Source organism: Rhea pennata, chromosome 1 (assembly GCF_028389875.1).
Source record: "Rhea pennata isolate bPtePen1 chromosome 1, bPtePen1.pri, whole genome shotgun sequence".
Classification (NCBI taxonomy): Eukaryota; Metazoa; Chordata; class Aves; order Rheiformes; family Rheidae; genus Rhea; species Rhea pennata.
The window spans coordinates 196950826-197022914 of NC_084663.1; the positions used below are offsets into that span (position 1 = coordinate 196950826).

General features: G+C 41.8%; 1 protein-coding gene across 1 annotated transcript; it reads left to right on the forward strand.

The window, feature by feature from the left end:
* Window positions 1-4355: 4355 nt before the first annotated feature.
* LATS2 (large tumor suppressor kinase 2) lies at window positions 4356-55909 on the forward strand. Its single transcript, XM_062567205.1, has 8 exons — window positions 4356-4456; window positions 8454-9035; window positions 41312-41444; window positions 45376-46910; window positions 49797-50379; window positions 50949-51131; window positions 52439-52545; window positions 53267-55909. Exons 2-8 carry the CDS (start codon window positions 8697-8699, stop codon window positions 53759-53761), a joined length of 3375 nt encoding a protein of 1124 aa, XP_062423189.1. The 5' UTR covers window positions 4356-4456; window positions 8454-8696; the 3' UTR covers window positions 53762-55909.
* Window positions 55910-72089: the final 16180 nt, after the last annotated feature.

The window sequence follows — 72089 nt, forward strand, 5'->3', positions numbered from 1 at the left end:
AAGATGAATCTTTCTGGGAGTCTGTGGCAGAAAGGATAAAGCTGTGATGGGGATACTGTTTTGCTGGAAGATGGTGACAGCTGCTGTGCCCGGCCTTTGATGAACAAATAATTACAGACCAGATTGGTGATTGCTGCATGCCCCCATCAGTTGCCAGGACTTCATGTGTCCTCCATTTCCTCCTTCTCATCTTCTCCAGGATCAGAGGGGTTGCTGCCCCTGAAAATGCCTAAAAAGAGTTCCTAAAATTTTGGAATTAATTCGATGTGGTGCCCAAAGCACTTGGCACTGTAACTGAACAAAGAAGTGACAGCAAGTCAATGGTAGGGCCTTGAAAACTTGGCCAGTTCCTTCACAAACAGTGCGACTGGCTCACGTTGGTGAAATACCATACAAAATCACAATGTTCCTCCAGCCTCTCGGGCACTGCTTGGGCTCTTGCTGAAGTTAATGATTGACAAGAAGTGTGCGGCTGGGGGCAGAGTACATACGAACTTGGGTCCTTGGGAAACCCAACATTTTTGACATCCTGAGTGAGGACTGTAAATGCAGTCTGAGCCTCCAAAATGTCTTTCCCAGTACAGTGAGCCTGGGTTTGTGTTTTATCTGCAAAGTGGAGTAAATTTCAAAGTCAGATTTGTCCTATTGCATCAACTTTGTGCTGAAATCAAAGGTATTTCTAAAGTACCAGCTCTTACATTTTCTATGCCTTTATCATCAAAACAGAATATCATGATGGATCTCATAGAAATAGTCCTGATACAAAAGGTATACCTAAATCACAGTTAGAATTCAGTTATTATTTATGTTTTTGTTCATCCAATTACTGAACCATTGAGCCTGACTTTGACTGCCATGAATGTCAGTTTACATCACTGTTAAACACGTTACATTTGCACACCTGGGTTAGGTTTCCTCTATTCCATTGGAATAATGAGAATCAGAACAACTGTTTTTAATTGGTTTTGTATTGGAGATTTGGGAAGAATAGCTCTCCAGAATCAGCAAGCAAAATAGGTTTGTTTAAAACAAATATGTTTCATTGTTTACCTATGTCTTCTTTCCTTGGACATCATCTATTTTTATCACAGTGGTTTATTCTAGACATGTTCTTGTAGTGAAGGATGTTCAGTCTGCAAAACGATGTTTGTGTGTGTATGCCTGTGTTTGTGTGTTCATATACAACTATGTTCACACGTTCAAAATTCTTTTATGTATGTGTGTCTTTTCTCTTTGAAAAAGACAGGCAGAGAATTAGAGTTTACAGGTGATATTCTTGCTTTATCTTTCTTTTTCATGTTTTCTGAATGAGTTCAAAGTAGTTTATTGGCTCCTAGTAGTGTGTAAAGAAAAAGTTCATCCACCCACATCACAATTATTTGGTTGCTAGGAATATTTTTAGCAGCATGATTTGGTAATTGGTTCCAAATATAATAGTTTAGAAAGAGTCACACTGTGGCCCAGCTAATGGTGATACAAGAATATGGGGAGGGGACAAAGCTACTCACTGCATTAGATGTGAGGGGATGAAAGTGAGTTGCACAGAGCTCCTGCTTCCCTTGCTATCTCAGGTGGGTGGAAAGAGAAGGAACATAAAACCCTGGAGCCTTGGTCCCTCCCACTGTACCCATGCAGCAGGGCAGACAGCTGCTCTGGCAAGTCAAGAGGTGAATGCTGTAATCATCATAGATCCAGCAGAGTCACTCACTTAAGCAAAGCCATGGATAAAACACCGCCGCTTACTCATGGCAGATCATTATCTCGTGGTCTAGTCTGCAAATGGATTTGCTCATACAGACAAATGGCATTGTTCTTTTTATGCAACATCTTTCCTTACGGCAATATCGTACTGTGTAGAAGATAGTCGAGAGGAAAGACTTGAATGATACACAGTAATCTTCATATACTTACAGAGATCAAGTCACGTCTTAATGGAGAAGTTGCATCAAGCTACAACCCAGCTGAATTCCATTCCTCTAGTATTTTTGAGGAAGATGATTTCTAACAGTTTGGTTTTCTCAAAGCTAAAAGTGGAAACAGCCTGAGGAGGCTGCTAGTCTGTGGTGGACCAGCCCAATATGGGTACTTTTTCTGGAGAGCAGATACAAGCCTTCTCTCTTGTACCTGCAGTTCTGCTGCCTGGATCCAGACCAAGTAGCTCTGTGCAAACGCATGGAAAGCGGAAAGTGCATCTGGCTGGATCCAGAAGGGGAAAACAGTCCAGTTATGTTTCATTTCCAGATGGACTGGTATGAAAAAGGAAAGCAAACAGGTTTGCAGGAGAAAAACAAAAGATCTCATTTACCTAGATTTAATAATGCAGATGACAGCCACATCTTAAGAAAGGACACAGTAAGCATTTTTTATCTTGACGCTGTTCCTTTAAGCTGGCCTGAACTTTATTGGGAAAAGGTCTCAAGCCATTGAGCAATCCCTGGTTTGGGCAATCACACTGCTATGCTTCATCGGTTAAGTAGAGCAGTAATTCAGAAAATGAAGCCATGCTGCATGTGTCGTATCATTTAAAATTTACTTCAGTTTTGCAGGTATTTGAACACTGCAAAATGAACCACTTTGCCCTACAATAGTCTGTCAACACTGGAATCTGCTCTAAACCTAACAGGTTTCTTTAGCTCCCTAGAGTTGGAGGTTTCCTTCCTCCTCCCCCTGCAACATATTCCAGTCAATGACACTATTGAAATTCTGACAGTAATTTATATACAGTAAGTGGCTGACCTCAGATGAGACACTGAACAATTCCTGTGCACCAAGCTACATTTTTCTCATGAAATACAGCAGTTTATTTGCAGTCATTTACCGTTAATCCCCCTCTCCTCCCAGACTAGCATCATTTATAAGCACTATTGACAGTCTGCAGGATGGAAATTAAAGGGGGGGGGGAAGATGATAAATAAGCTTAAAGGAATACTCTTACATAGGACTGTAGATGAATAACATTACTCACAAAAATAGTCCCCTGGGCTTTGAAGAGGCTGTAAATATAGCTCCCATCCTAGAAAGAGTTATGTGCAGACTTTTCTTTATGCGTGCTCTCAGTCCTGCACAAGACAAATCACATGATTAAAGATGACCATGTGTCTTAAGCCTTTGCAGAACTGACATTTTCCCTCACACTATCAAAAACTTTCTCTGACAGAGGGAGATCAGACACAGAGCTCCTACTCACAGCTTTGTAACAGAATTTCCAGAATTTTAAAGTTTCATTTCAGGACTGCAGGCTTCTTCCATGTTAATGATCTGAAGATACATATATGTATTTACTTTCTTATTGCTCTTAATTTGTATTTATATTCTATTTGTTGCTAGTGCCCATGTCTGTGACACTGAGGGGGCAAAAGAAACCTCCTGCCCAGATGAAAACATTGCTACATTATGAAGGGGGGGAGCGATCCCTGGTTGATAATCAGCCTTTATTAGGGACCAAAGAGAGCTCTAACATCAAAATACTCCTGCTTTTCATGAAAGAACAGGCTTAAATCCAGGCTGCTCCATCTGTAACGAGGTCACAGGCAAGCTTTGCATCAAAAACCTGCTTTAAAGCTTGGGTCTGAATTTTTGATCGAGAAACAAGTTCCCTGGTCATCCCACTGTAATTGCTCTGGCAGCTTGCATTACCCTTGTGTTCTCATGGTGACAAAAATAAATAGCTAAGCAGGAATAAACTACTCTCCCCCCAAAAAAAAAAATCCAGGAAAAAGCCCCAAACAGGCTGATTTAGAACTAAACTAACAACAACAACAAAAGTGGCAGGAATGCGTGAGGAATAACAGCAGTGTTAATTCCTATTCTAAAGCTCTCTGCTAAAACGAGCCTTGGGGGTCCTGCCAGCCGGCGGGTCCTGTCAGCCGCGGTGCCCCAGCACCGGGCCGCCCGCCTCAGCCCGCTCCTTCACGCAGCCTTCGTTAACGGCCGCAGAGAGCTGCCCCGCGCCATTCCCACCTCGCGCCGCTGAGGCGGTTGGGGTAAGGCAGCGGGGAGAAGATGGCGGGAGGGGGCTGCTGGGGTGGGCGGGGGGGGGGGTTGAGAAGGAGGGAAGCGCCACAATCAGTCTTTAAACCCAGGATAAGGCGACCCTGGGAGGGGGAGGGGGGAAGCTGCTGTCGGGGCAACCCCCTCAGCTCCCCCTCTCCGAGGGGCGCCACAGCCCTAACGGCCGTTCCCGCCCCGAAGCCCCTCCCCCCGCTGGTATGTGCCGGAGGGGCGGTGGCGCGCGCGCGGCGGGGGGGGGGGGGGGGAGGGTGATGACGCGCGGCGGGTCACGTGACGCGAATGGAATGCTAACAATGTAGCCAATGTCCCAACTGCGCCCTGCACTCGGCGCCCGCCACGGCCGCGGCGCAACATGGTGGAGACCGGCCCGCGCCGTCGGGGCCGCGGCCGCCGCCGCGCCGCTCCCTGACGGCCCCGGGCGGGCGGCGCCGCGCGCGCCGAGGAGGTGAGCGAGGGCGCGGCGGGACGGGCCGCGGGGAAAGTTGGAAGGGAGCGGGGCTGGGCTCGCTGCGGCGCCCCGAGGCCTGGGGCGGCGCCGGGCGGGGGGCCGCGGGCAGGCCGCGGCGGTCCCGCGGCGCCGCTGGTGTGGGGAGCGTCGTGCCCGCCCCGTGGGGCCGCCGAGCCCCGGGCTGCTGCTGGCTCGGGGCACCCGAAGCGCCGGGAGCCCCGGGACGCTGCGGCGCGGGTCCCGCCGCTCCCAGTCACCTGAAGGTCACGGCTCAAAATCTGCGCTTAACCCTCCCGAGCGACGCGTGTGTGTTGAAATAACCCTCTGAAAAGGCACTTGGTGGGTGAACCAAAAAAATACATATATTTGGTGCCCAAGGTCTGCGAGGAGCCAGCGCCGGTGCTCGTGGCTTGCGCCGGGACGGAGGCACGGAGTCGCTTCTGGGCGGCTTTGTGGGCAGGGAGAAAGGAGGGGAGGAAAGGTTTGGGGGAAATCCCGTTCTCGCTTCCCCTTGCCGCCTCCAGTGTGTGGTCTCCCCGGGGGTGAAACTGCAGGAACCCCCCGGCGAGTCCTGGAGCTTTAGTACAAAGTAGACGATCTCCCTTTCTATAAGTTTTTGATCAAAAAAGGGAAAAAGAAACCCCCCAATACCTCTAAATCGAAAAGGAGGAGGTAGTTATGGTAGTTTCTTCAAACTTCATTCTTCACTTCTGCAATGCTAGTTCACCTGAGCACAGTGCCTGCAGGGTTATAGGCTTGGAAGCAGCTCGCCAGCTCAGGGTTTGTGACTTTGCTCCTTGAAACACAGCTGAGCTTTAGTTTCTTTCATGTTTCCCAGCTCCGCAGAGCTGCTGGCATGTGAAGCTTGTTGGTGAATGAAGGAACAGGAGGGAGACCAGCTAGGATGCTGAGATGAGACTTCAGCATTTCAGTTCCGAGTGGTTAGTTGGTTGCTGCCAGAGCAGCTATTAGTAATTCTCATCTGGAAAAGAAAAAGCATTTATTCAAAAATCATTCTAACTTGGTGTAATTAAAGTAATATTATGTTCATTTGAAATAGATCTTAAGAGGTAAAACTTCTAGTTAGTGCCGAGTATATACACTTCAGGAAGGGGAAAAAACCCTCAGTGTTTAGTTGGAATATTTTGAAGCTCAAAAATAAATCTGAAAAATCATTTTGTGTGATGGTGAGAGGGCTACTGATACATTCATGCAGTAGGCAAGTGAAGACTAGGAAGATGCAGTTATCCAAATCCAGATGTACAGTGAGAAATGCTTAGACAGAATTAGACTACATAGTTCTCTAAAGTGTACAACACTTTTTTTTCCCCTAAAACTACAAATCACAGGAAGACTTGAAAAAGCAGGCAGCTTGTCTTTGTAAATCATCAGTAATGCTTAAATGTTTCGATTTCTTGGCCTATTCAATGTATTTAGTTAAAAAAAAACCTTTCTGCAAAATATAAAACACGTTTACAGTTAGCTATGGTACTTGCTGCTGTAGCTGTTCTCATTCATACTGCCTAAATGATCAGCATTACATTTACAACACTGCTAAACCAGAAAGAAAGCTGAAAAAGCTGCCAGCTGGCCTGACCTAGCATTTATTGGACTCAAGTTTAGGTTAAGGATCACAAGAGTTTTTTTTATGTGAAGCATATGTAGAAGTGGGAAACCAGTCCTTTGCTGCAAAAAGGTGGGGAAATTGCAAGCTTCTCCAGCGTATCCCTGGCCTGAGCATTGGCACAGGGTTTCGAAGAAGAAGAAAACCCAGATTCCTAAACCCAGCTGTATGGTGCTTGCTGCTGTCAGGACAGGAAAAACTGTTATAAACCAATTAATTGCTCTGTATCATTTAAGTAGTAGCTATTCAAGATGTATTTGTAGAGAGGTTGCAGTACTGTTGACTGATGATACACAGTTTTAATAAAGCAATGTTTTTAAAAAGTATAGCTACTGCTATATCTCATCTAGATGGGTGAAATTCTGCTTTTGAGATACTTCAGTTTCCCTTATCTTCATTGAGAGCCATGAAAACATGATCTGGTCTTGACTAACAGCTGATTTATTGCTTGTGAAAATAGCAAAATATGGACGAACAGCTTTAACACTTTTCTCAAAGCAAAGGACAAATCTTTCCAAAATGCTTGTGGGTATGTTTGCTGCTTTTAGTCCTATATGAGTTAGGTTTGCAAGATATCCTTAGTGATTGCCTCAGATGCATCACAAGGATACTTTAGATAAGCTTCAGAGCATTTAAATGTGAAAAAAGGAGGTTTGCATGTGTCTGTGTTGCATTTTCTCAGCCATTTGATCCTAGAGCTTTCTGCTTAGAGCTCCACTGCTCTACAGAAATTTCCCATTAGAGGGATGCTTTTAAGGGTGTATGTAGGAGATGTATGCAGTAGCTCTGTTCATTACTGTGTTTTGAAGTGGTGAGCTGTCATGAAGGAGGCTGTGGTGTGGCTTCATTGTTGAGCTTCTTTTGTTCAGTCCTTGGTTTCAGAGGAAGACCTGAATCTCTCTTGGCAGTGGACCCTGCACTAATGACGAAGTGATGATGGGCTTCAGAGTGAATGTGTCCAAACTCTCTTGGCCTTCACAATAGTAAGCCATTTACCTGGCTGAGAGAAGGGGATGGTAAATGTAGGGAAATAGTCATTTTTGGGGGGCCTTGTTGGGAAATGTTACAGCTGTCACAGTAAGTTATCACAGTGAAATGAATTTTATTATAAGATATGAAAATAATGAGAAATAATGCTTCTTTGGAGAAGGTCTTTCTGATACTAAAACATGCTATGGTCAGAAGTGAAGCTCATTTAAAAAAAAAAAAATTGAAGAAACCCCAGTCAACTTCCAAGTGACTGATGAGAACATATAATACATCTCTTTGTATTTGATGTTTCAAAACAACTGAACAAAATTGCAGCATACCTAACAAAGTGACTTTGAGCTACACTTGGGAGGTGTTTTGCAAGTGCGAATATTAGTAGCAAAGGAAACTTAAGGAAGCAGGATCAGTAACTTGTGATGTTTCTGATAAGTATATATTTTTAATCTGCTTTTGCATGTACCATTGTTTTTATATTACAGTGATGCCAGGAAGAATCAGTTAAGATATAGTGAAAAATCCATACAGCACAGAGGTTGCAAATTGTGTGGTATCGGTTTTGCTGTATAGTTCTCCTCTGCTGCATGTCAGAAGAAATACAAAAAGCTATCTAGCAGTCTGTTGTGTTCCCCCCCGCCCCGTGTTGTGATCTTTTGTCTTAACTCAGAACCCACTGGTTCTGTCCTTCCTACTGTTTCTGAGGAACTACTTCACCCTCTTTCTTGCCCATAAGGCACAGCTAATGAAATAGCTATTAAAAAAACCCTTCAAATTCTGGAGAGATTTCTTACCTTTTTTTTTTTAATATATTATTTATTCTTTTATTATTAAGATAATCATGTGGAATGGTAAAATATCTGCTCTTGTTGTTATTCACTTTGTTATTGAAATAATAGAAGCTGCTATGGTTATAGTCATCAATATTTCCGTTATAAATCTTTTTCATAAACTTCTGAAACTGAGCTCAACTAGTGTAAAACAAACAAGATCTTAAGTGGGGGAAAAACATTTCATGAGCATGCTCTTCCCTACTTATGAAATAGGATAGGCTTCTCCAGAGTTTAGTTATGCGGTTGGGTAGGAAGCTTGCCACTATTAGGTACCGTAAAAATCTCAAACTTTGGAGTTTTGGAGTGTTTCTGTTTTCATTTATTTTGAAAATGAATCTTGAACAATAAAAAATATGGGTTTTTTTGTGCTGAAAAAGCCTTTTAAAATCCTATCCTTGAAAAGAGCTGAAGTGAAAATCATTAAAAGGGAATCAAGCTGTGACAGCTTAATAAGTTAAACTGATTCACTTTAACTTAATTGTCATGCTGCCCCTTCGGAGGCATTCGCAATATCTGTTTAATTGTGCATACTTTCTCTTTTCTTTTGTTTCAGAAACTGTCAGTCTGCAAAATGACGATTCCAAGGGTTTTCATTTTCTGTAGGAAACATGAAGATTGTGAGCTGAAGTGAAACGCTGGCGGAAATCACTTGAGGTTTTTGCCTTTTTTTTTTTTTCTTCTTCGAAGGATTGTGTTTACAAGAAACTGATACTATCAAAAGACAAACACTTTTTAGGAATAAAGTAATTAAAAAGAATAAAGGCTGTATTTATGCTTAAAGAAAACTGGATTAACAATGAGGCCAAAGACTTTTCCTGCTACGACATATTCTGGAAACAGCAGACAAAGGTTACAAGAGATTCGAGAAGGTTTAAAACAACCATCCAAATCTTCAGGTCAGGGACTACCTATTGGACCAGGCAGCGAATCTTCTCTGGACACTAAGATTTTAGTAGGGAAGGATGCTGCAAGGCAGCAGCAGATGAGACAAACCCCTAAGTTTGGACCTTATCAGAAAGCTCTGCGAGAAATTAGATATTCTTTGCTGCCTTTTGCTAATGAGTCAGGCACTACAGCAACTGTTGAAGTAAATAGGCAGATGCTCCAGGAACTGGTGAATGCAGGTTGTGATCAGGTATGTATGATTTGTGGGGGTGCTTCTCACTATGTTCATAACAAGTTTGTACTCAAGATTGAAGAAAGGATTTTGGGTTGTGGTTGTCAAGCTTACTGGTGTTTGTATTGCTATATAACCAGCAGAGCAGGTGGACTTACTATTGAGAGCCACGCTGAGTATAGGGTAAATTTCTGTTAAAGACTGTCATGGTGACCCATGGGGTTCTTTTAATTCTCTATTTGATGTATAAGGCTGAACAAAGTACCTTGTTTCTTTTCGCTTTTAGAATGAGACTTAACTGTGAGAATTGGCATAAATATTATGTTTAGCACATGTAAACTCCATTCACTGACAGAAGCAATTTCAGAGGCAATATATGGTCTTTGAAGAGGCTCACTGGCTGTTCGCAAGAAGTAGGTGGAACTGATTGAATGTGCAGCAAGCATCAGCAGTCACCATACATGCTTTTTGTTTTCTTCTTCACCTCCCCATCGCTCTTCTGGAGCGAGTGTAGTCCTGTCTCAAGGATCATAGAATCGGTAAGGATATTGGTGCAGAAATACTTGCTTTTGTTATTCTGAGATTGAATTGAGAACATATTCCAGCATCAATGATCACTCACCTGGTGGAGAAGCTAGCTGTTTCAAGTTAAGCCACACTTCTTTGCATGTGTGTCCTGTGTTGGTTTTGACTTTCCTGTCTGTCTAGATACAGTTTAGAATTTTGCATTAGAAACATAAGGTATTGTTGCTATTTCAGGTTCTGACTGTTGGAGAAACAAATCTTTTTCTCAAGTGATTGAATAACACTTATTTGTAAAACTGACACATTGTGGTTTACAGTCCCTTGATGTAAAATTGAGACATTTAATACCAAAGTGCTCTCAGTAGAATTTCCTTAATTTCAAAATTTGCCTCCATTTGTTCGTGACAGGGCGTGAGTCTCTTGGGTCTCCTAGACCTATTCAGAATCTGTATAATAACCTAACATCACATATTATTATGAACCATTTGCATTTATTTGGAGCTGTGTAGTACATTGATTAGTACTGTTCCAAATAATTTATTCTATATGAGACAAATGGAGCCAGAGTAGGTTGCAGAACCAACTAAAGGTGCTCCAGTACCACTAAACACTTCCTAGTCCAGTGAACAAGATGAATGTACTGAATTATTTAACTGGAAGAACCAGGAATCTGCAGTGTGTTCTTAAGCATGCCATGAAAATGTATTTTTTTTAAGTTACCCTCTAAATTTCCCTAGTCATTTAGGAGGAGAACACTCCCTGTGCATATGAGCCAAGGTTAAATGAGCACAGCTGGATTCTGGATTGGAAATGCGCATTGGGTAGGTTACATGGACAAATCATTCCCACACAGAACAGGCTTGTTGGATTGAAATCTTGGAAAGCACTGGGGCTTAACAGTTCTGTGCTGTAGTTTGCTCAATGTATAAAACAGAAATACCTGAGCACCTGTTAAAATGTCCTGGTATTAAGGGCAGTATAATACACTATACTTGTAGTTTTTAAATATCTTTAGCTATTTTGCCTTCAACACTGATGCAGTGGTATTACTTGTTACAGAGCGCAGGTGATGCACCCAGTTCTTACTCTCATGTGGAGATGGTTCTACCACTTTCTTGAGTCTAGCTGTGTATATCTGTTTTTCCTGACTGGAAATCCATCCTTGGATTTAGCTTTCCTCCCTAAATGTTGCCTGGAGATGACATTACTGGGGCTAGCCCTTAGGTGTGTTTTACATTCAGACACAAACATAAGCAGGATCAGATTTGACTGGAGTCCAGATAGCGGTTCCAGAACTGGAGTCTTGTGACTAAACATGCTGTGTTTCCTAATCTAGGTCTAGGCCATATGAAGGTTGGCTGTCTCTGAGGATTGTGAATGGATGGAGTTTCTTGAGAATGGCATGATAAGGGATGGCAGACTTGATTACTACACGTTACACCCTAAAATACTCCTGTGACCGTTCAGGATCTAATCTGGAACAGCTCAGGCTGTCAGGCACCAGAAGGAAAGGAATCCAGAGGAAGTAAATTCCTCAGCCATCTCAAGCCACCCCTGCCCTTGCTGCCTGTGAATTGAAACCTTTAAATGCCTCTTGCATGGACCTCTGCTATAGTCCGGTAACCAGCCTAGAGATCTTGTTGCAGAGAAGTGAAACCAACTTTAGTTTCTTTGAAGATGATTTCATGTCTAGGCAGAACATTAGCGTGAAGTGGGTGAATGGGCTGTGTTGCACTGATTGCACCCACAGTCAGGAGGGGAGGGTGAAAAGGTGCAGAGTCATGCCCTTCCCCCCAAAAAAGCATTCCAAGCTCCTGCCTCACGTGCCAGCAGCAAACATTCAGTTTAATATGTCAGCCCATGAATCTTTAATGGTCTACTTAATGCCTGCCCTACAGCAAGCCTGCAGAGTGTAGGATCATAAACCCTGTGCCCTGCAGATCTTCTCTTTCAAGGAATAGTAATCAGCTATTTAATGATTAGCTGCAAGTGTCTGAAGTTGGTGGTTTGTCATAAGAAGCTCTAATAATAGGGGTTTCAGGAAGGCAAGAAAAAAATGAGTACCTGACTGTATTATTGCTGTTTGATCTTAGATGAATTCCATTTTTGAATTTTATTTGGGCTAATACTGTTCAGTGTTCTAGATATTACACTGGAAGGTAATCCTAGCTGTGTGGGATAATCTTCTTTAGTAGACACTATGCAAGGATTGGCATTTTTCTTCCTTCTAGCCATGATAAGGGTTTTTGGAAGGATGAGGAGGGGTAGGGACAGTTAAGGAGAGAGGAGTGTAAGTTTTAGGGGCTGCAGGAAAGAATGTTATCGTTAGGTGAGTGGAGCTAATAAAAGTAGTATTGCTGCAGCATGGTTAGATTTTAACAGGTATTATTTTATATAGTGCAAGAGATGTTACATACTAGGTATTATAAAGGTAGTGTTTACAGCTCCCAGTTCTGCCTATGTGACTCCAGGTTGTGTGTATTGGGAGAGGAAGGTGTGGAGGGAGAAGGAATTCAGATCAAATTGAAACTGATTTACTTAAAGAAAAAGGAAGCACCATAACATTTTATTACTTTAATCTTCCCTTGCTTTATGGAAGACCCATATTGGACAGAGGAAATGTTTTTTGGGAATTGTTGGCAAACAAGCATATAAAATGCAGTGTAATTCACAAAGCAAATACAAAATTCTTGTGTCTTTCAGTTACAGTAATCTGTTTTCACAAGTTACACCAAAAAGAAAAGAAAACAAACAAACAAACAAAGTAAATTGTAATTTTGAAGTTGCCAGTGTCTTTTTAAATAGCCTGTGTTCTTTTACCAAGACGTATTTGCAGCCATTGTGTAGCTTGTTACTTCATGGTGAAGTCTGGCCTCAAAAAAAGTATTAGAAACTTTGCCACTGACCTGAAAGAAGCCAGGATTACACTTTTTTTTATTTTATTTTATTTTTTTTTTTTTTTTTTGAGATACAAGATGAAATTGCAGACATAATTAGTCATCATTCTTCTCAAACAAATGGAGTAACTTGTCTGTTCTTTGCTTAAGTCATCTTTTCAACAGTAATTATTTAGCAAATTTCAATCAAAAATAATTAGTGCAGCATAAATTGTTTTGAAACTTGTAGAACCTGACTGCAAAAGCCTGACCTTAGTTGTTACAATAACATGAAGCAAAACTGCTGCTAATATAATACTCTTTAGTAAACACAATCCCTTGGGCTTGGAAGTGTAACCTGCAGTCCCTGCAGGGGGGGGACAAGAGCGTGGCGAGCCTGGCAGGCTGCAAAGCCACTGGAGTCACCTGGGGCAGCAGGGTGACGCAGGGTGGGGTGGTAAATGCAGCAGCTGTTGTGGATTGAAATTTGGTGATGAATAGATGCAATTGAGCATATGATCAGGCACATTCCAGCAACCTGAATGGGCCGCACTGTACTTACTGTACGTCCTCAGGGCACAGACGGCCACTTGCAGGGCAATTTAGAGTGGCTGCGACACTTCTAGACTGTTACGCAGTTGTTGCTTTTTTTTTTTTTTTTTTTTCTCCTCTCCTGAAGCAGTGGTGGTCTTTTTGGGTGAAGATCTCTAGATACAGTTTGTATAGGTAGCTGTTTTTAACAATGTTTTAGGTTTTTTCATAGGCTACGTACCTGCAGTAACATACATCACACAGTCTATGCGGAACAACTGTGTGAATGTGATGCATGGGAGTCCTTATGCTTCATTTTTGTCAGAGGTTTTTGCAGAAGTTGTCTTAACAAAATACATACGTGCCATATATGCCAACATCGGACCATTACTAAGGGCAGGATCAGCCCTTCAGACCCTAATTGCAGCATCTTTCAAAGAGCTGGAATGATATTTGTGGGAATGGTATTTTAGATATATTTGTAATATATCTAAAAGTGTTCAGCTGGTCATCTTGTCATCTGTGATACACCGAGATCATATAATTCAGTTTGTAGGTTTTTGGGTCTCCTTTCTGCTGTCTTTTCCTCTGTCTTGTGTTCCAGGATTCTTTTGATCTCTCTGTCATGGATTATATTCTCCTTATTTAACCCACCTCGGCAAAGACTCCATCCACTTTGGTCGCTCTGGGATTGACCAACTAATTTTGGGGACCCTTTCAAAATAAGGAATACAGTATTTATTTATGTTTGGACAAATACTAGCATGCTTCCTTAAATGAGGCAAATTCTACTTTGGTCAAATGTAGCTTGAGAAGAAAGTGTTTTTAATGCTGTGCATGTGCCGTTAGTATTCTAATTTTTCTTTTCATGGAACATCAGCCTGTCTCGTGACAGAATTTTCTTGCACGTGGGTGAGCTTTACCTGGAAGAGTTCTGTTTGCCTGGTTATTCTCCAAAACCACCAGCATGAACATATTGGTTGTCTTCTGGAGGTCCTAGATCCAGACTATGCTGTTCATGGAAGATGACAGAAAATGAGCTGTGTTAAGATTACATAGATTATGCTTTGGGAAATATGTCCAAGGTGGCAATGGATGCATCACAAGCTATCCTGCAGTTCAGGTAGGAATAGATATTTTGGGGTTAAAAAAGGAGAAGAAGAAAAAAATAGAGGCTTTCAAATGAGGGCAGTAAAAGATTTTATTTTAGCAGTTGAAGTAGATTTGATAATTCAGGCCAAGAGTCTCTTGTGTGTTCTTTTGCAACCCTCATTTACCTTCAAATGTTCACTCTCTTTTCTCTCTGCCGGCTCTGTCAGGAGCTTGCTTCATAACCTCTTCCTATACTTTTTCTTTTTTTCTAACCTCCCTTTTTGTTTTTGTTTACCTCCCCCTCTGCCCCCAATTTCTCTCTGAGAAGTTTCCAGCATCATCCAGCGTTATTGCATCAGAAGGGAATGTATTTTCCCCCTCCTATACCTGCAGTGGCCCATTAAGTCATTTCAGTTTTAGCTGCTTCAGAAAATAGTGAGTCATTCCTTTCCAGGGGCTGAGAGCAAGGTGCCCAGGTTACTCCTGAGCCGATACCTGCTAACACCTGTCTCTGTCTCCTCTATCCCATTTCTTTTGTCTCCAGCTTTCCCATGTCGGTGTTTCCTCTTGATGATGCTATCTTAGAGCAAATACTTGAATCTTCTTAGTGTCGTGACGTGTCTCCTGTGATAGGTCAGTGAAGGTGCTGTGTGCGTTTGCTGTGAGTGTGGCTGAGAGTACGCTTCCCTCTGGCAGAAGGGAGAAAAGGAACTTTGACTTTTCCTTTGCATTTTCCCCATGACTGAAACAATCCTGGCAGTAATAGGCGGTTGTCTGTGCTCTTTCCCATACAGAGATGTGGCTGCTTGGCAGCTGGGCAGTAGTATGGCACTGACCAAGACTGCAGTATGTTTTATGTTCTGTCCTTCATTCTTGATGATCACTTTTCTTCTTTGATAAACTTTGTGATATAAATTGGGGCTTCCTCATAGGAATATGTTTGAAATGACAGAACATTAATCAGATGCCAGACTTGCTGCAGATATGTGTAAATCTTTAGTTCTCTTAAACTAATACTTCCCTACTCTTCCTGTCAGATAATTGTTCTGGAGGCTTGGAGTTAATAGAAAAATCTAAAGTTATATTTTCCAGTAATGATGTAGGATTAACTTGCATTAGATACTTGGTATTTATTAAAATGTAATGACCAGAAGAAGGTTGAGCTGAGTTTTTTCTTAATAATAATAAAAAGAAAGGAAATAGCTTTGTCACGATCACTAAAAATTCTGCATAAGCATTAACTTCTCTGAATAAAAAAGCCCTTGTGACCAAAAGTAAAGATTGCCATGAATATAACAGGAAGTTGGTATCACAATAGTATTAGGGTGTAACTGTTCCTTTTGCACTTTTTCTGTTGTTCTCAGCCTAAATCTCCACTGTCCTTTTCAGCTTGTATCCAAGAGGAACCAATGTGATTTTATGCTGAGACTGAAAAATAGCATCTTTGCATTTATTGTTTAAAAAACAAACAAAAAACTCCCCCTCCTCCCCCCCAGAATGATGCATTTAAACTTGGAGAGATATTTTAGTAGGACTGAATGCAAAGATTTTTGTATACTACAGTCCTTAGAGTAGAAGTAATTTAAGATATATATTCGGAACTCATTTAATTCAACCTGGGAATGTGTTTTCGTAGTCACTAAACTAAATAAATGCTTGTGCTAGGGGTGCTATCACTAGAATGCAATTAACAGAAGTAAGTCTTTGACTTTCTGATGTCTTACGCAGGCACGTGTTGTTTATCTGGTGTGATTTTTCTGAAACAACCTAATATACATAGAGCATCTTACAATGAGAATCCTTTTCTCATCCTCTCTTTTTCTACCATACCCACAGAAAATGTTTTTCAGACATTTTGAAGTTAGTTGATCAGCAAAACTGAGACTAAGTTAACAGAAAAGAGCTGGGGAATTTTAGCTGAACCCCATGTAGAAGTACTAATGCTGTCACAAGGTGCATAAGCTTATATTAGTTTCAATTACAAGAGTGTAACCAGGTATTCAATCGTAATATAATATAACAAAATAATCTAATACACTTAAAGGAACTAAACTACTTTTTTCTTTCATTTTATTTATAAAATATCATTGCCAGATATTGTCATATTCATCCAAGGGCAGAGTGAAGTTACTGTGACTCTGCGTTTTCTGAAAACAGTATTACAGTTCTGTGTCTGTTTTTTGGAAATAATCAAAATGTTGGCTTGGTGCTTTCCAGACCACTGTTGGAAAGAAGGACAAAAGGTGACCAGCATAGTCATGTCCAGAAAGTATGGATGGAGGATTGTGCTGTTGTCCCTCTTAAGGTGAATGGCTTTATGCTGCAAAATGCAGCCTAAATGCAGTTTTGTTGTGAAGTTGACCACATCACTCTTGAGCCAACCACAGCCTGATGGTGTTCCCTTGGGCACCGCTGGTGGTGGTAAAGTCTCCTGAATGCTGTTTCCTCATTTGTTTGTTCATTCCTACTCCACCCTCCCCATAACCTACTGCAAATCAGGCTTCAGCCCATATTCTTTGTTCTTTAGGTACTGGCTATATGACTTGCAAATACGTGCTTGCGTGTAATGCTGTATAAAAGAGGTGAGGAGAGAGATGAACCAGACCTTCAAGTTGAATTTTCTGGGTGATGGTAGCTGCTGTTTTTCTCATGTATTGGATATGTACATTAATTCCCAGCACCACCACTTTTTGAATCTCATAACTGATAGTTAGATAGGCCCAGCTTTTCTTTTATTTAACTTGAGAAAGAGTTGTAACTGGAATGTAAGCTGTTCCAGTGTGTCTGCTGATTACTCATCTGCATGGATATAGTTACTTCAGAGTAGATGTTTTGAGGTCAAGTACCTCAAAACTTTTGGAATAAGGCAGTTCACATTTGTGCACATTTGTAAAAATCCAAGAGGGACACCACCATCTGTTTGTCCAAAGCTACAGATGTTTGTGTTAACCCGAGGCATATTTTTACTTAGGTCATATGTACAGGATGTGAAGATATATTCTGCTTCTTTCTGCTTATATTTATAACCTAATTGTGAATGTAGCTTGGATCTGGCATTTTTGTGTTTCCCAGAGATGAGGTTTAGGTAGAAAATGCTGATCCTTATTCACTAGCTTTTCAAAAACTTTCTCTAATTGCCAAAATAAAGGATGAAGTGTCTGTGGCATTATGCCCTTTGGTGCTGTCCTGCCACAGCAGCAGCAGGCTCATATTGTCCAGATTTGAGAGGGATCCCAAGTTCCTGTCTTCAGAAGGTGTTTTAACAAAAGAAAAATCTGAGAAAAGTCAACTAAACTCTTGCCTACTCTGCACATCTGCTGGTTTCAAATACTGCTGGAATATTTTCAACTTTGTTCCTTGGCAGCTGACGTATCTTCTCTGCTCTCGTGTGACTTTTGCTGAGGTGGTTCTGTCATCTCTGATCCTAATGGGGTCACCCAACTATGGTTGCAGCACAGCAAAATTATCTGTCTTTGCTCTGATGATTTTTGCTTTGCCCTTTGGAGTATCATTGGCAATCCAAAACTGTCCTCATATGCAAATTGGTAACAATTAGGTTTTACCCTATAGATGGATGTGTGCATATATGCATTATGGTAACTGCAGCATTTATATGGTACCAGCTGTTTGCTAAGAACTTAAATGCGTAGCATTTGATCACTGAGGACTTTTTTTTCAGTCTAAGTAAATGAAATGCTAATGTTTGAGGTTGTGTTCTGCTTCCCTGCAGTGTAAGAGATGGACTTTCCGTGATTAGAAATCTGTGCTCTTCACTTTAGCTGAATCCAAGCAATTAAAAATGTTTCCTTGGGGAGGAGAAGGATGAAGAGAACAGGAGAGGATGTGAGAATAGTTTTATGGAAGCATTTCTAGGTCAGTTCTTTTTCAAAGGCTCCAGCCAGGGAGCATTGTGTACCTGTAGCTGAACCAGGCAATGATATTGCCTAGGCTATGGCAGGACAGCCTGTGGGGAAAAAAGCTATATTCTATACTGCTTTGCCTTTAATTCCTATTGGTGTATGTGTGCATATGTAAAATTGTTACTGTGACATATAATGACTCCTGCACACTTAGAGAAGAGTAAACACAGCGTAAATTGAAAACTGTTGAGTTTTAAATATAAATTGCTTAAATGACCAAGCATTTTATAAGTGTTTTTGAGATCCTTCATTCCTCTAATATGTGATTTGGACATTAGTTGTTTTGGCTGAAGAATACAAAGATGAAGTGTATTACTCCTTGCACACACTAGCAAGCAGAAGATTGGTGATGCTTGGTGATAATGTAGTTATGTTCCTGCCATTCAAATAGATTAATTTCAGCATGACAACTAGCAAAGTAAAATCATTGCTGTGTAACAGTTTGTATGGTTAAGTTTTTGGATTTTATCCACCGTGAATCTGTTGGATGTGGGTTACTTTGGAACAGAAGAAAACATCAGCACAAGCTTAGAGATCATTGTTGCTGGTGCTCTGCAGCTTCCTTCTCTCCTTCTCTCTTTTGGTTCTGTTCTTTTGCTGTATCAAAGGTTAAACATCTTTAAGGCCTTTCAGTTTTGTACCTTCCTTCACCAGCTGTTCTATTGCATTGTTTTCTGTTCTGCTGGCTTAATTGACTAGTTTTCTACTCTTCCTGCAAGCTTTTCTCCATAATTTCTTCTGAACACCTGAAGTCAAATACTCTGCAATTATAAAAATGTAAGTATCAGGAAAACACTTATTTTCTTCAATAGACTTTTTAAACTTTTTTTTTTTAGCAATGTGACATCTTAAAGGATTTTATATGTAACTGTATAGCATGACTTTGCATTTGATGTCGTGACTCTACAGTCTGTGCTTAAACTAGCCACCTGTCATACTCAAGCTTTCCTTCCAGCTTTGCCATATACACGCTGATGTTAATTCTACGTTCTTGCCAGGTATCAGCCTGACAAAAATGCATATTCCAATTCAGTTATCCTACATAGATTTCCAAGGCTCTAGTTATGTTATCCTGATTTACCAAAGCAAGATGTAACTGTCTGTCCCAATTAAAAGGAAAAAAAAGTAAGTTGTGACCACATGACAGAGCTTCTTGAATCAAGACAAATTGCTCTATATTGGGATATTTTTATCCTGACTCCAAACTAGGGCTAGATAATTTCCTCCAGAGATGTGCATTCTACCTTAATGTAGCTAGCCTATTTTTCTGATTGTCCAGCTGTTTCCTGACTGTGTTGCGTGATCTGCTGATTGCAGGTGTAGTATCTGCTGCTCAGAGGTCAGCATCCAGGTGAATATATGCTGGAGCAGGGTGGAATTCCTCTTTTCCTTCAGGTGCTACAGGAATTGCTATGCTGAAAGTCCAGTTGCTTTGCTTTTCTGCAGTTATTTCTGAACACTGGCACTCTTTCCCATGCAGAAGATGTTAATTTTATATTCTCAAATGCAAACACCAAGTTCATTGAGTGTTTTCTCAGAGATGTGCAATGAAGAAAGTGAAACACAGATGTGCATGGTGTTGCAATCATGCAAATGGTGGAAGGAAGGTGGCGCAGTGAAAAAAATCAAAGTCCTAGAACTTGAAGTTAGTCTTACAAGTAGGTAGACGTCATTGGATTCTGCCAGGACACACAGTCAGCTGGTCCCTGTACTACAAAAGCAGGACCTCATGGGGGAGTGCCAGCAAACTTGAAAGCAAGCCACAAGAATTTTCATTTGCTTTGTTTTTATTTTCTCTGTTTATTGAGAAGCAAACCTTCAGGGTCTTAACCACATAAAAGTAGCCTAGAAAAAGTGTTTCTTGGTACTACTTTGATGCTGCAAAGCCCTCTGTAACAAATCAGTTCCAATTTTCCAGGAACTTCCCGTAGGATTTATAAGCATTAGAAGCCCTTAGGATTGAGAACCTGCTGTTGCAGACTCCACTCTATGCTTTCTACAGTAAATCTTAGAGCCTGTTCCTGCATTGAAGCAGCTGTTACCACCTGGATCCGGAACGTGTGTGTTTGGGAGGCAAAAGGGAGTCTGAGATACCGCAAGGTCTGTGGCAGAGCTGTAGTGCCGCCTTCTCCCAGACTCCTGGGAAGGTCAGAACGCCCTGTTACTTGTTCAGGATCCCCAGAAATGCTATTTTGGGCAAACAACAGCACTGTATGTCTTATGGGGTTCCTTAGTCTTGGTGAAGAGCCAGTTTTCTCGTCTTGCTATGCAGAAGGAGGGTACACATCCCCAGGTCTTGGGCCTGTGTACTGGCATATGAACTTGGGCACTTACCTGCCGTGTTTGGGGTAGGCAAACTGCAGCTGTAGCGTTAGCACAGAATCTAGGCCAAGACATGTGCTAGAGGAGGCTAGTTAGGTGACTCTTGACTATGCATAAAACCTCTTTCTCTTCCTCTCTTACCTATCCTTTGGAGCAGAACCTTTTCCCAGCACTAGGCAAAACCCCAAGCACCATCAGCCTTCCAAACCTATGTGTTTAGGAAAAGCCTGGCCACTAGAGAACACATCTAGCACGTTTGGCCACTTTCACATATTTGCTTGGTGGTTTCCCAGTCTGGGAAGAAGCTCAGTAGAGCTGATCTTTTTTTTTTTTTCTTTTTTTTCATTTTTTTTCTTTCTTTCTTGACTTTGAGACCCTGACAGCCAATGGATAGAGGAGCTGTTACTGCTGAGAAGTAGTAACCTGAGGTTTGAACTCTGAGAGGAGGGCAGTGATGTTGCAAAGTGAGGGTATGTGGGAAACACAACAAGGATGGAGGCACCGCTTAAAAAGCATGAACCTGATGTGTGAGCAGATAATACAATAGTTGGTATTTCCTTTGGCTGGAGGCTGATCAGGTCACGGAGCTGGCAGAGCAGAGTTCAGCCATCAGTCACAAAGTGGTTGCTTTAACTGAGGGAAAGTCAGTGCTAATCTGCCTTGAAAATCAGAAGCAGTTTTTGAGGGTGAAAATCCCAGTTGTGCAACACCGAGGTGCTGGGCAGTGTGGCTGCTCCGTGCTGAACCAGCTGGGGCTGCCTCTTGGGCATCAGACAAGTCCTTTCTGTCAGCTCAGCAGTGGGGAGGAAGAGCAGCCTGAACCATAGCTGCTCCCTATGTGACAGGGCAAACAGCATGGGGTTCCCAGCAGTGGCCCCATGGTAAGTGACACCTGCGTTGTCCTGACTGGCAGGCGCAGCAGAGAGGAGACATGTCCCCTCACCATCTTGGCCTACCAGAAGTTCCAGGTTGCTTTGCTTTCCTCCTCCCTGCTTTCCTCTTTTTTTTTCTTTTTCTTTTTCTTTTTCTTTTTTTTTTTTTTTTTTTTTTTTTTTTTTGTATGCTTTCTTTCTAAAGTCAGGCCTAACCATGTGCTCTCTTCGGAGGGCTTAATTGCTTTTTGCGCTTGCTGATAAACTTTTTCCTATTTTAAGCACCTTGTTCTATGCTTGTTGCAATGGCTGTTTCTGCTTTTGGGAAAATGAAGGGTTTGTTTTTTCATGTAAAAATAGCTTCATTATTCTCATTCACGAGTAGCAATTAGGGCAGGCATATTTCCAGGTCAGGCTGGAGATGGAGTTGGATGGTAGAACCTTGTGCTCCAAAAATGAGCTGGAACCAAGGACAGTTCTTTATGAGCTGAGCAAACCTAACTGGCTTGGAGAGAGATGTACCCTTTTTTGGGTACACATACAACATGCTGGTTTTCATCTACTAAGGAGGTTGGCCAAGTGTTGACATAATGAAGACTTTGCTCTGCTAAATACTTACGTTTGTCCTCATAATTATGTGGGGGTTTCTTGGTAATTGTAGGCACAGTTCTTGAAATAAAAATTTACAAATTAAATTTCTTAGGGCACAGATGCTTGCAGATGCTGCTGAGCATAGTGCCTATTACTACATGTGCTTAGAAGATCTGAGTAGAAGAGATGTTTGCAGGAGTCGTCTGTATCATTCCACAAGATTGTACTCAGTTGGGTACTGAGTAAATAAACAGTAAATGTGCAAATCTTGGATAATGTTGCTCTATGCTTGTTTAGATAGTCCAGCTGTACTTTGGATTTTGTTCTCTGTGGTAGCTGTCTTGTGAATCTCTTCTGGCTCACTGCCACATTTCTTGATTTATGTGAACATGATGTGGATCTTTTTCATCTTATTTTGCTAGTTCATATTTCTATTGCCTTCAGTCATATTTTTGAGATCTCTTTAAAGCTTTTAAAAACTAGTTAGCCTGAATTTTCCCTCTATCTCTACAAAGTCAGTGCAAAAATAGGAAAGAAGGACAAAGGGGAATTATAGGCAGCATTAAATCTGCTTTTTTGTTCTGGAGGAACATTTTTAACATGAATTAAAAACTTAGCTCTGTTTCAGAGTTGCAAAAGCTCTTTTATTCACCAGAGAACTGTTAAAGCTAGTCATTTTTGGCATAGTATCGGTCAGGGAAGCGTGACAAAGTGCAGTGGAATGCACCGAGCTACGATCCAGCTTGTAGCAGTATATGACTTTAGTGTATGGAGTATCGCAGGAAGTGCTTGGGGGGGAGGTCTTCTCATTTCAGCAGCTACTGAGTAACTATGCTCTTCTCGTCAGACCCCACCTGCAACAACAGGGGGTCCCTTGCGTGCTTTGGATCAGAGGATAAAATGTGAGGAGTCTGCACTGTCTGGGTTTCTGGTAGAAACTAGCTGTGTTCTCTGAGCACTGCTGTGCAGAGTTCTTGTGCTGCGAGATGGGAAAGTTGGGAAGAGTAGAGTGATTGCAATGGAGGATCACCTATGCATATCTAGCCTGGGATGAGACTCCAGCCCCACTATGCTGAAAAGTCCTTGGGCTGAATCTCTGTCCTCATTGAAATGAGTAGTAAACTTCCTCTTGATTTCAGGCAGGCCAGAGTTTTACTACTGATTCTGAGCAGTGAAAGAGTCCTGTTTCAGCAGTGTACACACATGCTAAGTCCATTTACTTGGACTTAGGTTTTGGCACAGGTTTTAGCCTTAAATGGAATTTTGTTCAAATCCATTTAATATTTGTGGCTTGGATTTCAGATTACATGGACAGTTAAACACAGCTATATGTGATAATTAATAAACAGTTAAGATATTCCTGTGTTCTCAAGTGTACCCGACTTTTGCCTTCTTTCCTCTCTAAATTACAAAGTTGGTGTCCACAGAGTATTTCAAGCACTTGTAGAGACATTATAGAAAGATGTGATGGTACCTTTCCCGGCAGAACAGAGTCTACAGGTGGTTTTATGACCTGCATATTAGAAACTGAGAAAAGCTTGATGTGGTACAGGTAGTGTTACCAGCATAAGTCACTAACAGTGGCCTCACTGTTCACGTAGGGTTTCATATTTGCATTTCTCCATTACAGGGATAATCAAATACAATGCCACAGTTATATTCATAGTGCACTAAAGGTGTACAGTGCAACATAATTGCAAAAAAAATGAGGTCTCAAAATATTACAAACTGCATTGATGTTTTTAGGCATGAGATGGAGGAAGGTTGCAACACAGAGAATACCAAAAGGCAGTTGTATTTAGTGTGTATTTATTGTTCTCCATAGATCTGTCTCCTGTTCGTTTTACTCACTCTCTGCTTACTTAATGATCTTGGAGATCATTGACCTTGAGGTTAAATGTAAAACATAGGTGGATGTTAGGAGCAGGAGTTAGCAAGTGGTCAGCTGGTGGGCTGTCTCAGCTTGTATACTTAAGGTTCAAAGGAATGCAGAAGTTGAACTGGTAGGTAGGTCACTGAGATGGGAGCACTGTAATACTTATTGAAAACTCATTTGGCAGTTAAGATACAGATGCTATTTAAGATGTGACTATTAGATTATTACAGGATAAGATACTTTTATCCTAGATTCTTAGGTCTGCCCCTGTGCAGAGAAGAGCTTGAAGTTGGAAGCTGACTATTAAAACTGATACTTGAGAATCATTACAGTCATTCAAGTGATGGGCTGCATATGGAACTACTATGATGGTATCACTCTGTTTTTTCTGCGTGTCACTCTGATAGTTTCAGCACCTCAGATATTGCATGTTCTGAATTATAAATCCTAGTCATTTCAGTTGATGTTGTAGGAAAAAATGCCTAAATGTAGGTTTTCACACATACTTCTATACTTAGATAGACACGCTTCTAAGCTTGTCAGTGGTCTCTGTAGTTAGTCTCTGAAGGTGGTGGCAGATACTGAAAAGCATGATTAAAAAGAATTAGTTGTAGTGTAGACAATTTTAGGATCCTGATGGATGTCTTGGAGAAAAGGAATAGACAACTGCAATGCTTGTAAAAGAAGTGAAAGTTAACCTTGGAAGCAGAGTACCTTCTTGAATGACATATTCAGAAAGCAGTAAACCTGCAGTTGATAGTGCTCATGCTGTTATCCAGAGTGGGATGCACAGAGATGGGAGCCCAAATGAGATGCACATACCCCCAGAGTGACAAAAGTGCATTGCTCTGGGGCTAGAGGAGTTATTCCAAGAGACCACTCAGAGTTTACTGGTGTAGCATGAACTCCTATCATCAAAATACAGAGACCATCTCCATGTACCATGGAGATGCTTACCTTTGTTTTGGGCTTGGCGTACTCGGAGAGAATGAGTACAGCATCTTTTCTTGAACCTGCAGTGTGGTGTGAGGGATTGACATCTGTTTAACAGTGCTTGACAACACACACACAGGTTAGAAACCAGTAGGAGTACTGTCTCCACCCAACTCCCATAGGGGAAATTTAGGAACTTAGAACTTAATTGCCTAACTATACATATACATACACACACACGTATGATATATGTATGTATACGTATTTTTGTCAGCTTTGTAGAACAGGTGCATAGAAACTTGATTTTTTTCTTTTTAATTTCACCCAGAAACTGAGACCTTCATCAGTGCACCTTGTTGAGTCTTAGTTTGTGGAATGCTGTATTGTAAAACCTCCGTTCCACTCCATGCAGCTTTGTGCTTGTTCCTGCTGGTGTTATCCCATCAAAGAACTGATCAGGTTTCATTCTGCTTCTGAAGTATTTGAGAAGAATGTTGCCCAGGGAGATTTCGCTGTAGACATTACTTCTAAGAATAAGTTTTCTCAAGGAAGAAAAGTGATTACTTATCTCTTATTGGTTTGTTAACATTTTATACCCTTAAGGATCTCTTTAAAAAAAAAATCTACTGTTTCTGAATAATATTCATATAATATTCATGCACATGAGCATATGCTATGATAAGAGTGGAGCATGAAAAATGATTGCCATTTGTTTTCTTATCAAGTGACATAGGTTGAGAGCACTGGAAAATAGCTGCGTCCTAAGCCTTTGAGTAAAGGCTTGATGGAGCAGAGCGAGGAACACTGTTCTCTTGATCCACTGCCAGGATTATTGGGAACTGCTAAGCAAATATGTTAACATTGAGTTACTTGTTCAAAGGAACCGTTTCTTTGTCGTCTTGAACCTTCTAAAGCTTCCTTCTCAAACTTCACCTATGGAGGGAAAATGGAGAGAATCATGTCCTCTGCTCAGGTTTCCCTACTTCTTCCCTACTTTTGTTTCAGTTTAACATAATCAAGTTTAGGCATCTTTAGAATTCAAAAAATTGTATTTTCATGTGGAATATAGTTATTATGGAATGAGTCCAGTATCTTTTAGAGTCAGTGTTACAGAGTTTTTATTGGCTTGATACAGTGAGTTTTTTTTTCTTCTGCCTGTGGTTTAAAATTACTTGTCTATTATGTTGATTTATAGCCTGTCATGTAAGACTATTTCCCCTTGGCTATATCTTTTTAAAATGATCAAATGTATTTTTGAAAAATGTCCTGTTGTTGCCTTGAAATATTAGGTGATAACTGCACAAGTAAGAGAGGAATTAGCTTGTTAAACCTCATACAACACCAACACACAGTACAATTAAAAAGTTTGTTAAGGTAACATAGGGGGGAAAAGTGAATGACCTTATGGTCTGAGATATCATAAACATAGACCATTCTGTTGAGAATTTAGATGTTGGTAAGAAGGAGGAGTGGAGACTCCCAGGCTGTGGTGTGCTGCTCTCAGTGGTAGTGCTGGAGTGTCGCTTCTTCCCGCTTGTTCCTCCCCAGGTCATTCCTGCAAGTCGTGCTGGCACGGTGTTTGCAGAGCAGAGTGGTGACTGGCTTGGGGAACTGATCCAGATTAAAAAAACTTCTAGTGGGATGGTGGGAGGGACAGAGTACAGTTGTACCAGCACAACTGGGGGGTAGCACAGGGGGCATAAAAGGAGCAGAGAAGATGAAAGCAGTGGCATTCACCTTGGCTGTCAACCACCAGTGGAGGAAATGGCGGGAGAAAGCTCAGCCCACGCTCACGGGCTCTTCTTATTCCAGCTGTGCTCTGGGGATGGCCATCTGCTCAGTGCTGTCTGGCCCTACTCCTCCTCTTGCCTAGGTTGTATTGCCCCAGCTGAGCTGCTGGTCAAGTTACCCCTACCTCACCTCGGTTAGCGTGGGCCGAGTTAGCTTCAACAGCTTAACCAACCTGATAGCCTTCTATGATGGAATGACTGGCTGGGTAGATGAGGGGAGAGCAGTGGATGTTGTCTGCCTTGACTTCAGCAAGGCTTTCAACACTGTCTCCCATCACATCCTCCTAGATAAGCTCAGGAAGTGTGGGTTAGACAAGTGGACGGTGAGGTAGATTGAGAACTGGCTGAAAGGCAGAGCTCAGAGGGTTGTCATCAGTGGTGTGGAGTCCAGCTGGAGGCCTGTGACTAGTGGCATCCCCCAGTGCTCAGTCCTGGGTCCCATCCTGTTCAACGTGTTCATCAGTGACCTGGATGAGGGGACAGAGTGCCTCCTCAGCAAGTTTGCTGATGATTCCAAGGTGGGAGGAGTGTCTGATCCACCTGAGGGCTGTGCTGCCCTTCAGAGAGACCTGAACAGGCTGGAGAGCTGGGCGGTGAGGAACCTCCTGAGGTTCAACCAGGGCAAGTGCAGAGTCCTGCACCTAGGGAAAAATAACCCCCAGTACAAGTTGGGGGCTGACCTTCTGGAGAGCAGCTCTGCAGAGAAGGACCTGGAAGTGCTGGTAGATGACAGGTTGACTATGAGGCAGCAATGTGCCCTTGTGGCCAAGAAGGCCAATTGTCTCCTGGGGTGCATTGGGAAGAGTGTTGCCAGCAGGTTGAGGGAGGTGATCCTACCCTTCTCCTCAGCCCTGGGGAGGCCTCATCTCAAGTAGTGTGTCTAGTTCTGGGCTCCCCAGTCCAAGAGAGACATGGAGCTACTGGAGAGAGTCCAGTGTAGGGCTATGAGGATGATCAGAGGGCTGGAGCATCTGCCCTAAGAGGAACAGCTGCGAGAGCTGGGCCTCTTCAGCCTGGGGAAGAGAAGATTGAGGGGGGATCTTATCAATGTGTACAAGTACCTGAAGGGAGGGTGTCAAGGGGATGGGGCCGGACTCTTCAGTCGTCCCGTGTGACAGGACAAGAGGCAATGGGCAGAAATTGAAGCACAGGAAGTTCCACCTGAACGTGAAGGGGAATTTCTTCCCTGTGAGAGTGACGGAGCCCTGGCACAGGTTGCCCAGAGAGGTTGTGGAGTCTCCTTCTCTGGAGATCTTCAAGACCTGCCTGGATGCAGCCCTGTCTACCATGCTCTAGGTGACCCTGCTGAGCAGGGAGGTTGGACTAGATGATCTCCAGTGGTCCCTTCCAACCTTACTGATTCTATGATTCTATGAACAGCTAAATCATGGGTGTTTGTAAACCCAGGTCCATGAGTGGGGGAGCAAAGCACAGCATGGTCAGACGGTTGGGAAGCTCGTGGCACCGTGGCTGCAGTGTGCAGTGGTGGGCCTCCAGGGACAAGGTGGGAGCTATTTTCTGTATGACTGACACAGCTGCAGTTGGAAAATGTTGTGTGAACACTCAGTTGTCCCTGCTGAGTATGCTAAAAGTAGTGATGTTTCACTTTTCAGGTTGCTTTGGCTAGTTTTATTGATAGCTAAAGGCAGGTGTCTGAAGAGATACTAATGTTAAGAGAATGGCATCCAGGAGGATTTTGGAAGAGGATTTCTGTTCTTGCAACAACCTGAAATACACCTCACAGCTCTTGCACATATTTAGGGTGGAACAAGAAAGGTGTCCTATGTGTCTTAAATATGAAGTGTGCCACTCTATTTGTAGTCAGCAGAAATAACTTTGAGGTGAGCTGAAGAAAGATACTGCTAAGAAAATATAAGGTAAAAGAGGACTATAAGAGGGATATAGTGGAAGCCTAGAAAGAAACGAATTTTTACTTGCAAAAGATATTTCTGAAAAGAATTACGCAATAAAAGCTAGGCTGGACAATTTTGTTCCTTTCAGATGTTGTGCTCAATGTCATCTAATGTTTTCACCCGTACAGTTCTATGTTTAACTTGACTTGAGTATCCGCTTACAAGGTTGTGCTAGGACATCAGTTAGACTGTTTGTTACCAATAGTGTTTGTTTTTTTTTTAAAAAAAAAAAGAAAAAAAAAATTCTAAATGACTAGAGAAAAGGAGCGGTTGTGTGAGGTATCACCAAGGAAGTGGGCCTTCTCTGCCCGCTCTGGGCCAGGTTTGGGGAAGGCCGTGGGCATTTCTGCCTCCGCGGCAGTAGCTCTGCAGCCGAGGGAGAAGCAGCTGCTCTCCGGGCGGATTGTTTGCCTCTCTGTGGAATCTTGTCCTGGTCAGCTATGTGCTAAGAATGTGAATAATTTTGCTGCGGCTGCTTTACATGTAAAAAGCCTGACCTTAAGATATTTTATCCAGCTGGGTTTTTTTTCTTTATCTTCTTTTTGCCTCTAGCTGTTAGAGTTGGGTTTTTTTTTTCTTGCAACTGTAGAAAGCTGCACTAACTAGCAGTCATACAGAACACTTATGATATATTAGTACAGTACTTAATGGTAAAAACCATTAAATGGTGGTCCATGGTGGTTAGAAATTCTTACCTTTGAACCTGTGGTTACATATGTGTATTTGATAGAGGTAATGAAACCAAGTGTTGCATGGAGACTTCTGGCAAATGTCCAATGAGATCCCTAGTGCTGCGAAGGTTATTGTTTTACAAAGATGAGTAAATTGTTTCTAAAGGATTAAAAGTTGAATGTCATTTTTGTATTTTTGAATGAGAATTTTAAGAATTAATAAATGAAAATCCAAAATATCAACAAATCTTAAACCATAGAATTGCATATAAAAAACCAGTGTACATCTTCCTACTCTTTGAGTAATAAACATGTCAAGTTGTCTCACCTGGCACACTAATACTCTGTGTGTGTGTGTGTGTGTTTGTACTGAAAAATACTAGGATACTCACTTCTTTAGTCACGTGAGACATGCTTCTTTGGACTGAGGCTCACAGAAAAGTAGCCTACATTTGTCTTGCAATGCCTTCTTTCTTGGGTTTTTTTTTTTCTTTTGCTTTTTGAATGTGCATTACTGTTTGATGTCAGTTAGGGTCCCATTGTGGTATAAATTCTCAAAAGAGAAAACAGTTCAGTTGTGATGGATTGCAGCCAGATATCATGGAGGTTTTATACTTTAATAAAAGTATTCCCAAAAGAAAAATTAAGGGGGACAAAAATCTACTAAACTTCTAATGCTTGTATCAGTAGTACCCTTGAGCGCACATATTTAATCTTGGTTTTAAACTTATGTTAGTATATGACTTTGAATATGAACTGGTGACTTGCACTTACTGTCTTGACTTCAAAAACGAGAATTTTCTTTTCCAGGAGAGGTTTTAGAATTACACTTGAAAGTTTGTGTTTTAATGCTGAGTAAGGCTATATAAAACTACAAGAAAAGGCTGGAAGAGAAGTATTTCTCTTTCCATGTTAAAATCTTATGAAATGAAAGAAAATTTGTCATGCGTTAAGTAGACAGCACTCAGTAAGTCTGATTGAGGCTGTGTTTACAAGGATTGGTGCAAAAAATCAACTTTTCAATAGGGCTTTGGAGAAATGTGATAAGCAGTGTTCATGCATTTCAAATTTGCAGCACCATGTGACTTTCCGGGGAAGAGCTGACTTCAGCAGCACAAAAACCTCTTCCTCTCTCTGACAATTCTTTTCTCTTCTTTGAGGCTTTATTCCTGGATAACAAACCTTGTAACTCATCTCACTGAATCTGAATAACAAGTCCCTTGTAACCAATTTGGCTGAGAAATCCTTTCCAAGTTCTTAGATTTTATAAAAATACTCTTTTGTACATAACTAAATAAGTATGTGTGTCTGTCTTCACATAGCTGAGGGGGAGGTATGAGAGCCACTCATTTTAGTGCCTGTGGCCACTGACAAGAAATGCTTCGGTATAGAAGTAGCATTATTGTAAATGTAATGCCAGCCAAATGCATTGCTGGTTAACATGTGTAGTAAAATTAGCAAATACATCACTTGCTGCTAATGAAGAGGAATAAGCTCATCATGAAACCTTCACTGAACTGCTACTCTAGGCACATTGATTTATTTGCCCTGATAGGGCAAGAAACTGTTTTCCTTAATAAAAAAAAAGGGGGGGGGGGAGAGAAAGAAAAGGAGGGTCTGGAGGACAGCAGGGATGGCCCACTGCTCTTGCACCAGATGCCTCTGGTTGCTTACAGGAGTAGAATACTAAGAATGCAAAAATTCTCATTTTTGCATAAAATAAAAGAAACTGGTTCCAACGGCTTACTAATAACTTACAAGAATTTAGAGAGTCCTCTTTAATATGGCAGTTGGCCTTTGCGCAGCAAGATGTTGCTTTTGCTGGAACTGCTATCTTAATGTATATAGTCATTTAAGATGCATTACGTCTTTAAGACTGCATTCCTTGAGCCTAGGAGCACCTAGGTAGAGAGACTCCCTTGGACCCCTCAAGTACAGAGTGGTAGACTTAAGGTATTTAAGAGATGGGGGCTTTTTTTTAAGGTTTAGTTTTTTAGTTTTTGGCTGGATTTGGTATGTGGGGATCCCAGCACACCACTGTAAATGTAGCTATACTAGAGTGTCTTTCCTGAAATTATTCTGCAGCATGGTGTACCCTTCTCTCTGGGCTGGAACCGATAGTACCTCAGCTTTGAAGATGTCTTGTGTGCAAGCTTAGTTACCATGTTTTTTATGTATGTTGAGAATTTGTCAGATTTTTAGTGGAAATGATGAATTCATCAATGCAACTTGCTACGTCCTCCCCCAGCCCCCTGACCTTGCATTGGTTCTTTGTTGAAGTGTTTATTTTATTTTCTCAAATTGACCTTTAATACTGATACTCGTGTCAGCACTGTTGGCCACATTTGCTGGTTTCATTAGGCTGAGTCAGAGGGGCAGGAGTGGAGCAGGGAGGGCTTGGTCTGGCCAAAGCCAGCCTGTCCTCATGGGCAGGGAAGACTTCCTCACCGCATAAGTGAGATGAAACTCACAGCACCTCTCCCACTGGTCTCGTGGTTTCAATGCACCCAAGTTGGTGAAAAAGTGATAGAAAAATGCGTCCTGTCAGTGTCACTTCAAGCTGAGATCTTTCTTCAAACTGAGCATCTGGATCTGTTACCACTTCCCAGTCTACCATCCCCAATTTAAAAATTATGCCAACCTCAAAAGAAAGGTTTCAAGCCCAGTGGTTGCTGAGCATTTGAAGATTCTGGCTCCTTGTGTGTCTTCCTTCTAGTTACAAAGGCTGCAAAACCTGATTTTGTCTGCCGATGGCTTTTGGCAAGCCCTTGCCACCCCCTAGTAGTCAGCGCTGCTGTGGAAAGGAGCAGATTCTGACGACTGCTCTTCACATCGACTCGGCTGCTTTCCTTCTCCTAAGAGCAAAGCAACCGAGAAGATGGGAGATGTTGCGTTCAAGGCTTTAGCAGATCGAATCAAAACACAGGGACTTAGTAATAAGCTATCTGCTGTCTTGGACTTCTCTGCCCTGTACAAAGGATTTAATTTGGAGTGCTGCATTTGGACTTGCTCGTTGTATCAGAATTGTAAGCCTCGGAGTTGGTTGTATGATGGACTTAGTGTTAAAAGGAGTATTTGGTAACGCCTCTAGTTATTCAAGAAAGTGTACAGAAGCCTGGAAAGGATTTTCACTCAGTGTTGCAGGACAGATGATGATGATCTTGGTTTGCAACAGCTCATTTGCTTATTCTTGAATCTGCTTTCTGATTGCCCTCTGTTTCCTTTTGCTCAGAGGTCACAGTCTGTTCTAGGATGCCACGTTACCTTTGTGGTATTAAAAGCCCTGAGGAAGAGTGGCTTGGCTTGGCTTGAGGGAGGAGCAGAAACTCTTAAGCCTTGCTGGTTAATGAAGAGCATATACAGATGGCTGAGGGCAGCGTGTGCCGCAAAGGCTGCCCGTCAAGAGGGGCATCAGTAAGCTGGAGCTGAGGAGGCAGCATCTGCTGCAGACTGTTTTCAGGGGATGGGAAGTTTTCTGTCCTTTCTCCACCCCCGGGGAGGTGGTGGGGGGGGAACTATGGGGAAGTCAAATAGCACCTTAGAAAACAGTGCTCACAACATGTGGGTGCTCGTGTGTGTGCATGCATAAACACATGTATGAAGTAAACAAAGACCTTCCATGCAGCTCTGTAACAAACCTACCAATGCACTAATTTATAAATGGTGTTTATATAACACAGTTTGGCCTGAGTATAAAATTCAGAATTAGCACATAATAATGCTCCTAGTTTGAGTTCCCTCTGCTCCAGTGCTGAGTAAAGATTAGGAGAGATTTGTGCGACTTTCTGTCTGTCGATGCACTGGTCATGGGTCATTTGGTTAGACTGAACTCTGAATAGTTTAAATAGCTCTCCAGTGAGCAGCCTTCGAGAGTACTGAGGAGGAGCTGTGGCTGCACATACAGTTGCTTGTTCTGTTTTAAATTAGAAGTCTCTTTTAGACTGGGATCCTTCCCTTGTGTTTGTGTAAAGCTCAGTACAGTATAGAGGGCTTTGGGTGCCATCACAGTAGAGAGGATCTTTTGCAGCTAGAAGATGAGGTACTTAGAGCAGTGAAGATGTACAAATACACACTTTCCTTTTTCTTTTCCGTATTTTATCATTAATGCAAACCTGACCCAGGAACTTTGTTATATAGGTAGTCCTGTAGGAGTGCATGTGCCTGAAGTGCAACGCTCTGTATGTGTGCTCCTTACACCTCTGCTCAGATGTGTGATCTGAAGCAGAGTGGGTGCTTCCTAGAAAGGGATTTTTTTGTATTTGGGGAGATAATTGCATTGCTTGTGACTGACCAGCCAACTTGGGTCCTGAAGTCAGGAGTTCGTGCCCCTTGGAAAGTCAGGGGAGAGAACAGAAAGGCGTGCTAGCGCGTCTGAGCTAGGCAGCTGGTCACTGCGTATTTTAAACACGAACAGCATCTCTCCGCTGAGTTTCTAGGAAAGCTAGGGGCCCTCTGCAGCCGAGAATGCACTTCTTGCCCGGCCTGGTGGGGTCAGGGAGGAGGACGAGCTCGCAGCTCTTTGCCACTGCCCCTCCAGTTTACCCATTACGCTTTGTGCGCTGCTCCCGTCCCACTCACGCCTGCCTCCTCCTCTGGGCAGAGCAGCACAGCACTGCTCTTGCTTCCCAGCCCGCTTGGCAGCGGGGGTGTGTGTGTGGGGGGGGGGGGGGGAAATGCTGTTCCTGGTGGCTGTGGGTTGTTCTCACCCGCTGTTCTTAGTGCTCTGGGCTCTCTTTCCTTGCCTGTTTTTAACTGTTCTTTCATGGCGCTTCAGTTTCGTGTGGAGCCGAGTTTGTTCCCTGGGGCAGGACCCCTTACAGTTTCCTGTAGGAGGCCTTTCCCCTTTCCAGGAGGACACAGTGGTGTGTTTCCTTTCTTTTTTCTTTTCTTTTTTTTTAATGCATTGCTTTCAAAGGACTTACAGGCCTACTAGAAATTAGATTAATTTCAATAAAATCACATACACCTCTCCCCACACAGTATATATGTATACATGCGTGTCTATGTACACACAGGTACTGTGACATTTAACAGGAGATATCTGATTAAATCTCATTGAATTTGAAAATTAACATTATAGCACATTTTTTTTTTCTTTAAACATATCGCATCTCTTGAATAGTCCAGCAGAACTTCTTGAAGTGTTTACACAGGCGCTCTTTGTCTGGAGATGCCTTGTTATAAATACTCCCTTCGTTTTACAAGCATTTGTTTGGAAATATGTTGAGCAGCCATGCTTGGTTTATTTCCAAATGTCTTAACTTTGGGACCTTGGACTGGCTTATAGCCCAAATTTCATATCTTTCCTTTTCATGCAAAGAACCATATTTGAACAACTCGGAGAGCACAAGCGCTGCAGTGTAACACGGCAGGCTTCCTCTGCTGGGCGCTGGTGGTCAAATACAGCGCGTGCTGCAAGGACCTGTCGTGGGGGAACGTACTGTATGAGCTCAGTTAAAAGAACAGAGTTATGTATTGCTACTTGACACAAATTACATTGCATTAAAGTATTTTAATATAATTGCTGTCTTTGAGATGTCTGTTAGGGATCTATGGCATTTTTCCAGTTATTTTCAGCCCTTGCTTTTTATGTCTTGTCTTTCTGAACTTGGTGAAGCTGTCATGATGGTTGTTTTGTATAGATGCAAGTGTACCCTGCTACTAAGTCAGTAGATTAGAGGCTCTTTTCTTCCTGGAAAAACTTAAATTACTTTGAAAAGCCATGAACTTGATGAAAGTCAATTGAGGGGGGAAAAAAAAAACAGTGCAGAACTGTCACTGATGGTTCTTTGATTTTTTTTTTTTTTGGCTATACTTCTGAGAGAACTTTGTATTAGCTCTATGGCTAGTAAAATGCAAAAAGCATCTTGATAGATCAAAAAGCAAACAAACAAGCTAAATTTTTCAGAGCTGTTTTAAATCTGAAAACACGCTACAAACCTTCTGAGGAGCTCTAATCATCATCAAAAGGTGCTTCTCGATCTCTAATTACTTTTGTTTTATTTTACCTCATTTCTTCCATAGGAATGGTAAATGTGCCTGTCCTGTGGCTTAGAGGATTAATGTTCTTGCAGGATTTGATTTGTGGTGGTAGCAATACAAGTGTTCCTGTCCTGTTCTGTCCTAGCCCTCCAACTTTTTTTTTTTTTTGCCTATTACTCCAGTCTTTTGGGCTGGACTTAATTATCTTGCTTGTGTTTAATCATGCATTATCATAGTACCATAAGCAAAATAAGAACAGGGCCCTGTTGTACCATGTGCTGCACAAACACAGAATGGCAAATAAACTATTCCATTTGGATACCTTCTACAGGTGTCTAAATCAAGACTGAAAGAGTTTGAAGTGCAAGCAGAATGAGCAGTGGCAGCAAATGTCATGGTAGTTTATTTTTCCTTTTTTTTTCTTTTTTTCTTTCTGATAGGGCATTTCCTGGAACAATGTAACATTTCCTAAATCCTCCCTATATCTTTTGCATAGACTCCCTTTATTATTTTTTCAAATGTCCCTTATGATAAGATATTTTAAAAGCTTCTGGTTGGAATTGCTCTTTACCTGTAATTCCCCATTCCTAATTTGTTTCTTGGTTATTTTTCTCACATGTTGATGTGATTTAGTTTAATGAGTCTTCCATAGATCTGTTTTAATTGAGAGATTAGAAACATATTCCAGTTCATTGCCTATCCATATTCTTTTGCCTTCCTTGACTTTATATACCATAGGTTGACCCTTCTTCTTACAGTTTCCATTAATAATTCAGATAGAAAAACAGGAATGTTCTGACAACATGGAGTGCACAGTCAATGCAGACCGGGACTGGAGTATCATACCGAAGAAAGTGGTGACCTTAAGGGCTGGAGTAACAGTAAAATGGAAACTAAATTCAGGAACACAAAGGGCAGAATGCTGTAAGCAAGGAGTGAAGGCCAAAATTAGAGCCCTAAACTCAAACTTCCTCAGCTGAATACAGTAAAGTCATTCCTTTTCCTTGTTGGGATAACTGTTTTCCACCTCTGCTTGCACGTCAACTAGAATCGTGTGTGCAGCTGTCATCACAGCTTACAATGTTTCAGTCTGATCTCTTGATGGAGACAAGAGCTACTACAGCCGTAAAGAAAACGAAGAGCCTGTTTTACAGGAGGAAACTAAAAGAATGCGGTTTGTTTAGCTCAGGAGGCCAAACGGCATGCGCTAGCATAAAGAGGACTCAATCTCTCAGATAACACCAGAGCTGTTGAAGTTAAAAGACAACGGAAGCTGGAAGCAGAGGGAGTAAACTGGTCATGTGTAATTTAGGCTGAAAATAAAGAGGGAGGTTTATAACCAAAAAAGCAGTATAGCTTTGGAAGAGCTAATAGGAGCAATGGAGGCAAAAAAATCCAGCTAGCTTTGGGGTTCATTAGTTTCTGAATGGGTTACATGGTTATGAATGGGCTAAATGATTCGGTGACAAACACAGGGGCACCCAGTAGGTCTCTGGCAGTGCTGTTTTTCTCCAGCTTTTTTGATACACTAAAACTGAAGATGTGTCTCAAGTTAGCTCCTTATTTATGAGTCTAGAATATTTTAATTAAGAGCAGAGTTAGGCATAGGAATTTGTGGGCAAAATTGAGCCCCTGATGTTAGCAGCCCAAAATCAGCAAAACAGTGTTAAACGGAAGCATCCAATTAGAGCATAATTACAGATAGAGAATATTAACAAAATAAGGATCTGTATTCTGTGGGCTGCAGTAATCCCAACAGAGCATATTGTACACATTGTTTCCTGAATTTCTTGAGTTTTGCATGTTTAAAATCATGAATGAAAATTCCTACAATGGTGGGCTATCTCTGAAAGGCTTGTAATCAATTCTGGATCATCTCGTCTGGCACAAACTTCAGTTTTCTCCCTTCCGCAGGGAGCTTGTATCTGTTTCCTGCATCTGTTGCCCATCCCTCTTTGTGAATGGAAAGAAAGTAATTAATTTTTGTTGTTGTTAGCGATTAATTACCCTTGCCAAATTTTGGAGGACCTATTGTCTCCTTCAGACACAATGTTCTTGGGAAAAATCTTACTTATTGTAACCTCTTGTGCAATCTTCACTTGGATGATAAATGCATCTTGGCAACTAGGAGCTTTCTGAATGAAAAATGTTGCTGGACAACCCTGTAGTACAGCAAGAACGTTAGCCTCTGCCAGTGCTGGTGGAGGACAGCCAGGCAGGAGGGTAAAGCGGGGAAAGCCTTTCACGCTGCCTGCAGAGCACAGAGTGAGACGAGGTCTGTATATGCACACATCCAAATATCTGTTTACCATCAAACAAGGATTTTTGCTGTTGAGCGTTGGAGCTCAAAGGTGGCTTTCCTTCCAGCTAAGTCTTAATCTCTTGGAAAGCTTCCTTTTACCAGCCCAAGACTGGGGAAATAACTGAGAGGACGCTGTCCGTGCAGCTCTCTGGTTTGGGTAGCCCGCTGTGGGACTAGCAGGGAGACATCCCTCTCCCCACTTCTCTCTGCGCACCCTCATGTTCGGAATGCCGCAGAGCTGCCTCCGTCGCCGGATCCTGAGTCCCTCAGCTGGTGAGTTAGCGGTTCTTTCCCTGACTTGGATTTTCCATTAGATCTGTCCAGAACCACAGCCGACCACTTAAACTTCATTTTAATGCCGCAACTGTAACATTAATTATAAATTTATTAAAAGTTAATAGTAAAAGGCACATTTTTTTCCCCTTGTAGCTTTTTTTCTGTGGTTAGTGGTGTCTAAAAGCCAGAAGGTGCCTAAGAGCTCAGCACAGCGAGATCTTTGAGCCTTCCAGAGGGAACACACAGAATGTGAGGAATGAGCCGGGGCTGGGACCGCTCCGTTCCTGCGCGGTCCATGCGCGCGCGTGCGCTGCCAAGGGCCTGTGCTTCTCCTTGGAGCCTGACAGCTGGCGCTGGGGTCTGCAGCGCGCAGCCGTCCGCCAGGTTTCCCTGGCGCGCTGCGACCGGCAGCGTGTGGCCTGGTGGAAGGAGAGCGATCAGGATGGAGGGCCTGATGCAGCGTACCCGGCAGCTAATGGAAATCTTCGCTGACCTCAGCGGGAGCTGGATGTGATCCTGTGCCTACTTGAATGTTTTGGCATTGGATACGACTCCAATTGGATTTCTTTTTATATGTCTGCTTTCTGGTCTTTCCCCCCTGTTTCTAAAATGTACTTACCTTAGAGTTGTATACAACCAAGACAGCTGTGCACGTTTATCCTTGACCAGTGTCTGTCCCATTGCTTCCACGGCCCTTCTGTGATCTACAATAGCAGTTCATGAATTTTTCGGATTCATTTCTCTCCTCCTTGAGCCCATTCCGCTGCCCCTCACAAATGCTCCCAATCTGTCTTAAACCTGTGCGCTTGACCCAAGCTCTGCCGCAGGTGCCGTCACCCGTGCTGCCCCGCTGCCGGGGGGAGCTGCGTACCCCCAGAGGGGCTGGAGAATTGCTGCTCTCTAGCTGTATGCGGAAGGGGAGTCCTGTTTGCGCAGCCTCTATGTTTGCTGGTCGTTCTCCATTTGCCTGGTGATCGTACTAGGCTTTTGTGAACCCTCAGCCTAAACAGGGGCTGTTTGTGCCTCCTAATAACTGGGGTGAAAAAGGCAAAAGCTTTGGGAGTGGTGTACAGGGGAGAGCACAAGTGGTTCTTTGAACCACAAATAAGTTGCTTAGTTTTTTGCAGCAGTAACATAAGTGCTCAGAAAATAGGCTATGTAATGAGGAAACCTTTCTGAGAGTGGCAGCTGACCTAATGAAAGGTGAGAGCCGGGAGCTGGGGTGCAGGTGTGCTGTGTGGGCTGGTGGTTTGCAGGGGGCAGGTTGCTGGTGACACATCTGCCAGCCCCAGGCTCTTGCTGGCCCTCCATTAAGTTCTCCTGATGTCTGCGGTGAAACATACTGAGCTTTTTCCCCTCCTGTTCTTCCAGTTGAAGTTTAAACACAAACCCCCTATCATAGCTGCTGAAAGTAGGACATGCTACTTTGAATAGACTTTTTTCAGAGATTATATCTTTGCACAGGTGATATAAGCCAAACCTACTTTAGCCCCTTTAAGTCTCACAAAGCCAACAGAGCTAAGAAACAGAGAAGTGGATTATGTGAGCTGTTTTCTTATGAATCATTAGATAATTGCTTACCAAGCATTTATTCTCTTGGAACCCTATTGAAGACAAAACTTGAAGTCAGTAACATCCGAGTCATCTGAAAGGTCTTTCAATCTTGCGCTTTGAGAATATTTGATTTATTGTGATGTAAGGCTAGATCCCAGGTGGTGTAAATGGGCAGTGTGTGTTAGCAGCCCAGAGGAACAGGGCTGTAAAGCCCAGAGTCCCTGGATGATGAGAATGCTGAACACTAGGATGTGAATTTGCTAATACTTTAGAAATGTATTCAGAAGAAGGAAAAAAAAGGGGGAGTGGAAAACATTGTGGGAAATTCTTTCCTTCATGCATAATAGTTTTTCGTTGATTTAAAATTGCCCTTACTAATGTGTTGATGCCAATGAAATATTTCAGCTATAGGAAATCTGAAACCAACCCCTGCTTTTCTATGAATTATGAGTCATAAATTGTATGAAAAATAATCAAACTTGCTGTAGTTGTTCCCCAAGCAGAACCTCTGAGTAATGGAGAAAATACTGCCATTTTGGGGGAGTGTAGGAGGAGACTGATGTAAGCAAAGTAAAATGCCAAGTGCCAACGTGTGGCTTTGTGCTAAGTGTGAATTAGTGTCATGTAAGATGATCCTCTTTTACTGCGTAAAAAGTAAGCCAGAAAGTTACATGTACTTGCAGTTCAACTGAGCAGAGTTATTCGTTGCTACAAATGATGTGGAAAAGGAGAATACATGTTGGGGCTACCTGAACGCTAGCCAGGGTGCCCCTTGGGAGAGCTGAGCGCTTGTGCCGACCTAGTCATCACACCTGCTGCTGGCAAGCTAAGCCAAGACGGCGCAAACGGCATCCGATTCAGCCCTCAGTGGGCAGGTCGCAGTGACAGAATTCCCCTGAGATCAGCGATAAAGCAGCAAGGTAGTACCTCACTGAGATTTGCGAGCAAGTCCTCGATGGTGATATTCAGTTCATCGAGCTTTAGCCATCAAACCAGCTCTCTCTAATCTTCTTCTGTTGTCACCAGAGGTCAGTTCATCTCCTGTTGATATATACCTGTTTTATGAATTGCTTTCTGGAGTTGATCATGGAAAAGTTCTCAACATCTAATTAGACTAGGTATCTTAAGTTTTTGATAGCTAAATTCAGTGAGTTGAATTAAAAGTTTAAGCTCTGGATTTCACGGTCTGTGTATCTTCAGGAGAGACCATGCAACCTTGTGAGCATTTGTGAATTTTGCTTTGTATCTTGTGGTTAGAGTCATTGATGAAAGGTATTCAATGTAACTGGGCCGTAAGTAAATATTTAACACAAACTCCAGGAGAGTGTGACTTCCTGGCTGTAGAGAAGGGCACACTAACAGTGAACATGATAGAGAAGTTTTATTAGACTATTCATTTTTGCCGCAGTTTTAGTTCTTCAATTGTGTTTGGCACCCATGTTAACATACATAACATACGGTAAAATACAGGTTAAAAAAAACAGTAGTGTGAAACCCAGTTTAATACGCTAGTCATTTTCCAAATAGATAGTGAATGTACCAACTGTACTGAAAGTAGCTGAGTCTTTCTCTGTGGACTTTCATGAGGCCAGGATTTGTTCTTGTAGAAATTAGTGTCTGCCTGATAAGCATCTTGTGGCATCCGTGAAAGCTTAGCTCTTACTGTATGGAGACAATCAGCTGTGACTCGGGAAAAACTTCCTTACTGTGATGGTGACAGAGCACTGGAACAAGTTGCCCGGAGAGGTTGTGAAGTCTCCTTTTCTGGAGATATTTAAAACCTGCCTGGATGCAATCCTATCTAACATACTCTAGGTGACCCTGCATGGAGGTTGGACTAAATGATCTCCAGAGGTCCCTTCCAACCTCAGCCATTCTGTTATTCTGTGATTCTGTGACTTAAGAGACATGCTGCTTGAATACCAAAAGCTAAATATTTCTTTCTTGAATCAAATTATGCTGCCTTCTCCAGATCTGATTCAAAGTTTAAGGATTCTTCAAGTACAGGTTTCAGTTTGATGAGTTTTTTTTTAATTGCCAGAGTTTGTGTGGGTTGTTGTGTTTTTTGTTATTTTTTCCTTTTGTTTTTTGAGTTTTAAGTCATACAAATGTTTTCAAAACATGAGTCCAGTTGGCTTTAGGCAGCTGTGGTCTGGTGCAACTTATGAAATGTTTCCATAAATGTAAGAAAGCTTACTGCTCTCTAGCCTAAAATACAATACTTGGGTTTTGTCTCATTGTTAATCAACTCTTGTTTACTTTATTTAGGAGATGGCTGTCCGAGCACTGAAGCAGACGGGTAGCAGAAGTATTGAAGCAGCTCTGGAGTATATCAGTAAGATGGGCTACTTGGATCCTAGAAATGAGCAGATAGTACGTGTAATTAAGCAGACCTCACCTGGTAAGCATAAATTTTTCTTTACATTGTGTTCTTTCTTCTCGTAATACGCTAGTTCTTAAAGTAGGCTTGTTGCTGGTAAAAAGAGGTGGATTGGCAGTATTCGACAGTGGTATTGTAGGAGACAGTCACATGAACATGGCAAGGTGAGTTGGGCTAGAAGCTGAACACAACTCAGCTGCTTTGCAAGAAGTGTCCATGTCCACGTTCTTACTCCACCTTCCTAAGCACACAGCAGTTTGTCCTTCTGTGCAAGTCATGTCAACCACCTCAAGTTTACCACAAAGTAAAAACTTGTACATAGGTAATTACTATGGAGTTGCGAGATAGCTTATGTTGACACCTTTGTAAGCACACTGGAGCAATAGCTTGGGCCAAGATGACAGAAGCTCTTCTATTCATCCCTGCTAGCCTCCTTCAGCCTTGTTTCGTGAAAACTAGCAAATGGAAACATTTGGGCCCTGCATTATGTCTCATCAGGAAACACCAAACCACTGCGGACAGAAGAATTGTTTGCAAGAGTTGTTTGCGTTCAGACACTAGCACGCACTTAGAGCACTGCAGAATGCTTTTAGTCTGTGATTAGGATATACTTGAGTTTGGATAGAGTTTATTACTTTTATACTCTTTCAGTTTTAAAAATTGGACAAATAGACAAATTGCCATCCTCTAAGTGGCTGAACCTGTGGAATCATATATTGCTGTTATATGCTGTGGAGGAGTTAGTGGAAGAAGGGTTGAGTGGGCTGAAGAGCTGCTGTGAGGGGGCTGTTTTCTTGGACGTGAAAGTTCTCTTGCATCAGTTGCAACATTTAGACTTCTAGACATTTAGACTGTGTTGGAGTAGTTGATGCTAACAAAATCCATTCAAACCAAGTCTTATTACAATAGTAAAAACCCCCAAGTGTGATCATAAACTGAGTTTACTGAGTACAAGTGATTTCTACACACCAAATTTCTCATGTTGTCGCCTCGGCAGCATTTTCCTTCCTGCCTCATGATCAAACTGAAGATCTGATTTAGAAAACACATTAAATTTGGGAAAGCTTGTGACAGAGAGGCATGGCCAGAAATGAGGAAAACTGGGGAAGAAAATGCCCATTCAGTTTACAAAAAAAGATCCCTGGAAAGGAATTTCTCTTACAAGGTCCCTTCTTTCATGGAGAGACCCAACGGCAGCCACATACAGGGAAAAAGGAAAGGGGGAAGGACTTCATTTTCAAAGTAGTTACTCCCAGGAATGGAGCTTCAAATGTAGTGGCAAATGGTGCGTGATTGTTTGTAGGGAGCAGCTCCACTGCCATTTCTACCAGTCATGGGTTTCTTGTTTTATTATTTGAGGAAATTCTGGAAAAGTCTGAGGAGGGAATATTTCCTAGGGTTTTAGCCTGCAGATTGGCCACCTGACAAATACCAAAGGCCAGTTTGCACTGCTACAATTTGGAGAGCTCTGTCTTAATTCATGTCCAAATTTGGCCTCAGCTCGGCTTTAAGGAGAATTTAAAATAATTTTGACAGAATTACTGAATTGTGTTTTCCTTTATATTATAAAGCCTTTATTCCTTCAATTGAAGGAACACATCCAGTCCTAAAAACCCTGCATTTTCTCTGGAAAAGATTGAAAAATCTGTTTTGAACTTTTTTCAGTCTTTCCAGGATAGTTTTTATTACCCATTTGTCTTCAGTTTGATTTTGTTTTTGCTTTTTAAGTATATCCACTGCACACATTTCTAAATAATGTAACTACTGCAGCTATTTTGAATACAGAACCTTTCAAGCTGAAGAGCTGTCTTTACTTTTAGGATACTTAGAATGCAAAACTCACACATCATGTAATTGATGTTTGCCTGCTTGAGGTACCGCAAAATCATATTGATTAGTTTTGTTTTAGATTGCTTGTGCAAAGACAGTGTAGGTCTCCTACAGGTGATTAGGAGTCATGTAAGGCTCCCTGCAAACTCCCTCATTTGCAGTTTGAGAGTTTAAAACTTTTGCTTTTGAATTCTCTGTATTGGTGTATGAAAACTTTACTATTAAAGCTCACAAGAATTTTAGTGTGCAGGCAAGACTCAAATAAAACTACCAGGTATTACTTTGGGACAGAGAATATATATAAAAATATTTTATCTTATGACTACAGTTGGTGAAATATATGCTGATCTAAAACTTTCACATGTGAGAGATACAGTCACAACATTTGTTGTATTGGGTAGGAATGTGTGAACAAAAAATCATTTGCAACTACCACATTTGCTAGTCAGACCAGACTTACTGGTATACAAATCTAAGATGTGGAGGTCATATCTCACTTGCTATCAGCAAGATTACTTGCACAGCTGAAATAGGTTTCCTAAAGGAGAACAATTATTGCTGCTACTTTGCTTTTGTGGTCTCTGGTAGAGGAAAACAAACTCAGTCTACAGCTGATGCTCGGTATGAATTCTGCCAACAGAGATGCTGCATGGTTCATAGAAGGGGCTACCTCCCATTTCCAGACCTAAATAGCAGCATTTTAGGGTGTTGTGGATTGACACAACCTCATCAGTGCATCTCATGATATCCCGACACATGAGCTGTTGGGGAGTGCTGTTACCTGTCCGAACTGTGGTAAGCAGGGCCTTGCATTGTCATAGAAAAAAGAGCTACAGATTTTAGTCTTCACTTTAAAGAACAGTGATTATTTGTCCGATTTGATTATATTTCAAAAATTGTTTATGACATTGTTCCTTAGTGTAGGGGCCACTGTTTCAGTGTATAGAGATGGTACATAGACTTGTCTCAATGATGTGCATATCCCTGCATGTCTGTATATAGCAGAGATTGTGTGTATGCAGATGAGTAGTGCACAGGCATGCTTGCATCTCCTTCATCTGGCCAAACTGAGACATATTGTAATGCAAATAATTGGAAAAGCTTGCAATCCACTATGCAAACCTGTTAGCACAATATGACTATCTTGCAGACCTTATGAAGTAAAAATTTTTAAAAGGAAATTGTTTAGGTGTAAATAGGCCAAGTCCTGATAATGTGTGATAGCTAATAACCAGAAGAAGGAACGAAAAAATGGGCACTGCACAGAGTGCATACATTGTATGTGTAGCACAGCCAGTGTGAAAGACCTGCTAAATACACCTGCAATTTGTCCACAGATCAAAGAACTCATCAAAAGTGCAATTAACACTTTCAGGGTAGGAATGTAACTAACTCAGCTCTGCATGTTGTTCAAGCCAAGATTAACATGTTTACACTCAAAGATTTGCCTCCCAAATAGAAGGAAGATGAGTAATATGAGGGGGCGCTCAGTGTCCAACACATTGGAAAGAGGACAGGATGAGGTGCAGGATGCTTTGCTGTAGCTGAATGAGAAAGAAACAAGGATTTTTGAGAACAGTGGAGTTGTAAACAGATCCCCAGTGTGAGCAATGAGGTCGCTGTACAGAAGATATGGAGTATGTGATCTCCTAGGAGCTTATAGTAAGGGGGACTTTCGATTGTATTGACAGTCCTTTAGGATCTTTTTTTCTCCTATTGGTGCAGTATTTTTACCCCCTGCTCTGTAGCTTCCTCCTGTCTGTGCTTAATGAGCACTGATGCTGGTCCAGTGCTTTTCCAGCTTTTAAACTCAGGCTGTATTATAATCTAATGATTTCATAATTAAGGAATTTAGGCTTCTATTTTCATTATTTGATAGAACTCTCTGATGATTCCTGGCATGAACAGTACTGTGGGTCAGTAGCTTTTTATCAGTAGTAATACTTGGTACCCATCACTTTAAATGTTCATAGTACTTAATTTAGGGTTTGCAAGTTTTTTTTGTGGCCCATACTCCCTATGCAGTATGTGTGTGTTAATAATGTGCAGATGGATGAGTAATGTAAAGTAATTGGTTCACCTAAATTGTTTCCTAACATTCTTCTGTGTTCTTTTTATAAAGGAAAAGGTATTGTGCCAAATAACGTAACCCGCAGGCCAAGCTTTGAAGGATCAAATGAATCTTTTCCGTCCTATCATCAGATCAGTAATGCACCCTATGAAGGGACAGGCTTTGGAGCAGAAGGTGCGAATATGCTTACTGACGTTCCAAGGCCATACATGGACTATTTAATCTCTGCTTCGCAGCCTACAGCTATGAATGCTCCTGTACAGAGACCATCCGGAGTAGGCACTCACAGCACACCAACAAGCCATCAACAGAAAACATACCCTGCAAATATCGAATCTTCTGTGATTAATTATCCAGTGGCTAATCACAGTAGCCAAGCCTTGCAGCTGCAGGCCTCCCATGGCTCCAACAGCCCACATTACAGTAGGCAGCATATGATGGTGCAGGGGGAACCTATGGGGTATGGTGTTCAGCGGAGTCCATCCTTCCAAAATAAGATGCAGCAGGAGGGAGGATACGCTAATCTCCCAAATAAAGGGGCAGTTCAAAATAACTCTGGTCATGCATTTCAGCAGGCACCAGCAAGCCTGTATATATCACATTCTCACCACAAACAGACAAGCCCTTCCTCTCATCAAATGCACGTGATATCCAGAGGTCCAACATTTGCTAACGATTTTTCAGACAGTCCGCCACAGAATCTGATAACTCCATCTAGAAATAGCCTAAACATGGATCTCTATGACATGAATAATCCTCAAGTTCAGCAGTGGCAAGTAGCAACACCATCACGCCGGGATTCTTTACAAAACACAGGAATAGAAACATCTCCTCGGCAACATGTATCCTTCAGACCAGATGCCACAGTACCAAGCAGAACAAACTCCTTCAACAACCACCAGCAACAGCCACAAGTGACTGTATCTGTAAGACAGGTTCCTCCAGGGAAACCTGATCCTTCAATTGCATCTCCAAATACCATCACAGCAGTCACATCTGCTCATATTCTCCAGCCAGTGAAGAGCATGCGAGTGATGAGACCTGAACCTCAGACTGCTGTAGGACCTTCCCATCCTGGCTGGTTACCTGCACAGGCACCAGCTGTGGACGGTTTAGAGATCATTGAGCAGCATGTCCCACCTGTTGGAGCAACTAATGCCTACCAACTAGATGTGGATTACAGTAATCAGGAACTGCGGTGTCCACCGCCCCCATATCCGAAGCATCTGTTACTTCCCAGTAGCTCTGAGCAGTTTGATATTAACTGCTTATGCATGGGTGTAGAGCAGACCCTACGTGTAGTCTCCAATTCAACGTGCAATAAGATTGAGGAGAGCTGTGAGCGAAATGACAAAAGCAGCAAGAGTACCAAAGCTGACAAACCAGGGAAGGATAAAAAGCAGATTCAGACGTCTCCAGTGCCTGTGCGAAAAAATGGCAAAGATGAAGAAAAGCGAGAATCACGGATTAAGAGTTACTCACCATTTGCCTTCAAGTTCTACATGGAGCAACATGTAGAAAACGTCATAAAGACCTACCAGCAAAAAATTAATAGAAGGTTACAATTGGAGCAAGAAATGGCTAAAGTAATTCTTGTTTTGTTATAATAAAAGCTGATGGGGTTAAATTGATTATTACTGTTTTTAATCACCCTAGAAGTTTCTAAGGGAAGGCTCCCCTGGAACTAACCTTCCTCAACACCTTCCTTTATAAGGCTCTTTTCATGTAAGAGCCCAGATGCAGATTTTGGAGGCTGTTTGAAGAGCCTGAGAAATGGAGTAATATATTTTCATACCAGAAAAGTTAAATGAAGCAAAAAGCCCCATAATAGGAAAGTATTGGGTTTGCATAGGCAAGAACTCAGAAGCCAAGTCTAAGGCCAAAGTAACACTGGCAACACTTCTGCAGCTCTTGCAAAACTCTGAAAAAGGCTTGCTTTTTTTTTTCCTAGTTCTTTCTATCAGTTCTGTGATAGCAACCCACTTACTCACCAAAACCCTGGTTTAATTTTGCAGCAGAGTCACTATGCCATCTTTTTAGATGAATATGAATAGATTAATTTAGGTAATCATATATATTCTCAGCCAGCTTAAAATGATTTTGGAACCTTCTTAGTGAGGTGGTCTTTGAGTGAAAGCTTCTTTTGTGCCTAATTGTAGCTCTTAAAACTAAGCTGATTCACTGATAGGACTGCTTAAAACAAAACTACTGAGTTCTGAGGATTGCTGTGTTATTTTGTTTTTAGTGTGAAAATGTTTTTTCCCAATTAAGACAAGAACAGGACTAGTGTCCTTTTGTATTTAAGGATAAACTCTAAGGAAGTTACTATTAATGCATAATGGATAATAATTAACTACCAAATCTTCTCTAGCACAATCAATTTCCAGCATCAATTAATGTGATGCTCACCTTGCTGCAGAATACTCAATGGTTTGTTTGTTGAGGTTAAAATTAAATCAATATAATTCTAAAATCTGTTGAAAGGAAAACAATTTGGTTACCCATTCTGCGATTCTATTAACTGTGAGATTGGAAGGGACCTCTGGAGATCATCTAGTCCAACCCCCCAGCTCAAGCAGGGTCATCTAGAGCACGTTAGACAGGTTTTGAATATCTCCAGAGAAGGAGACTCCACAACCTCGCTGGGCAACCTGGTCCAGTGCTCTGTCACCTTCACAGTAAAGAAGTTCTTCCTCATATTCAGTTTATCATCATTGCACATTGAGATTATGTTCCATTGCTTGGATTTAGTGAATATTTTCTTGAGATGGAGATAGTCAGGGAATGATCTCTAGAGTAGTCAGTCAGCAACTAATTGCATTAGTTCTTTTCTTTTCTGACTCTTTAGCTTTCCTTTGCTTTGTAACTCGAGACAATTCAAGTATAAACACACACAGAAAAATCTTTCCTTTAGCAACCTCATCTCTAGCTGAAGTAACACACTGTGAACTCAGGAGATTTTGGCTGTCTGAATATCCCATTCTAGAATTAACCAAGAGCACAACACTAATCATTTTACCTTAAAACAATAAACACTTCCTTTATCATTGATTGATATGCTCTCCTTACATTTCAAAGAATGTGACTTATTTTAATTTGTTTTTTTCCTTCAGTCAGGAAACTCATCCTACCTGTTCTGCCAGTTTTCTCAGACCTCCTCAATCCTTCGTTATTCATCCAGAGTTCATTCTTCTGCTATGGGGATCTCATTGCATACTGTGACTGTCCTCACATTCATCTTTGAAAGGCCTAGACTATAGATATAAAATTAAAAAAATCAATCTAAGGAGCAGCCCTGTGGGCAAATGCTTGAGCCTCTAGCCTGCTGATCAGTCAGCCTTGGCTCTGTCTATCCTCCTCCCCTTGCCTCTTCCCACCACACAGTAATCATCCTCTCAAAATGCTTCAGTTGTTGTCAGTTAATTCAGGATCCTGGAAACAGTATTCATAAAGAAAGGCGCCTTCTGCAGAGAATGAATTGTCAGAGCGGATCTGTCCTCTGGCAGTAGCCAGGGAATTCAGCTTAAGGGCTTCTGCTGGTGGTGGCCACTAGTGGCTTCTGGGAGAGGGGATGGCCAAAGATAGCAGTGTACAGATGGCCTCCTGAAGGAGGAAAAGCCCAGCTGGACTCTCTTTCTCCTCCTCTTTCCCAAGAGGTCTCTTGTACAGCCATGTGAAATGTTACTTGTGACTAGTTTTAGGCTTTAGGGGAACTCGAGGTGGCTGGACAAGTTAGCTTTGTCAGAGGTTAGATGCAGAAGGGAAATGGTGCCTTTAAAGAGGACATGGATCTGGGTTGTAGTGGCTGGGGGAGGCCAGAGCTGAGGGTTATATGCATGTATTTTAGGATGGAAAAGAGAAACTTTATTGAAAAGAAGATCAGGAGATCTAGAAAGCTTTAGAATAGACGCTGTGTATAACAGATGAGGAGAAATGGCTTCTAAAGAAGAGGGTTCCCAAGGTACTTAGGAGTGTGCAGTTCACAAACAGCTCCTTAACTGCTGTGCAAAAGCCAACAGCCAGCAGCATAACTAGTGTTAGCTGAGTTTCCCTGGAGAACCATCAGTTAATAGTGGGCTGCTGTGTCTAGATTTAAGTTTCTGTTTAATTTAAGCTGTACTGCAAAGTGCAGGCATGATTGCATTAGGCAAAGTGCACATTTGAAAGATGCAATCAAATCCTATGGTCAGGTTTGTTCTGTTTTACTCCTTTCCCTGAAGGTACTGCCCCATGCCTCTTGAACAGTCTCACATATAGCAAATTCAGGTAACAAACTAGTTGTAGTAAATCTGCAGGTATTTCAGAAGCATCTCTATAGACAGAGGGGAGAGTGTATCTCTCCTGAACATATATTTTCTGGTTCTTGGCTAATTTTTCATGGTAGTGTGCTTTAGAAATGGTAGTTTATTGTTCTCATGCTGTGAATGTAACATACTAGCTCTTGTGGTTTTTTTTTTTTTTACCTTATAAAGGCTGGCCTTTGTGAAGCAGAACAGGAACAAATGAGGAAAATTCTCTACCAAAAGGAGTCCAACTACAACAGGCTTAAAAGGGCCAAAATGGACAAATCTATGTTTGTAAAAATCAAGACCCTAGGTATTGGTGCGTTTGGAGAAGTATGCCTGGCCTGCAAAGTGGACACGCATGCCCTGTATGCCATGAAAACCCTGCGAAAGAAGGATGTACTAAACCGGAACCAGGTGGCTCACGTCAAAGCAGAAAGGGATATACTTGCCGAGGCAGACAACGAGTGGGTGGTTAAACTCTATTATTCCTTCCAAGATAAAGAGAACTTGTACTTTGTGATGGACTACATCCCTGGTGGAGACATGATGAGTCTACTGATTCGGATGGAGGTCTTTCCAGAGCGTCTGGCTAGATTTTATATCGCTGAGCTCACTTTGGCTATAGAGAGCGTACACAAAATGGGATTTATTCACAGAGACATCAAGCCTGACAATATTCTGATTGACCTGGATGGGCATATCAAACTGACCGACTTCGGACTGTGTACTGGATTCAGGTGGACTCACAATTCAAAATACTATCAGAAAGGTAGTGTTTGGAGTCTTTATTTGTGATGGTTTTGTGTAACTTGGTGTTGAAACAAAGTGGTACTTATTAGCAGAAATGTTAGATTTTGGAAAAGAGATAGTGTGTATACATTGACAAGGTGAACTGTGATGTCTGTCACGGACTCTGTTAGTTTGTTTCTGGTCCTTTGTTTCCAATACTGTTTAAATCCTCATCAGTCATCTAGCTGACTGATGCAGGAGCAGCAGTTTTTCAGTTCATGCTTGTTTGGAGGGTCTCTGTGATGGTGACAGAACTTAATTGCAGGCTTAAAGTAATCCTGGCACCTCCTGTGCATGCCTTTGAGGAGTATTGGAATGGGTTGGAAAAAAGGCCGTAAACAATTGGTGTAATTAATTCAAACATATACTATTGCTCTATATCTCCCTTATGGGATTATACTTCCCTGTGCTGAAACAGACATTTTTTGCTTATGGAAAATCATATTATTTGATGAAAGTAGAAGATGACAGAATCAGAGCTATATAAATGCTTCTCTTTATTTAGTGTGTTTGTAATCATAAATGTGAAATCTCTCTCCCTTTTGAAAGGGAGCCATATCAGACAAGACAGCATGGAGCCCAGTGATCTTTGGGATGATGTGTCCAACTGCAGATGTGGAGATAGGCTGAAGACATTGGAACAAAGAGCTAAGAAGCAGCATCAGAGATGCCTAGCCCACTCATTAGTTGGAACTCCTAATTATATTGCTCCTGAAGTCCTGCTTCGTAAAGGTAGATGACCTGTGTTTTTCTGTTATGTAAATGAACATTGACGCTTTGAAATACTTTGTGTGTGTGTGTGTGTGTGTGTTAAATAAGCTCACTGCTTTGGAAAGCTGTCATTCTATATTCCACAACGAATTCAGATTAAGAACAAATTTTTCTGCATGCTCTACTTACTAGCATCAACATTGCTGATGTTGAGAGTAGTGATACTGTGTACTCTTCACATTGAAGCTTTGAATTAGACTGCTAATAAGTGTGTCAGATGATGCTGGCAGTGGTATTTTTCAAATGTAAAGCAGATAATCTGTGCTCGTGAAATATGACTCTGACCGCTAGTAAGTTTTCAAAGATCAGTGAATAGCCAGCTGATGGCTTTGAATCAGCAGTTCAGACAAGCCACTTAAATGTGGATGCTGTCAACTTGAGGAAATGTCTCCTCCAAATTCCCACCCAGAATCTGGAGGAAACTCAACAAGTAGTCTTCCAAAATTTACACTGAATGCCCTGCATTCGGAAGTTCAACTGGAGTGAGGAGATCAGATGTTCAGAATTATCCATAAGCCTTGTCCTAAGCCTTCTAAACTCTTTCTGAGTTCAGGAGATTTCAAATTATACCCAAATCATCTGATGACTCAAATCTCCATTGAAATCAGCGTTTAAATCTTCCAGTCCTTTTGTACATCTCAAATATATACCTTATTTGTCTCAGCAATTAAGTGGTTGAAGCTATTCCTATGCATGGAACTTGCTCAGAAAGTTTTTTGTGGCTTTCTTCTGTCTCTAAAGCCAGGCTGTGTCCTGTGGCAGTGTTCACACCCTTGATGTCACCTCCACCAAACCGGGGGGTACATCAGTAAGCCTTTTCGTTATTCTTTGAGGGTCGAAGGTTGTGCCGCCTAGCAATGTAGCTGTGAAACATTATGAGAAAACTTTACTCTTTCCAGTTATGTGATTTCCTTGCCCATTTCTGTTATGAATTAAATATATTCAGAATGATTCCTGGACACTGGAAGTAAATCTTCACTGAGAGCAGTAGAATTTAGGTCAGTGAGTAGAAGGCATCTTTTGATGAAAATTAATTGAAAGTCCTTTATTTTAGGTCACAAATTGTTTGTTTGAGAAAAGATAGAAACCTGTGCCCTCTGTGCCAGCCTGAGAAATATGATGTGGAAGACAAAGATGTGGTGGATGAGACTGGAGCTTGTCAGCCTGTATACGTGTAAAATACTGTATAGAGTACTCCAGATAATTCTAATAGCTCTATGCATGCTCTCCTTGATTAGTGGACAACAACCTTTTCATTTGCCTTTCAGGATACACTCAACTTTGTGACTGGTGGAGTGTTGGTGTAATCCTCTTTGAGATGCTAGTGGGGCAGCCTCCTTTTCTGGCTCCTACACCCACAGAAACCCAACTGAAGGTAAGTTGAAGCAAAATTCCAGTCCCTGATAGGGAGATGTTAACCTTATCCTTTCCCTTCTCGTATGCACAGACCCATCACTGTCTGTTTTACTAGAGTAAGATGTAGTGGTTACAAAGGCCTGATTTTTCCTAGTTCTGTTCAGGGACAAATCCTTTCCTATTCAGTGAAGATTTTGAAAGTCAGACCAGAACTGATATGTCCAACAGTACAGAGAGATATTAGCTTTATGAGTCTTCTCAGCACAATTCTGGTTTCTCAAGCACAAGGTCATCCATCTAACTTCTTTGGAGTGCCCATCAGATTTGAGTAACCTGATAAATCAGCAGTAATCTCAGTTGGCAATGTGAGTATAGCAGTAGTTTTTTATTAGAAAGAATTTGTATCATGTCTGCTTTTCCTCATCTACATTTTCAAGACTAAACGATGTCATATCAGTAATTTTAATATGTTCTCAAATGTGGCCATGGTAAAATTCAAGAGGGAATTTGCACTTTTTCAATGGATTTGCTTCTCTTATTTTCTATCCAGCAGTGTTTCTTGATTCATAAAGACATCTTTTGACAGCTAATACAATCTAATCATTGAATTCTTGAACCTCTAAAATAAATATCCAGACTGTGAATTGACTAGTTATGTGTATACTCTAGTGTTAGTGTTGACAATCAGAAAAACTCCGTTCTGAGAGTTAGAAGTTCTTAAATATCTTTCTCATCTTCAGGTGATAAATTGGGAAAGCACACTGCACATTCCCTCACAGATCAAGCTAAGCTCTGAGGCAACTGATCTCATCACAAAACTCTGCTGTGCTGCCGAGGACAGACTTGGAAGAAACGGAGCAGATGATATTAAGGCTCATTCTTTCTTTCACTCTATGGACTTCTCTACCGATATCCGTAGGCAGCCAGCTCCCTATGTTCCAAAGATCAGCCATCCAATGGACACTTCAAACTTTGATCCGGTTGAAGAAGAAAGTCCTTGGAATGACACTAGTGGTGATAGTACCAGGACGTGGGATCCATTAGCCTCTTCCAACAGCAAACACACAGAACATGCCTTCTATGAGTTTACTTTCCGGAGGTTCTTTGATGACAACGGGTATCCGTTCAGATACCCCAAACCTCCTGGAATGGAAGTCGGCCAGTCTGAGAAATCTGATGTGGAAGACAAAGATGTGGTGGATCAGACCGGAGCTTGTCAGCCTGTATATGTGTAAATTATTGTATAGAGTACTCCAGATTATTCTAATCTCAAATCCAGAAGGGCCTTTAACTGATCTTTTAGGAGCTGATCCTGCAACCCTTGTTCAGGTGTACCTTCAGCTGAGGCTAAAGGCATCCTGGGGAGTTAGAAGTTTGCAGGGCCAAGTCCTAAAAATGGCACTCTTGAAAGTTCAGGTCAGTTTTACTGTAAATAACTGTTGATAATTACACTTGAAGTCCTGGTCTTCACCAAAATCTGCAAGGCCAGCAGTCATTTCTAGGCCTATTTTTATTTGAGGTCAGCTTCCCCCTACTCTGATTAACATTTACAGACTTCTGCAACTGTCAGCATTATTTTTTAAATGAATAAAGAGCACTTATATTTTGTTTATAGCAGGGTTTTTTTTCCTACTAAATTATAGGGATTAACTTTGACAAATCATGCTGCTGTTCTTCTTTTCTACATTTTTATTTTATCCATAGCACTTATTTCACATTTAGGAAAATGCATAAAGCTGAAGAACATGTGATGAAAGGTCTCTGTGCAATAATGTAATAAAGAAAAAAAAAGAAGAAAAAAGAAAACTCTGCTCTCTAATTTTCTAAATTTACTGATGCCATTGTATTCACACCATGTTTTTTGTTATTATGTGCATTTTCCACATTTCAAAATTGTGACATAACCTTAAAGCTGCTTTATTTCCTTTTGCTTATTGGAGTGTAATAGAAAGTGTGAGCAAGTGACAATTTGGGTGTGATTTCATTGTCTAGTGTGTGAAGAATGTTGCATGAGCAGTGTTTTTCTATTTGAAATGGCCTTTTCTTGCCATTCACAGGCAGGTCCTGTGGATCCATTTTTACTGAGGGTCTAGAATTAGACCATTTTAAACAGTGTGTTGATAATGTATTGTGTGGATGGTTTCTTCTTATGATTGTATCCAATATTAATTTTGTAAAACAGATTGCAAAGGTTATAACTGATAGTGATTTTGTGGTCTGATGTAATAGCTCATTTTAGTAAATGCATATCATCGGCACACACCATTTCCCCCAAGAGGTTCAATAGCAAGACAATTCTTACAAGGCTGTTTTGTGGCAACAATATAGGTCTGACTCATTCACGTGGCGTACAGCACAGTACTCATTGTACAATATTATCAGCAATGCAGAGCACCTGTACTAACATATGTAGCTCAACATCTTCAAAACAGAACCTGTGCCCCTATAGCGTTTTGAGATCCTGAGTGAGATGAGGCTGGTTTTATAAATGATGTTGAGTGCATGCAGCTCTACTGACTTCTGTGCAACCAGGAGGCACTTGGGTTTTCTAAACGTCACATCCCTCTACGTGACTGACTAGGTATCCATTTAGGATCCCAATGTTTTAGGCACTGACATCTGAAAATGTTGGCCTTGCTCAAAAGTTACTCTGTCCTGTCATCTCTTTTGATTAAAATGCTGCTGTGATAGAGCACGGTAGTCCTTCATTTCTATCAAATTATAGGCATACTTCAAAATACCAATTCTTAACTATGTTGAAATATGCATTTTTCTTGTATGTATAAGTGAAAATTATTCAAGGTGATATCAGAATACTAAAGATAATTAAGCCATACATATTTGCATATATATTATATATAACTAAATAAGTAAACACACACAAAAATCCTTAATTCAGATTAGTGTAACAGTCCTATTTAAAGTGATTGACATGATAACATTTGAGGAAAACACTCCTTTAATGTGTTTTTGCTTTATTTTATTTTTAAATCTGGAGCTTCATTATGTTTTCCATATATTATTCCACGTATTATTCCTTAATGTTTTAGCATATCCTATCCTATCCATTGTTTAGATATCTAAGCAACAACATATAAATTCATCAGCCTAAACTAAACAAAAATGATTGTGTATTTGTTTACATTTGTATGAAAGGAATGTTCTGAGGTATGCAGTGCTTGTGTTGTGACAGTTCATGTAAGATTCAGTATTACTGCTTTTTTATATAGTAATGCCTTTTTTGTTATTTACATCTATCTGACATTCTTTCATGTGGTAGGTTCTTTCTCAGGAACTCAATTTAACTGTTATTTATTGATATATCATTGCCTTTGAAAGCTTCTACTGGCACAATTTATTAAAAGTCTGAATCAAAATCTAAAGTGCATTATGTGTTCTTGAAAAGCATAATCCCCGCCTCGCCGAGGGGTTTATTTGTAATGCTGATGGTAGGTTTGAGCTACAAGCATGAGGCCCAAACCTTGTCTCTCCTCCGTCGTTTGGCGTAGGATCTTCCCTGTGCTCGTGGGCCTTGAGAAGGAGGGGCAGGATTCCCAGTTAAGACTTATTGTGGTATGACAAAGTCCGCAGATGGTATAAAATTCAACACAGTCACTTACTCAGTCTGACAGGGCAATAGCAAATAGACGTACACCTCTGGCTGTTGCCTCGGATACGTTTTTGAAACATAAGCGATTCACTTGCAAATACAGTCTTGGAAATTAAGCAAAATGAGAAACTAGCCCGGCAAGAAACAGGTGACTCCCCAATTCATACATTGTTCATTTAAAATCTGTGCTGCAGGGAGCAAAGTCCAACTCCCGTTTCACATAAAGAAGAATCCAGTTGGGAAACAAGTCTTTTGAGCTTGTACGACGCAGTCCGTAGAAGGCTCACGTCCTCCTTACACGTTTCAGGAGTAAACAGGAACTTGGGAGGAAGTTTTAGGAAACTTGGCCAGGTAAACAATATCCCATGTGTTGGGACTGGCTCCAAGCATTCGCAGCTCTCCTGAACTTCCTACAAAAAAACACACAAAATTTTCTTTCAAGAAGTTGTAACAATGGAATACTCATTTAAAAAGCTCTTGCTTTTAAAAAAGGAGCTCTGCATACATTTATCCCTGATTGAAACTAGAGGATCTATGCTCAAGCGTTATTAGTTAGAGCAAGAGGCAGCATTTGGGCTGCAATCCTGACTTCACAACGTCAATGGTGAAACCTCCTGCTGATTTCAGTGAGACCCGAATGTCACTCCCGGGTTTCAGCAGAGACGCATGCACAACAGCAGCACTTCCTGCGGGGTACACGGGCCTAAACGACTCTCAGAAAGTTTAAGTGATTACAGTTTTCAGCATGGTAACTTCATAGCACCACGCTGACAGCTTTTGCAACCTTTCACATCTATATTCTTCAACGTGGCCAGATTTGCCAACAAGAAGCAACAATTATTGATAAACAACTTTATTCTTAATTCAATGCAAGCGAACTGCCAGTAGAAGGTACAAACGGGTACCTAGCTGGAAGAACAGGAGAGCTAAATGAGGGAGACAAGCATTTGACTTTTAAATAGAAATGGAAGAATGAAATTAACTGTGCAGGAAACAAGGCTCTAGCCAGTAACATGATGGAAAATCACTCCCATACACTTAAGAAAATTCTGTTCTCTTCCCTGCAGCTGATGGGGTAGGAAATAACTGTCTTAAAGCTTTCCTGGAGAAATTGCAGTGAAAAGGGGAATTTAGAACATATAATTTGGTTCTATCCCAAAATACAGAAACACTGGCGGAAAACAGCAACTGCTACTAAAAATATTATTGGAATTAAAAGTAGTAAATCTTTCCCACAGGAAATAATCTCAAGAATAGATAATGTAGGAAAAGCAACCGTTAAAACACAAAAAATGTGTAAAAATGTTTTTCCTGGCAAAGAAATCTGCTGCAGCAAGAACATGGGAGTTGTGCCTTCCTCGGCGTACTCTTCTGAGCGGCGAACGAGCAGCGAGCTGCGTTCGGTGGAAACCGAGTCCTGGACTCATTCGTATGGCAATACCCTGAGGGTCCGACCCGTAAAGCTGCAGTTGCCTTCCTCAAACGCAGCGGTTGCTCTAAGCCCAGCGGAGCAAGACGGAGCCTGGCGACACGGGCGATTTAGATACAAAAGCACTGACTGATCCAGGGACTCGGAAACCCTTACAGCTTGGAAGGGGCCTTTATTTCCATTCAGCAAGATGAAAAATAGCCGTGCCTGCACCTAGCGATCTTTAGATCGGTGAAGAAAACGAGCCTGCATGAGCAAGGCCTCGTGTGATGTTCAATATTGCCTATATTTAAGTTGGGCTCAAAATAACGGGACTGGGGGCGTTATTAGTGCCACGCTCTAACCGGCTGAGCTAACCCTAACCCCGGAGGCGGTGTGCGGGCAGGCGCGCCCACGAGGACCGTCTGCCTCGTCCCCCCCCCCGGTGTTTCGGGGGAGCCCCCCGCTCGCGCCCGAGCGGCTCCGCTGCCGGGCAGCCCGGCGCTGCAGGCGCCAGCGCGGCCTCGGGGGCCCGCGGCGGCCGCGCGGCGCGGGACGCGTGCAGCCGCGGCCACGCAGGATGCGCACGCGCGGCGTCTGGCTGAGCTCCCGGACGTGCCCCAGAGCCGCTGCTCCCCGAGGCCGTGCCCAGCCCGGCTGGCGATGCCCCTCCTGCAGAGGAGCAGCGCAGAGGGCTGCGGAGCAGCGCTTCGCAAAGCGCCGAACTTCTCCGGTCAGTGGTGACTGCCACGTGCTCCTGCTCTTCTGCTGGGCTCTCCTGGGCGCAGAACAACTCTGCGCTGCAGCAGCCTTTGGCTCACAAACTCCTGTAGGCAGCATGAGTTGTGATTGCTCCCAGGGTACCAAGGAGAGCAGCACAGGCTGATCCAGCTTCCAAAGTCTGATTTTCAGATTTTTTTTTTCCTGCTTTGGGAAGCCCAGATATTATACGTTTATATTAATACAAACATTTTTTGCTTACATTAAGACTCTTTCCCCTGGCATCTGCATATATTCTTAAAGCAAATAACAACAGTTGAGCGGTCACAAGGGGGATCCCAGAATCTCCCTAGCAGATATCAGCAACTGCTCCAAGACAAGCAGGAGAAATGCAAAGGCAGAGGAAGGATGCTTAAAGCCCAGGGAAAGGACATTAAAAAACACCTTTGCAAATCGGATCCTAGTTTATTTTTAAATCCCAGCACGAGTCAAAGGGGACTCTCCGTGGACACGAAGATGAGCTAGGGGAGATGCAGGGCTGGAAAACGTGCTGCTGAGGGATCCCATGGATCTGCCTTTCCTGTGCCATTGCTGTGATTGCAGAGGTCACTCACATGAGCTGCAAAGACGTGCAACAACAATTATTTTCCCTTCTCCACCGCAGCCCTCCCAAACACACTCCTGAGCAGGCAGTTGAAAGATGGGTGTCTCCTGTATCATATTTTTGAAAGGAGTTGAAAACCCAGTTCACAGCAGGCGCTAATGTGTATCTGGTTTCTTAGTTGTCTCTCACCACCATGTAGGCAGCTCTGGTAAATCCCAGGTTTCTTTCTTCTGTAGCTGAAGGCAAATGCTACTGAGTGTTTGGCACGGCTGTATATCCTTCTTTTGCAAGAGATGTTCGAGTAAGGGCTTGTGTTCATGTTTCAGAGTGCCCTATTTAATGGGAAGTAGAGTTGGTCCCTCTCTAGCTTATTCTTACCAGTCATGCAGAGTAAAACATCTTTATCATGAGGAATTAAGAGTGCTTCTGTGGTGTGATGGCCAGCAGCCTGATGAAGCAGGCAGTCCCCCGACAGGTAGGACAAAATTTGTCCAGAAGAGGACGAGGCCAGCGTGTCCCATCCGCCACCCGAGCCCTCTGGCCAGGAGGCGAACCGCCAGGCTCCAGCAAAGGCCCCCTTCCTGCTTGCTCACAACTTCTAGGCATTTACTGCCCGAGCACAGGCGCCAATCGCTGGCCAGAGGTAGCGTATGAGCGACAGCAGCATTGCTCTTCTCCTCCTTATTAGACTTGGCCTGCTCAGGTGGCTCCCTTCTTTTTATTACAAGCGTATTAAAAGACACCTAACCCACCCTAGGACCTAGCCATGAAGCCCTCAGCTACAGAACACAACTGACACTGAGAGTCCGGGCACTGAAGTCCCTCTTGTTAACCTGCTCTTAGCTATCTTCAAGGCTAAGGTCCGATGTCCTCCTCAAGCACCGATGGCAATGAGAGCGAGAGCACCCTCGGGATTAAGTGCTAGCCTTAGCTGAGCTACATGGTCTCACTCCAGCAGTCAATGTGCAGAAAAACGTGCTGTAAACCCAGCTGAATCTTGCAAAATCAGTTTTCTGTGTCCGGCCTCCGCTGTGCCGTTCAGGCTGGCTCCTCACCACCCATCCCGGCTACTGCCGCTGAGAAATGGATTGACAAGGTGCTAACATTTCATCCCAAATCTCATTGCTTTAGCGATCACCTAATCTTTGCATAGCTACAACCAAATAAATCGGGTCAGGTGTATAAAATGGTGGATGTTGCTTCACCTCACAAAGCAGGCAGAGCGCGCTCAGCATTTAGAAATAAACCATTGTGGAGACGAAAGACAACCACTTCACAGAGGCCTAAGGTGCCGGAAAAGCATTTCTAATCAAACGCTAATCCCTGGGCGACGTGTTTGTATGAAGCAGAAGCAAACGCTCTGCGTTTCGGTAGGGGAGCCGCAGCCTCCACCAGCAGGAGCTGCGGTTGGCAGGGGCCATCTCGTGGTAAAATGGTTGTACAGTCATTTTAAAACAGTCCAAAAGCAGATGTTGTCAGGTTAAAATGAATAACTGGAGCCTCCCGCAACCGTTTCGTGTTACTGACCCTGTTTTAGACACCTGAACATGAAGATGGCAGTGCAAGAACCTTTCACACTAAATGCGGAGTGGGTAAAAGTCCAGCAGCTCTGAGGAGTAAACGTCAGGCTCAACCATTTCAGTTGAACTGAAAAGAAACAAAAATGTCCAGAAAACTCTTTTTTTTTCCAGGTAGATTTTAGAAAATTCTCAGGGTTTAAATGTAATTCCAGAAATTAAACCGCAGCAGTCTTGTGGCAGCCAGCCTGGCTGATGCCCTGACGCTGCTGGGACCACAGTGCCACCACTGCTGTCCTACAGCCATCAGGGGAAGTGAAAACAGTGGTTTTGGAGCTGCTCTACCTCTGAAGCTGTGATGGAGATTGTTCCACAGCTGTGTTTTGGCAGAAGTGTGAGGACATCTGCAGCTCAGCTTCCTTTGAATCAGCACCAAGGCAACTGTTAACTCACTAGTGCTTAAACCAAAGCTGGATGGTTTATAGACAGCAGCAAACTTGGTTTGTCTTACGGAATTTTACAAGCATTAAAAAATAGTTTAAAATATCTTTTTTTTAGCTTCAGTTTCTTGAATTTTGCTAAAAAAGTCTTGAAACTGAATCACTCCAATATAGTGTTCTCATTCTTGAGTAGGCTGGATCATCACTTCTGGCTTGACGTGTATTGATTCTTAGCAAATAGCACTTACCTGTCTGTTTTTCAACATGCAGATTTTTGGAAAACCATCTATGACCCTAAGCTAATCCTCTGCCTTAAATAACTAGCAACAGCAAAATATTTCACGAATAGCTCCAGTATGAAAGAGAAGGGAAAATATGGAAGAAGCGTCTTATCTTCCTGCCAGAGAAGTGGGAGGCAGCTTCAAATGACTTTGCGGATGACCATGGCTATCAGAGCCAGCCCATGCCGCTCCTTCCCAGCTTGTGCCCCAGTAGAGGAGTGTTGTTCCCAGCTAATGTCCTTCCCAGCCACTCCTCGTTGTCCAGCCTGTGGCTTTGGGGCCCAGGGAAGTTACTCTGACATTTTCTCCACCTGCAGGACCAAGGAATTCCAGGTCCACCTTTGCCACCAGCTTTCAGTCATACAGTGCAATTGCCATTTGTACAAACACCTTCAGCGACTGCAGCTGGCTCTGTCTCATTAGCCCTATCTTCTCAAAAATATTTCAAATAGAGACACCAGAGGCACTCCCTCTAAATAAAGGTGCATTTAATTGCAGGATTGGGTAAAAAAATTAAGTTAACATAGTTGGCATCATTCTTCCAAGATTTTAGTGTCACTGGGTAAATACTGAACATTGTCGGCAGCTCTGCTGGAATTGGTACATTGGCCTCCAGTGCATTTCCTGCCAATTTGGTAATAACCATTTCCTGGCTAATAAACACAATCCCAGAGTCTATTTGCCTTAATCACCTTGGCCTTCCGCTTCAGAGACCATTCATCTCAAAACAATGCTGCTATAGTTCTTCTTCTCCCTTTTTTTTTTTTTTTTTTTTTAGAAACACCCTTGTGTCAGAACTCTAGCTAGCAAAGGAAGTAGGATATTGCAATCCTGGAGCTCAGAAGTGGGAGTCATTGCTAGTGGTGTTGCTAATACTGCTTAAATGTTTGTGTGTTGGATCCTGTTGACCTGCTGTGATGTGTTTCTTCTCAATGTTCTGCATATTAGCAGTAAAACATTATTTATATTACTCGGGATGAGTTATTCTTAAACACAGCTGCTGAGAATAAGTTGTACCTACGGTAGTAAGTAAAACATGTTACGTCCTACCACCTTTCAGGAAACGAGGTAGTCCAGGCAGTAGCACAGAACAAGTGAAGCACAGTCATAACCTGACTTTCGTCAAACTTACTGCCAGACCCCCCGACAGAAAACCTCCTCCAGCTTTTCGTTCCATGCATAACTCCTTTAAACTGTGTGCATTAATCCTTTAGCTTCTCAACAGGAATAAAACATGTCTAACACAGCAAAACAGCTTCTCATCACACACGTGACGTTGCTCCTTCCTTTACCCATGTCACGTTTTAGGATTTCTCAGCGTCAGGCTGGCATGATACCATTTTCTCTCTCTAAGTCGAGGTAAAGGACACATATGAGTCAGTATTTCTGGGCAGAAAATGGCACTTCCAAGCTTCAAAGATTTCTGACTCCCCTGCATTTTGCAGAGCCGCCGCTGCGAAATGACATCCTCTGACCCCTGGATCAAACCGTGTCTGAGGGAAATCATCCTCGGTGCAAGCCAACAACGCTGTCTTTGAGGCCAGTGGCGTTGTTTATCTCATTAGCTCAACATCTAGTCATTTAGGCAGACTGTTTACTCTGGATGCTCACTTTCGAAAGACACTTTAGCTAAAATTGCTGAAAAATGTCTTGGCAGATGCTACAGCTAAAAATACCATGAACCAGTCAGGTGATTTGCATATGAAAAACTTGTACTCATGAAGGTGAGTAATCCAACAGATAATCTCTGTTTTCTTAAATTAAAATCTCTACTGGGAGTATTTTCATGATGGCAAATTATTAATAAATTATCAATTTGCTTTTGAAACTAGAAGTTTTAAAATAAATTGTCAGAGCATTTACAGATGAAGTGTGAAAACTGATTATAGAGAAGGAGAAGACAATCTCCTTCATTCATTTATATGAGGATTGCTGCCTTCATTTCTTTGAAGCAGGACCCCTTCCCACTATTTTAGATTGTGTAGGACAATTACTTCCAATATTTAAATTTTACATGGATCGATTGCTCATATTTTTTTTTCTTAACGGTTAAGCTCACTTTAAATTTGGTATTTTTTTCACAAATTACATAATCAAACATAAGGATTATGCCCCCCAAAAAACAAATCTGATCTAATCCAACACTGGCCTGGAAGGAGTGATGCCACCAATTCCCCTGTGCTACGCACCCTGGGTCTCTCCTTGCTTCATTGCCTCTTCAGCCCACATCTCGCTCTTCCCTGCACACGTGTCTGTGTGACCGTGCGGTATTCCGGATCAGGGAATTAATCTTGCTGAAACCCAAGCCAACAGAAACGCCGGATTGTTTCATTTTCAGCTAGACCAGCTTCGCAGCGCGGCTCGCTGCACGGCCTCACCTCCGCTCGCGCCAGGACGGAGCGGGAGGTGGCGGGAGGTGGGAAGGGAAGGACCAGACCGTCGCTTGCGGGACCAGCGCAGGAGGGGGTTACACGTGCAAGGACAAGCCCGCCGGAGCCGCCGCTCCGCGGTGCTGCTTGCTTCCCGGCGCTCCGGCCATGCCGCTCTGGCAGCAGACCCGCACAGCCCGGGCGGCCACACAGGGACAGGCGGACGGGCGCTGCCTGAGCTGCCCGTCTTGCTGAAAAGGGGGGTCTGTTCTTTTGGAACGGACCGCACACCGATTTCAGGTTATCAGCTTTTATATCTGATCCTACATTGTGCACAGACTTCCTTGGAAATTACCCCCGAGAAACGCCTTGAAGTTTAGAGCATATGAGACCACTGGGTTGAAATACTTGTAACTAAACTTTCTTTTAGCATCCTGACAATGGAGAAAGAAGACAGGAAAGTCTAAAAGATTGCATCTTTTTACTTAAAGATTATCTTTTTCTTGCTAAGAAGATAGTTTCTCAGTTATCTGACCGCCCTGCGGAGAGCAGAGAAGCTCTCCGCGGTGGAAGGAACCCATTCGCCTTCTAACTGACCTGGACACGGAGCACGGCGTAGAAAAGCAAGATGCACCTGCCTCGAGGAGGTGAAAGCACCATCTGACAGCGCTCTGGCTCATGAAGTCTTCACATTTGTAGCACTCAGAGCACTAGTTTTTATTCCCAGTCGTTACGTGACCGTATCTCCTAAATCAGCTTCAGCACTAAAAGGCTTAAGGATTATCCAATATCATACCTGTTTTTTTTTAAAAAAAGTAACTCTAGGTTGGATCTTGAAAAATATAGACCAGGAAACCTTTCACCTGCATCTGACAAACTTGCTGAAACATTACTTAAGGAGAAAATGCAATAAAGCCTAGAAAATTATGAGACAACATGCTAATGTTTAACTAGCATGCTTTCTGTGCAAGACAATCATGTCCCAGTAATCTCACAGCTCTACTTAAAGCTTGTGATAAAATGATGGAAAAGAGAAAATGAATTTATATTTACTGAGATATTTCAAAAAGCCTTGACAAGTTCCTTAACAAGATGCTCTTTAAGAAATTAAGTGGTCCTGAAATGAGAAGTCAAATAATAAAATAAAAAAACAAATTGGTTAAAATATAAAAACCTAGAAGTGCCTCAAGGTTGTATATTAAGTCCAGTATTGTTTAATGTATTATCTGGAAAGGGAAATAATAGGTAGAAAAACCTGCAAATTGTACAAGTAAAGTAATTATCTTAAAAATAGGAAGCAGGGCATAGTACTTGAGATCCAGTACTCTACTACTCAAGATCTAGTGAGAGTACATGGATAGGCAATATGATGTGAAATTAAATTCAATAGTGACAAATACAATATAATAAACATCGGAGACAAAAATATAAACTATCTGTATACCTTCAAAGTGTCTAAATTAATATTATCAACTCAAGAAAAGCAGCTGTGCGTGAACGTAGGCATGTTATTGGAAGCTTCTGATAAGTATGCAGCTATAGCCACAAAAGCATGCAAGGTGTTACAGTGGTCAGAGAAAATACAATAATATTACACAAATTACTGAAATAGCTTCATGTGGCATCCTACACACAGTACCATATCCTCTCTCAAAAAGGATACTTCAGAGATTAGACAGAGTTAGAAAAGACTGTAGGACAAAGACATGGAGAAAATTCTCATATGAACAGTGAGTAAGACTGGAGTTTGTTTAGAAGAACATATTACAAGAAAAAAATAGCAAAACAAATAATAAAAAATATAATAATACATTAGAGAAACTAGATGCAGAATTAGATGACCAGATGTCGCCCTGTCTCACAACACAAGCTTAATTAGCAGATGAAAAATTAAAACGTGATATTAATCATGAGAAGTATTTTAAGTTTCAGTAAGGAGTGTTTGCGCCTCAGTCATGCCTAATATTTTGTTCGACTGCATGGAACTAAAGGGCTATTAGGTAGAATGTGCAGGAAATGTAATAGTAGCCAAAGATACAAGACTTTGTAGGCAACCAGTTAAAGACGACCGTAACTAAACTATAAACTGTAAACTGTAGCCTATAACTAGCTGGGCAGCCATAATTAATAAGGTGCTGTTTTGTAGCGTTGGCACGACAAGATAAAGGCTTAAGAAAAAAAGACACTAAACAAGTATACTCTCTCAAGAAGGGAGGTTGGGCTAAGCTGCCAGAGTTGTCCATGAAGATCAAACCATCTGAGATGTATATCTTCTGTTTTCTGGAAAGGACAGTATATTCTAGGTGTACTCCAACTATGAAGGATGTGGCCAGCATACACTGAGGACAGATTAATTCATATCTGTCAACTACTCATTTACTTCCATCTCCCTTTTCAGCATTTCATTCTTATCAGCTTTAGAGACACAGTATAGTATTAGATCTAGGTAAGGGCTAACCCAGAATGGTAACGCTCGTGTATCTACACATTTATTTTGGAGAACAAAAAAAAAAAAAAAAAAAAAAAAAAAAAACAAAAACAGACTCAAACCCATTATTTTCTTCCGGATTTAATTTTCCAGAGTTCATAAATAGTTATTCCATTGTCACATGGAAAAATATTAGTTTAACTGGAGAAGCTTAAGATTGTTAGAATAGAAAGGGATTAGAGAGGAAACTAGGATTGGATTGTACTAGCAAAAAAATAAGAGAAGAGGTATTAGTCAACTGATCTTGATTGAAAGCTTCTAGCAGCTACAAAGATCAATCCATTAATACCTCTCCTCTCATTTTCTTGTCAGCAGCAGCTTCTAGCAGCCATAAAGCAAGTCTAGCATCTCAGCGGTGGAATAAGCATATTCTAACTGGACCCGATTGAAAGTGTGGACAGTATCTGAAAGATGAAAATGCAGAAAAACAAAACAAGCAGTTGTAGTCACCTGGGATTGACTAGCAACTTCCTGGGCAACAAATCTAACTAGAATAGGATAAGATATCTATAGGAAGATCTGTGATCTTGCAAGTTCCCTTGGAAAACCAGAGAGAAGTCGAGACACTTGTCTATAGACCTTCCAGAATCTGAAAACCGAATCTGGGTGTCCAGAAAAAAACCTAATCTAGGAAAAACAGCTTGAAAAATCTATCCCCTAATTCCCCCACATTGAGATACTAGAGCTAGAATGACAGTAAATGGATTTGCTGACCAGTTTCTTCAGCTGGAGTTACAGGATTGGCCGTGGAGACACCTGCTTGCTACCCTGTCAGACCTGGAAGCAGAGAAAGCAAAGCAGGATCAAGGCTCTGAACAGCTGTGGAGGGGCTGGTTCGAGCCCCTCCTGGCTGGTTCCCCCAAGAGCTCCAGCCGGGAAGGGCTGAGTAAATCAGTGGCAGTTCAATACAGAAATGGGATGCAGGATGCAGGTATACCTTTGGAGAGGGCAGTTCATCTAACATTTGCATACTTGAGATTGCTTTAGACTTCCAAGACCCTCCTGTAAAATGGAGAAAAAATGGAATCCCTGTTAGGAATTTACTGGTAGGATTAGGAACTTCTTTACAGTTGTTTATTTGAATTGCCCTAGGCAGAGCTGATTCTAGTGCTAAAATAATCTACAGTGTAGTCTTTGAGGGATTAATGATGAAAAATAGAACTAGTAATTCTTCCACACAAGCTTCATTGCAAAGAAGCATGTCAAAGGGTGAAAAGCCTATAAATAGACCTAATTTTAACACTTTTACAAATGGCTTGAGAGCAAGAAGTGGAGCACGCTAATGATATCTACAAATAGTCTTTAGGCACATTCAGAAAAAGAACATTAGAAGTATTGTAAAAGGAAAAACCAAATGACTGATGCACAGAATAATAGAAACGGAATGAAGTTTCTTTCTGTAAGATTTATGGGATTAATACCCTAAAATTTCTGCTATAATCCATTCATGTGTATCAGACTATTTGGGGATGACCAAACCACTAAAATTATGCAGATATGGAACTAGTGAAGGCACTATTACAACATTGGTCAACATATTTCCAGCAGAGCTATGGAAAAAGCAATGCCTTTGTAAACCCTAGTCTGGAATATCACCACTTACCCATTCTGCTCGTCATTTTTTGAGACACATCAGCTCATATTAGAAGTGCTGGCATGACCAAAGGGACAGAACTTAGGGGAAGAAAGCTCTACTAGTTCTATATGAACTGGCAAAATAAAGAAAAAGGGCAACAAGACTTTCTAAATATACCTTGAATAAACACTGGAAGAAAGAAAATCTAATTATGGTAAAGAACAATATCTATTCCTGTGCCAGACAGCAAATTCAGTGGAAGTAAATAAGTGGGAAAACAAAAGGATTTACAAATATGAAAAGTCAGATTCTAGAACAGCATCCAACAAGAGATGTGAGAACAAGAAACTTAATTCATCTTAGGCACTATCAGTTTATGCATGGATCTAATGCACACCTCTCCGCAATGTTTGGGGCTTGGAACGGTAAAGGCGCTTCTAATTTATCATGTCATACATACAACCTTTTTTTTTTTTTTTTTTTTGACTTCATTAGGCTGTCACAGATTTGGTCATACCAACCATGCAGATGGAAGATATTAATAATGTCTGATAAGGCTAGCATATGTTTGGACTATCTGAAATAACTGGAGCTGCTGAAGGATTTTTCTAATGTCTCAAGATATTGGAAAAATTAATCTTATTTTTTTCAAAAAAGCAGTCAAATCTCCTTCAGACTAAGATAAAAAGAGTTTATTTTTGACAGAGGTTGCAGTATGTTAGAGATGCTGTTAGGGAGGTGCAAATTGGTGCAAAACTGAGGCAAAACTTTGATTCAAAACCATAGTGATAGCAGCTATCAGTCCTGGTAACACGGAAAGTAAAAGTGATGCCCTCAGCTCATACTAATCCATCACCCTACATTCTCCTTCTGAGGCACACTGTTATGTTTCCTCCATACGACTCAAGGAAAGGGAGCAAAAAATCCTCTGAAAATCCTATTTTATTCCAGAACTGCCAAAGCTGAATAACATCTTCATCTCTTCATCCTTAACATAAGCTTGGGTAGGCACTGTACTCTGCATTTGGTTTTCAGGGAACTTATGCAAGCTACAGACTGGAAGCTGAAGAAGACAACTACTACTACATAACCATCTTTCTGCCTGTGTGTCCACCTGTAACTGGCAGGATGACTACTTTCTAATGCTTGTCTCTTCTGAATATGGAAGAGAAACACAAAACAAATTAATGGTAATTCTTGTTGCACATTTCTGTTATGACTTCAAAAGTAAACCACATTTAGGAAGCCTGTATCTAACAAATATGTCAGCTGTTGGACCTTGCTTTTGTTATTGCCATTGATTTCTTTACATGGCACATGCCTATGGCAACTGTACAGCGGTAAGGGCAGCTGAGTTATCAGCTCTCTTTCCCTCAAGTGCCTTCAAAATAGGAAACGGATATATGATGCCAGAACCTGGGAGCACTCCACACTATTTCTGCTGCCATGAGAAAAACTGTTGGGCAAAAGTTCTCAGCTTGTGTCGGAGCTGCTTCATGGAAAGCCTCCAAAGTAGGATAGTAACAATTCAACACAAGATTTCTACAGCTAATAAAACAAGTGTGCACGCATGTGTGGTTTTTAAGCTGTAAGCAGTTCTTTGGCACTTCCTGCTGGAGCAGATGTTTTACCTGTCAGCTTCTTCAAAGCTCACTCTTACATACCTGTATAACATACAGGGACAGTTAGCCATCCAGCTTAGGCCCAGCAATTCTCCTGGCAGCAAGATGATAGCTAGGTCTTGCCTGAGACTCTTGCTTAGGACTTTGACTTAGGTCTTTGCTCTTTACATAGGACCAGCAAGAACGTGGCTGAACTCGTGACCTACTGACAGGAAGGACAAGCCACCTCCTAAGTGAATAGCCTTGGGGATAAACTACTGGGAGCAGGAAGCCCTTTACAGGAATCCTTAAAGCAGGGCCAGAACGGAATGATCTCATGGAGGAGAGACTAAAGTGTCAGTACTGTAGTCAAAGTGTCAGTACTGTAGTCTACACTAATCAAAAGAACAACTTAATCTTGATTGAATGACACATATGAAACAAACATGAGTCTAGAGAAGGTTGCCTAAAATACTCTGGTGTTGCATTGATCCTTTCTGGGTTGACAAGAATTTGCCTTCACAAGTGTTAGATGAAAGAGGCAGTAAGCTGGCAATCTGAGTTGGCATTATGTGTGCTTGAACACAGATATCTGGTGCATGAAGATTTTAAGTGTTGTTATGGACAAGACAAAACAGGCTGGATTAAACTATCATCCTACCACATAGTTTACCAGTGAAGTGTTCCTGAATACCATGGAATTTGGTGGGGTTTGTGGAGGAAACACAAGCATGTTTTCCCATACTTAGTGCAAATTACTGCTGATAAACTTATAGGTGTGAATTCTAAGCACTATGTTCTAGTCAACAAACCCAAAATCCTAAAGATAACTTTGAAGGTCAAAATAGCTAAACTTAGTGACTGTTATGTTTCCGTCAGCTCCCCCTTTCTCAGTATACCTAACAGCTTGCTAACACAGTGGTTGCTAGACAGGCAGAGCCAGGAAGAAACTCATCATAAGCAGATACAAAAACAAATACAGCAAGTTTCCTGTAAAACAATTAATGTTCTCACTTGTTTTAAACAATGCTTATATTCTTACTATTGTATTTCAAATACAGGAATATATGTCACAAGATGTCAGAAGTCTAGGTCTAGCAATACTCAGGCCATTCAACTACCCTGTGTATTTATTACACTGACATTTTGCCTCCTGGCACCACCCATATATACCCCAATATAATACCTTGCCTGTACGTGAAAAGCCATGTTGTAAGACTATCCTCCATCTTTGGGATGAATATTAATTTAAGAAATATTGAGCATGACTCAGATGTCCCCGGGAACATCCTTTCTGCAGTCTGGTGAGGGAATGAGCCACAGCGCCTGCTGTGGCAATTCAGCTGCTGCTCTGGAGGGTCTGTGGCTGCTCCCCACTGAACAGTGCCATGGTGACTGCACACAGACGATTACACCATGCACCACTGCTCTGTAACATAATTCCTGTCTTCTGCATCTTCGTATGTGTACACACTAGTTACATGATTCATACCATCTTTTCAGTAAAACCTTGCCTTACAATGCAGAGATTGTTCACTGAAGTATTTCTATTTTATCTCTTCCCAATTAACCTCACTTATGACATACTCCATTCTCAGTCAAACTCCATTCTTAACAAAATCAAGAACTCCAAGGCATTGCTCATAGCTATAGTAATGAAAACTGAATGACTAGTCGAGTTCTGCAGCATTTGTGTATGTTGCTTTGTAAGGAATCAGCTGAAGAACTAATGATCTAATTTAGAGCACTGACAACCTGAAGTAAAGGAACTCTTGTCTTCTTCTGCAGTTCAGGTGCCAAATGAGTTTACTTTTACTACTCCAGTGAAGCTCTCATTGTCTTCATTTGCAGTTGTAAATCTTCAGTGCTTCTACAAATGGACTCCAGAAAGCAAGTCAATCCCAGTAACATCAGAAACACAGTAAAAACTGGAGTCCAGTGCAAGTCACTCACCAGAGCAATGCAAGAACAGAGAGGCAAGGACAGACGCTGCCCTCTGGAATTCCTAGAATTCTTCTTCTTTGTAATCATTTGGATTCATCTTGCATATCCTTGTCAAGAAAGGTAAGGTTTCTCCTGCAGACAAGGTGTTTCTATTACAGGTAGCTCATTTATCATTGGACTTTTATTTATGCACTAAAGAGTGGGTGGGTGATAAGGGGAAGCGCAGCATTATTCTGAAAGAAAGTGGTAGTAAGGGCAAAGTGGATAGTGACTGCGGAGATTTCAGCCACAAACAAAAGCTGAGAGGGGCTGAAGCATACTCTAGAGGATAAAATGTGCAGTCTCATCACATGTGAGAGCTGCGAGGAAAAGGAGTGTTCTGAGATCCTCTGTGAACGCTAAGATGAATTTTCCTTGTGAAGAGAAATCTGCAGACTACATTGTCTTTATCAAATCAAGTATGTATGAACCTTCTCAGTTTATAAGTTTAAATTCAGCCAAACAGACTGATTATCAGATATGGGAAGAAATACTTCCCAGTCAAAATTTTACTTTCTCAAACTTTAAACCCATTTTCCAAATAAACTGGCTTTCTACAAAAGCTTCACTTGAATCTTGCATTTTTCTCTTGCTTTGTTCTCAGAAGAGACTATAATTTCAGCGTAAGTATACGTGTTATTTAAGCTTGTAACAGAAATCTTGCACAGACAGCAATCTGTAAACTCTAGCCAACTTCAGAGTCAATGGAGAAATGAGTTCATATTGGGAAGCACCGAGCAGCGGCACTAAGCAGTGCTACCAGGCCTGTTTACAATAATTTTGGCAGGTGCTTTTTGCTCAAGTGAGGAACAGTGACTTACACGGCTATATAACTCTTAGGCTATTTGTATGAATACCCAGATACCCAGCCAAGGTATCTAAAGGTATTAAGCAGAATGGTTTAAAGTGACTCTATCAAGTAATTCACACTGGTGGGAGTGAGATCTCCTGTGTCACTGAGATGAG

Coding starts and splice junctions, on each gene's coding strand:
- LATS2 (XM_062567205.1), top strand. CDS start 8,697: ATGAGGCCAAAGACTTTTCCTGCTACGACATATTCTGGAAACAGCAGA. Junction 9,036..41,311: donor TGAATGCAGGTTGTGATCAG/GTATGTATGATT, acceptor TACTTTATTTAG/GAGATGGCTGTCCGAGCACT. Junction 41,445..45,375: donor AATTAAGCAGACCTCACCTG/GTAAGCATAAAT, acceptor CTTTTTATAAAG/GAAAAGGTATTGTGCCAAAT.